Here is a 71,024-nt window from a genome sequence, read left to right as displayed (position 1 = left end):
ACTAAAATTTAGCATGAAGAAATAACATCAGAAGAAATTGTAATGTTTTTTTTTTTTAATGTATATGTAAGACTTTTTGAATTTAGAAATTAATGGTACTTTATTCAGAACTTAATGCAATTATATAACAACTAGATGAAACTTGAACTGAAATGGAATAAGATAGTAGACAAAATATGGTTAAAATAGATTTTTAATAAATTCTACAGATTAAATATAAAAATCCATCCAAATGCCTATTTGGTAAATTCATGCTTTAAAAAAAACATATAAATATAATAATACAAATAACAGAATATCATACAATAATAACTAATTAAATAACAATAACTAATAGCATAATCAATTAACCTTAATCTGCTGTGTTAGAATTCGAAAGTATGCTTCTGCTTCTAGCAATTTTTCATTTAACTCTTCCTCTGTAGCTGCATCTTTAGCACTCCCAAGATGATGAGAATTTACATGCTTTTTAATAGTTTCCTCCAAATTTTGCACCCATTTCACTCTTTCTTCTTTATCACGTGCTATAAAAAGCAAATACTAATAAATACACAAATATGAATAAAAACTATTGATTCTGATATTGTTTTCATTCTATCACAGAAAGATGAAAATAGCAATCTTTATTTTTATTTAATACCTTTAGGATTTTTTTCTTTGACAAAAGATTTTATTTTAACTTTTTTTCCAAAGTGTTTAAAAAAAAGATAAAAAAATTAAAATTCTTCAAGAAGGCCTCTGTTGCATTCTCTTATAAATATTACATACTTTACTGCATTTTCTGCAACATAATTTCCTTTTAGGATAGTTTAAGATCACTTTTAAGAGATTCTGTATAAGCTCAAGAACAACTGTAAGGTTGCCAGAATCTTTTTTTAATTGCTAAGCTTTAGGCTCAAAAAACATACAATTATGATACTCAAATAATGTAAAAAAATTTCCAGACATTGAGTTAAATACCCAATTATAGTTATTCAACTAAATAGAAATAAAACATAAACAAACTAAAAATATAATTTATTTCCTTAATAGAATCAAATGCCTAATTCAAAAATTCTTTAAACCATAGAATATTTTTGTTAGCTCATCTAAATTTGTCTAATATTTTATCAATTGCAGCTGGTGTTAGAAGTAAATACCTTGAAAGTGAAATGTTCGATGATCACAAGTTATAGTGAATGTACTATCATCTTCATCACTTATCCCAGTTTGAGCACCTTTAAGTCGAAGACATCCTCTTCGAGCTCCTCTTACCATCTTGTCTTTTGACTAAATTTAAAAAAAAAAATTAAACAGTCATAGCTAAAATACCTATAACAATTAAAAATTGCAAGTTGTGTAACATATTTAAAAAGAATTATAAAACTTCAAACAGTAAATTCTTAGATTTCTTTTGAGTGAACTCAATATTCTTACCGTGTAATATGACAAAAGTCCAGTGTGATCATCTAGAACAAACCAGCGGTATTGCCATCCTTGTACTACATTAGTCCATTTTGTTAATGGACCTTCTAATTTAACTGCCATCTTTGATATCACACCATCCGCAAAAAATTTCAATAAAAATCTATTTTGTTATTTAAAGGTATGACTTTAAACGATTCAGAGATTTGAAATAAATTAAATGGGTAAACAGATAATTTGTTAGTTGATTATTTTGTTAAATTATAAATAATACGAAGTTGAACTCTCTAAGAAAATATGACTCCTATCTGTATTGCTTTTTTTTTTTTTTTTTTTACAAGAACATCATTAAATAACTTTAAATTCAATTTGTTTAGTATTTTTGTAGTTAACAACTGAAATTTTTCCCGCCATGACTTGAAACCGCATGGTTACGTTATATCGACTAAGAGTCTCGAGGCACCCACACTAAAAATTCACTTAAGTTCCACATTTTGCTAACCTGATATGAAGATCGAAGAAGTTCAAAGTACGACTAAAACTCAGCGAATTGCTGCTCATAGTCATGTTAAAGGGCTTGGGCTTAACGAGGATGGTGCAGCCATCAGCATAGCATCAGGTTTGGTTGGACAAGAAAATGCTAGGGAGGTACGGTGTGTAATGTTGTCCATTAGCCTCAATCTAAAATTTTTATTTACTTAATACTCTTCATCGAACTATTATTGTTGCAAAAAAAAAAAATTATTCATGCTTTACATTTACAAAGTGACATATTTATGATTGCACAGAACCTGGGTATTCTCTTGCAAAAACTATAATTATCTAAGATAGTTGGTAAGTGTAAAAATATTGTTCCAAATTTTTTTGTAAAATTATTAGGTATGTTTGCTTTGTTTATATTTTTTAGGAGTGTTTGTGTTTTTGTAGGCATGTGGTATTGTTGTTGAATTGATTAAGTGTAAAAAGATGGCTGGTCGAGCTATTCTTCTTGCTGGCCCTCCTGGTACAGGAAAAACAGCTCTTGCATTAGCAATTGCACAAGAACTTGGTTCTAAAGTTCCTTTTTGTCCAATGGTTGGAAGTGAAGTCTACTCAACTGAAGTAAAAAAGACAGAGGTCTTAATGGAAAATTTTCGTAGAGCTATAGGTTTACGCATAAAAGAGACTAAAGAAGTATATGAGGGAGAAGTAACAGAGCTAACCCCATTTGAAACAGAAAATCCATTAGGAGGATATGGAAAAACTATAAGTCATATTATTATTGGATTAAAGACAGCCAAAGGAACAAAACAGTTGAAGCTTGATCCATCTATCTATGAGAGCCTTCAAAAGGAAAAAGTTGAGACAGGTGATGTAATTTATATTGAAGCTAACAGTGGTTCAGTGAAAAGGTTAGGTCGATCAGATGCTTTTGCAACAGAGTTTGATTTGGAAGCAGAGGAATATGTGCCATTGCCAAAAGGTTTGCAACTTATGTATGTATGTATGTATGCATGTATGTATGTATGTATGTATGTATGTATGTATGTATGTATGTATGTATGTATATTCAGTTTATTAGGAAGGTAGTATTTAATATCATTTATGCACACAGATTCTCTAAAATAAAAAATCAAATGCAAAACTAATTTTAATTACATGAATTAGTTGCAAAGGTAAATTGTACTAAAATCTGCTGCTGCCTGCTTAATTCTACAAAAAAGTATTCTCGCTTATTTGATTTGTTCTCCGTTAGTTCCACCTAAAATTTATACTTTTTTTTAAACTTGTTTTCATTTGTTTTAATATTTTTATAGAAAAAATTAGTTTTGAATATTTTCATAGATAAAAATTATAAAAAGAAGTAGCTTGTGAATTTTATAAATTGAAGAATCATTTAAAAAGATTTATCTTTAAATGTTAGGGATTTTTATCAAACATGATAAAATATTACTTAAGAGGTAAAGTGAACATATAGCAAAGGTGACGAATAAAGAAGACATTTTTCAGTCTTTCTCAAAAGTTTTATTTTTCAATCATTAACACTGGCCAACAACAACCAAAAATAGTCTTGCCTAATACAAAATTAACTTTATTATATGATTTCTAAGATACTGAATTCTAAATTGACATCCATTTTTGTCTATCACATCAAGATATTTCTATAGACAATTTAGAAGACAATTTCAAAAAAATCTAACATGATTTCTGTGGTAAAACTGATGGGTGTCATCAATACCTCTTTTCAAGCACTAACAAAAAATCAGTCATTATATTTTTTATCCAAGCATCCTTGGTAATGTTCCCCCATTGATTTGATGTCCTTATAAAATCTTTCTAATTGTTTATCTCTTACATCACCAAAGTTTTCAAAAAAATGTCTCCAAATGGCTAAACAATTAAACTTTGAACTGTATAAATGCAACTTGGGAATAGCTATTAAGTTCATCAGGAAGTTTTTATTATTTGCTAGTTCAATTTTAAAAAATTTACTTTTAAGTGTAAATTACAGAGCCATTGAGATCTTTATATTATTACAATCCTATCTTTGATAAATATTTTTAGACATACCATAAAGTTTTTTACTCTAATTACATGGTTTATCAGTAAATGGGTGTTCTTACATGAGCATTTTTTCTATGTGAGCATTTAAGTTTCTTGCATATTGGCATTCTTGATAAAATTTATTATCATCTTTATATATATATATATACATATATTATAATTATTAAAACATCATACGGTATCATACTATTATTTCTTTTTCTTTTTTTATGTAATATTTCAACTCATATGGTGAGAGCCATTATCAAACTAATAAAACCGTTTTTATTGTGTTCTTTATTAAAACGAATTTTGCTTTAATTGGTTTGAAGCTTGTTTTTTATGAAATGAAAATTTTCAGGTTTGGCTTAGTAGAAAAAATAGTATTTGACAAATGATTTACGCTTTTTTAATTCATGAAGACTTTTGAATAGCCCAATTTAAAAATGACACGTAATTGTATTTGTATTTTTAATATATGACTTTAACTGCTAAAATCATTAAAACGGTTTTATTAGTTTGATAATGGCTCTCACCATATGAGCCGAAATATTACATAAAAAAAAGAAAAAGAAATAATAGTATGATACCGTATATGATGTTTTAATAATTATAATACTTTTACACATACTATTAAAGATGTCACTTAAATCATATATGTATATATATATATATATATATATATATATATATATATATATATATATATATATATATATATATATATATATATATATATATATATATCTTACAAAATCACAAGGCATTCTGCTGTGACTTGGTAAAAGGTATAGGGTCACTTATTCTAATAACTTGAAACAAGAAATTGTAAAAGTAGTAAATATTTTTTAGTTTGTAGCATAGTGTTAGAAGCAGGCTAATAATAGTTTAAATTCAATTTTTGTTGAAGAATTTTAAATTTTATGTAAGCTGTTATGCAGCTCTAAAAACTCATTCATGATTTTTATTAGCTTTTTGAGTTTGTTTATTGTTTTACTTTTTATTAAACCATTAAGTTTATCTTTCTTTCATACATCAGGTGATGTCCATAAAAAGAAAGAAATTGTTCAGGATGTTACTTTACATGACCTTGACATAGCTAATGCTCGCCCCCAAGGTGGTCAAGATATTTTATCGATGATGGGTCAACTCATGAAGCCTAAAAAGACTGAAATCACAGATAAACTTCGTAAGGAAATTAATAAAGTTGTCAATAAATATATTGATCAAGGAGTTGCTGAATTGGTGCCAGGAGTGTTATTTATTGATGAAGTTCATATGCTGGACATAGAATGCTTCACATATCTCCATAAAGCTCTTGAGTCTTCCCTTTCTCCAATTGTAATTTTTGCTACAAACCGTGGTACTTGTACAATACGGGGAACTGATGTATGCGCACCACATGGAATGCCATTAGATTTACTTGACCGTGTAATGATCATTCGCACTATGCCATACTCACAAGATGAAATGAAGCAAATTTTAAAAATACGTACCCAAATAGAGGGAATAACTGTTGACGAAGAGTCGGTTGTGGAACTAGCTTCTATCGGAAGTAAGTCGACTTTAAGGTATGCTGTGCAGTGTTTGACTCCAGCTTCAGTGTTGGCTTCAATTAATGGACAAGAGTCTGTAACCATAACAGAAGTCAATGAAATTAATGAACTTTTCTACGATGCAAAATCTTCAGCAAAGCTGTTGCAAGAGCAAGAAGACAAATACATGAAGTAAGAAACTGTTGCACAACATGTTGCACAACATGTTTTTTTGTATATAACATATTTAGGTGAATCGAAACTTTGTAAAGTTTGTAACTCAAGATATTGTTTGAAAGGTTCTTTGCTTTTATGTTTGGTAAATTCAAAAAATCCATGAAAGTAGTTGTTTTGGCCTATTAACATCCGTATTAGTATGTCAGCTAACGCAGGCCTCTGAGAGAGATCTGCATTAGCTGCTAACACGCCCGTGGAAATTTCTAAAACGATCAAAAGATCGTGCACTTTTTAAATAGTTTGAGTCCAAAAGAAGAGTCTTGAAATTTGTAAATGTTTTTATATTAGTTTATTAATCTAATTAGTAATATTACTCTAATTGCTCTAATTAATAATATAATTTAATAATACTTCAAATCGTTTGTTAATGATTAACGTCGTTTTTCAACGATTATAAGATTAGTTCATAAGATTAGGATTATAAGATTAGTTCATAAGATTAGGATTATAAGATTAGTTCATAAGATTAGTTATAAATAAGTCATAAGAATTAGTTCATTTGAAGTTGTAAGATTAGTTCGAAATTTGCAATGATTCAAGACTATCATAATTTTCTACACTTTATAGACATTAGCTTATAAGATGATAGTTAATATTAGAGAAAATAAACCTATCTTTTATATTCTTGGTTCCTCAATGTGAATTTATTTGGTAATTAAAGTGATAAACGACTTAAAAGCTTGTGTAAACGTTAAATCTGTTTTTTGCGGTAAAAAAAAAACTGTTTTCTACGGCATTTTAACGGCAAAGTTTAAATTTTGCAAAAAAGTTGTTTGAAGTCCTTTTTTTATTAGTTAAAGTAATTTAAGTGATTTATGCTGTAATTATAAAGAATCGTGACAGTTTTGAAGTAGAAAAAGTAACAACTGCCGCTTTATCTCAAAAATATAAGAAGTTCTTTCTTTTAAGGTTCTTTCTCTTTTTGTCTTACAAAGAGTTTTCAAAGGATCCTATCAACATGGCCGCCGAGAGGGGAGGGCGGACGGGGAAGATTCATGGGGCCCGAAATTTCTCTCGGTGGCTATGCCTATCAGTATGCTGCCTCCAAAAAGTATGTCCTACCAAAGCAAACCATTAGGTGGCATTTAAAGAAGCAATAAAATGGAGGCCTGAAGAAAACTGTCCGGAAAATGTGTTAACTGAATTTGAAGAAGAACAATTGGTTGAATGGCTTGGTGTGTCGTCTGATTTTTAGGGCGATTCTGAAATGAAGAATGATCTAATTAAGGCTGCTTCAGACGTACAAAAACTTCGTAAATCTTCTGATACTCCACTGTTTTTAAATGATTTCCAACTAAATATTGTTTAAAATCATTCCTAGAAAGATGTCATGGGATAATTCTTTGTATCCCTGAATCTATTAGTAGAGCATCAGCAATGGTTCCAGCCAGCAGATTCAAGAAATGTTTGAGAACTTTCGCAATTTTTTAGAAAAGAATAGTTTGCTTCATATCCATGATCTTCCAGATGCTTTCAACCTTTTGTTGATGCTTTCAAATTTTTGACGAGAGTTTTTCAAATAAAGGAGCGACAACAGTTTACAAAGTTAATTCATCAAGACCTAAAGAAAACACCATTGTCTGCTATTGCTTTGGAGCAAATGGTTCTATGTTAAAAACCCAGAACATTTTTAAAGAAAAGTTTACTCTGATTGGAGATCTGGTTAATGCTTCTGAAACTGTGAATGGTGAATTTCTATTCACTCAAACTGAATCTTTCAAAGACTGACGTTCTTTCAAAGATTATAATCAGAGAATTGATGAGGAAATGAAATACGTTACGCATCCTGTTTTCATATTCTTAGATAAATAATTAAGTTAAATTAATATTCATTTCATTAAACTAATAAAAATGGAAAAAGCAAAATCAAAGTCATCTTAACCTGTTGCTAAAAAGAAGCGTGCAAGACCAATTAATATTCAGTAATGTGTATTTTATTTTTTTAGTGAAATTTTGAATATTTCTAGAAAATAAATTTGAATTTCATTCTTGTTATGTAAAATAAAAGCAATTTAACCTTAATGTTTTTTAAACTTCTCACATTTTTTTCTTGTAAGAATTTTGCAATGGTCATTTTTTTAAAATACCGCAAAAAAAATCTTTCACCCTACTCTAAATTCATATCTGAAATTGGATTTTTAAAGCAAGCAACAGATTTTTTGCAATGTAATATTTTTTTAGTTTTTTGCTAAATTTTGATTGTTTGTAAATATTTACCAAGGTTTTGTTTTTTTTTTAAAAAAAAGAAAAATTTGAAAAATTCAAATGGAATCGGTAAAGTATGTCTTAAAAGGTTTAAATTTCTACAAAATGAAAAAAGAAACTGGTAACAAATCGAATATCTGCTTTAAATGAAAATTTTATGGCTTAAATATCATCTTGTCAAAGTCTGAAGATTTTTATAGATTTATAAAAAAGTTATGTTAAACTGTTGTAACTTAAAAAAGGACCGAAGAGAAAAAAAGGAAACGAGTATCATTTCCTTAATATTGTGGGTTGCACAAGTATGTGGTGCCCACTTTTTGTTTTTGTACAATCATTAAATTAAATATTTAATGATTTTTTTTTGTTAATCTGAGTTATCATCGTAGATTGTGTTTTTTTTTTGTTAATCTGAGTTATCATCGTAAGATTGTGTTTTAATATTGATTTCTCAGTTATTCATTAACTGTAAATTCGATTTTTACTGGAACTCAACTCTAACTCCCCTATATGCAAAACAAATCAAACCGCTAAACATAAAATTGTTCAAGAAAGCACTTTAAGGTTAAACTTTTAAATTCAATATTCGACGTCATAAGTTTTACCGGCTCTAATACGATAAATTGTCTTGTATATCTATATACTATATGTATAAAGATATCGTTTTCTTTTAAATATATCTATATAAATATATAATCGTCTTATAAATATTTTAGGTTTGTTCTGTTAACTGAAATTTTAAAATTTTGGTGCACTTAAGCCATTTCGATAAAAAAGTTTTTTAGGAGGGCGAATAGAACAGGGAATCTAATAATAGAACTTGCTTATAAGACTTTTCTGTCACTTAAGTTTAGGGGCGTTTGCATTTTTAACATTGTGTCATGAGTTAGAAAGAAACCGAGTTTCCTCTTCGCTAAATCTATAGCAATTTTTATTTATTTACTGACGTTGGCGTACCAAAAGTTGATAGCTGAATAGAGTTTGAAGGTGGTGAGTTTATTTTGTCTTTGGTGAAAAAAAAATTAACGCGAGAAATTAAATAACTTTTGAGCAGTTATGAGGTTTACCGCGAACAATCTCTGAGTGACTGTCGTTGCAATTTTGAATGGAAACTGCAAAATCTTTCTGCGTTAATGAATTAATTCTTGGTCTACCAATTGGATTTTTAATTTCTGTGCACTGTCGATGATGATAAAATTTTGCCTACCAGCCTTAAGAATGGATACAAGAATAAAAGTGAATTTTGTCTTGTTAGAAGAGGAAGATTTTTAAAATTCGCTGATTTAAAAAATCAGCTAAATAACAAGGCTAAATAATAAGGCTAAATAGCCAGGCTAAAGAGCAAAGCTAAATAACAAGGCTAAAGAGTAAGGCTAAATAATTGGTAATATCAGGCATATCACAACGCGCCGTTTCGATTAGAATTCTAGAAACTGATCAGCAAGCAAATTTTTGCAAGTTTCCAAAGAAAACTCTTGTTTCTTTTTCACTGCGCATTGAATTTATTTCTTGAGAGGTTTTCTTAAAATAACATAGGCGAGTCAAATAATCTCTAACATTACAACGTTGCAAAGTAGTAAATCTTTTCAATTATAATTTCTACATATCTATTATCAATTTTTTGTTCTTCAATTCATATATAAACGTTTTTATAGCGTTTGGATTTTAAAGTAGTGTAAAAGCGAGATTTTTGTGCGCGGTTGTTCGGGAAGCAATAGTATGAGAATGATGGCGTCAATAATGCAAGAGTGGTGTTTTTGTATTGTGCAGTATAGAGAGGGGCCAAAATGTGTGAGGGTGAAGATACTTTTCAATAAAACAGTTAAGGCATATAATAACGATGAGAATAACGCCTAAATCGAAATATATACAAAGTAATATATACAAAATATGAAAAATATATACAAAAGTAATATTACTTTTAGTTTTTCTCTTCTTACTTACATTACTCTATAAATATTCTCGACTATTTATCTCATGAATATAAATTCTTTCAATATTTAAAAAAAAAAATTAAAACATCATTATACCGATAATAATATACAAAGCCACATATCATTTCATGTGGATGAGCTGGTTGATTTGACCTATTTAGACATGTCTCTTTCCCCTTTCCTCTTCTGAAATTCAAAAACAAAATAAAAATTTATTTAGCAATAACTTTATGCATAAGTATTTTTAATTGCAAGACCCATCATATGTCAGTAGTTGGCTTTGTTGCAACTTTAACACTTCTAATTCAGCAAATTTGTATGGAACTTTTTATTTTAAGTTTATGAAAAAAAAAAATTATTTTTCTGGTCAAGACTTTGAATTATATATTCGAAAAGTCTGTTAACGGAGCAAGAAGACAAGATGTGAACTTCTAATTTCTATACAATTTTTAGTGTCACAGATATATTTAAAAAATTGCTTGAATAAATTGTTAGCAAGTAACAACAATTCCTTTAAAATTTTTATTGTTTTATAAATTCTAATTTTTAGCATTTAAAATATAATTATTTACAAAAGGCATTCAAACTGTCGCTTTGCATATAGCTGGTTTAATTACGATACGCTGATATGATATATGATGATACGCTGAATTCAAATCTGGTATCAGATTTGTATAGCAAGCTACAGATTTTTTTCAAAAAAAATTTTTTCATTTTGCCAAACATTAGAAATAATTCTGAAAAACAGATTTGAAACTCATTTGGAAAAACAAAAAAAAAACTAAAAAAGACAAAAAGTATAAAAAATAATTTGGAGATTATTTTTTGTTTTAATATCGTAACTTCCATATTTAAACCATTTATGTATTATACTCAACTTTTACCCCAAACAAAAAAAGCTCTTGGGAATAAAAATGTAAAAATAGTATAAAAAAAAAAATTATTATTATTATTACAGAAACTATTCAAAGAGTACACGAAAAAGAAAAAAGTGATTAATAAAAATCTGTTTGGTGTAAGCCAGAAAGCAAAAGTCGCCAAGAAGACAAATAGTTTTATGCTCCAAAGTCCTTAATCCTTAAATGAGAAATCTAATCCTCAAGTGAGTACAAAAACTAAGTACTTGTAAAGTACTTGGTTTTTGAGACCAAATGCAGCTTCTAACTATGTTGTGTCTTATTCCTTACTTTCTGACACTGGAAAAGTAATGCTTTTACATCTGTGCCTAAGTTTGCTAATACAGTAGGGTATATATATATATATATATATATATATATATATATATATATATATATATATATATATATATATATATATATATACACCCTAGTGTATATATAAATATATATATATATATGCCCTATATATATATATATACCCTTCACAAACTTTCTCAAATCAGTTGAAATTCTTACCAAATGTTCTTTATATTAATTCAATTCATAGCACAAACCACCAAAACTATAAGTTAATTTTTTTCATAAAAATAGTTGATTGAAATTTAATTTTTATTTCAAAAGGCTTCCGTTCAAAACAACAAAATTTTGATAAAAATTTATTTAAAAAATCATTAACTTGTCATTTTTTAAGTAAAACAATTTCAACAAGACAGTTAGGATTTGGTGACATACCCATTTGCCTTCAAAAAAGCATAACAGCAACAAGGCATCGAATCAACTAAATTAATGAGAACATCCTGAGGAATGTTATACCAACATTCTTTAATTAAAGCAAATATATGGTCTTTGTTGGTTGGTTTTATGCCAACTAATTGGCGGTTGATGTGCTCCCATAGGTATTCTAGAGGACTGAGATCAGGGCTCTGTGAGAGACATTCAAGAACTTTGATTTTTTGTGATTTTAGAAAATCCTTAACAGATCCGGAACAAGCTTTGGGTCATTATCCTGCTGTAAGATCCACTTGGGAGTTTTATCTTTGTATGTGGCAGCATAACATTCTTCATGATGTATAAATAAACTCTCTGGTCCATAATTGCAGGGTATGCTACTATTTCTAAACTTTTGCACGGAAACCATTTCAAAAAAATGTTAAACTTTAATTAACCGTTATAATTAATAATTTTTGCGGTTTATATTATGAATTGAATTAATGTAAAAAACAATTGGTAAAAATTTCAGCTGATTTGAGAAAGTTTGTGAAAACATGCTTTAAAAATTGAAAAAAATGTGATGTTTCTAAACTTTTGCACGCTACTGTGCTTATATAAATATAAACGCACATCTATTGCTGGTTATTATTGTTAATATCATTAAATTACTGATCTCTTTAATGAGCGAAAGAGATTCGTGGCTTAGGGCTTGACTTGAGCTTCGTGTCTGAAATTTACGATAAACAGGGCCTGTTCATACAAAAGTTCAAGACAGGAATTAACTTTTATCCCAACACGCTGAAAAAAAAAAAAAAAAAAAAAGGTTACAAAAAGAAAATCGCAAAATTGGTCAGATTTTATCTGAAGCAAATGCGGGCAAATACAATAATGAAATCCGTAAAAACAGGTGAAAAACAAGAATATAATGGTTTTTATTTAGAAGTATGGACTCATCTCTTTTTCGTTAAGATGCATAACCAGCAGGTTTAGTAAATCATTTTTCTAAATTGGTTGATTTTTGGAGTATAATCAATCGGCTGTTAAGCAGATACTCGTACATAAATCTTAAGGTATCTGTGTTGCGAAAGCTGAGTCTTATAAGGCTTTTAAAATCACGATGTATTTTAAATCTATTTATTAATAATAACGCAAATAGAAACATTTTTAACAACAAATATAAACTTTTTTACATCTTTCTATTCTATATTCACAACAAAATATATACAAATAAATAACTTTTTTTAAAAAATATTGCAAAATCATGAGAGGCATTCGCCTAACAAAAAACTTCATGCAAATCATCAAAACAAAAGGAAGCTCATAGGGAATTTAATTATCAAATTCTGACAAAAATTGCCTCGCCATCCAGTCTAAACCTTCATGTAACCCAGTTCCCGTGTGGGCACTACAACCAATTAAAGTCCAGGTACGTCCGGAACATAGTCGATGTATTCCAATTCTTTCACGCAGATCGTCAAGACGAAGAGCGCAAGGTAAATCCTGTAAACAACGTATAAAAAAAAAGAGGAAAAGAATCAGTCGTCATTTTTGAATTCTACAGAGTTGAGTTGAGTTGCAGTAAATTGAGATTACCTGTTTGTTAGCATATATCAATATCAGGGCATCCTGCAGCCTTTTCTCTGCAAGAAGCTTAGCCAACTCTTCTTGTGCTTCATTTAAGCGTTCTGTGTTTGTGCTATCGATCACGAATATTACGGCTAACGAAGATAAAAATAAAAATTCATGTATTAGAGAAAATTTGCATAAAGTATCGATTACTTCAAATGAATACATTTAAAATATTTGCTGTTGTTAATCAATAGATTAATAAAACCCAGAACAAAATTTAAAAACTTAAACTATTACAAGTCAGTTTAAATCAAGTCTGATAATGTAGTAAACATAAAATATACCCAGCATGAAATTTAAAAACGAAAATGCGATCAGTTTGGTTCAGTGTAGACCAGAATAGTTTTATGAATAAGATTATCCACCCAAAGAATGAGAATCAGTGTGGCCTTTAAATCTTATTTAAGAAAAATTTCATGCTAAAAAAAGTACTAAGGTAAATCTAGCTTAAAGAATTTTTGAACTCAAGTTAAAATTTGTTTATAGGTAATAGATATCTATAATTCATTCATTTATTCATTCTTGAATATATTAACTATGTCATCGTTAACCACCATTGTTTGTGATCTCATGACAAAATGCTACCTTGGGTGTTTAAGTAGTAATGACGCCAAAGTGGTCGTAGTTTTTGAACACCTCCAACATCCCATATTGTAAATTTAACGCTTTTATGCTCCACTGTCTCAACATTGAAACCTGAAAAACAGATAAAAATCCAATAATTGTTCAACAATTAAAGCATTTGGAAAACTGGTAACTTTAAACCCCATGTGAATTCTCAACAAGTTTTAAAATTAATACCTATTGTTGTTATGGCCGAAACAAACTCATTCTGTTTTAGCTTGAATAAAATTGATGTCTTTCCGCCATTATCTAACCCTAAAGCAAGTACACGCATCTCCATTTTTGGTCCAATATGCACACGATTATCTTTAGTAAATGCAAAAGGAATTTCAGGATCTTCTTTGCAAAGTTCTGAAAGTTCTGTGAAATATTGCTGCTGTTGTTGCACAGCATCAAGGAGATTTACAATATTTGCCCTTGCTTGAATTACCTTTTGTATGACATTAAACAGAGTGAGAATTAAAAAAACTATTTACTTTTTAAATACTAAAAATAACATAAGCTATTTTTTAAAACTTAATCTAAAACTTTTATTGATTAATATCTGTTTTAAAATATTTACTTCAGCATCACTTCGCATTAGGGCTTGCTCACATTGAATGCAAACATGAGAAATTTGTGAAAATAAAACTGCCATGTCTTCTTGTTGCTGACGTATTGAACATAAATTTTCTCGCACATAACAGTTAACTACAGACAGAGCCTCATTCTCTTGCTGTCTAATAGTATCCCTCAATTCATTGAAATACTCCCTGATACGTATTCTTGCAACCTCAGCGTTTCCAAGTACTGGTGTAGGTACCACCCCTCCACTACTTGTACTAGACAAACTAACACCTAAATAATGTTAAGATACAACTTAAAAAAAGAAAGTAATAAATAGTTTGCTAAAATAACATGCACATAATTGGATTTTACATAAGATGATGAAAAAAATACTAATAACATTATGAAGTATAAGAATATCAAACATAATTAAAATTAAAATAGAAAGCTGTGCCTTCAATTTTTTCTGATATCTCAGCAAGCTTTCTTGCAAAGATTGTAACTTCGCCAGAAAATGTTTTAACATGCTGCAATGCATTTTGAATAGATTTCCTAATATTCTCAGCTTCAGCTTCAATCAATACATGTTTGTGTCCTTTATGTATTCCATAATCTTTACAGATATAGCACATCAAGGGGTTTTCACGGCAAGAATCTTCTAAGCATGCAAACTCTAATATATGGGCATGATGCAATGAGCAAGGAGGATTTATTCGAGGTTTTTCAGATATAGGAATTTTCTTGTGAAGAAGTAATGTTTTTGATTTATGTGTTTCTTTTGCACAGTAATTGCAAAGATTTGTTAAACATACAGTGCAAAAAACATCGGCCTGGTGAAGATCATCTTCATCACACTTTAAAAAAGTATCATCTATAAACTCTGCAATTGTTTTTGATTCTTTAAATTGCTCTAATCTTTCTAGCAACTCTAACAAAGCAAAATTTTTCTTCAAACCCCAAATTCCTGAAAAATTAAAAAAAAAAAAAAAGTTAATTACATTTTTAAATAAATAAAAATTTTTTAACTTTTAACAAAATTTTAAAAAATTCATCAAAAAATTCTTTAAAAATGTATATCATTACATTTTTATAACGATTTTTATTTATTTCATAAAAATTAAAATCATAATTTATATAATATGCTAACTAATTAACATAAAGGTTTTATCCTTATTTTTTCAGCACTATAGAGGTCAATATGTATCTTTACAAGAGAACAATGTAGTTTATTACACTTAACTTAGATTAATTCATTAAGCATACCATGTCCTTTTACAAAATCACTTTGTGGTGACTAAAATCCTTATGGTGATATTTATCTTTACAAGACCAATAATGTGCACAAGCACTATAAAATATTGGCTGAGCGTTGTAAGAGAGCATTGTCAGAGGTTCCTCTTAGGATTGTTATTTTTTTTAGAGGTCAATATGTATCTTTACAAGAGAACAAGCAAACAATAATTTAAATAAATTAAATTAATTGATATTATATTGAAATTTTAATTAACATGTAGTTATTGATGCTATGTTGATTAAATGCTTATAATAATTGATTAAATTCCTCATAAATCTTGCAAAATTGGAAAACTTGTTAACCAAATCTTGCAAAATTAAACTCATGGATTGAGCAAAAATAAACCAACTGGAATTAGAACAATAAAAAAATTTTAATGTTATTTTCAGAAATACAATTTACATTTAGTATTAAAGAAACTTTGAAAAAACTTTTTTTTAAAAAAAAACAAAACAATATTATATTATAATAGACAAAATTAAAGTCAGATGAATTGGAAAAAAAAAAAATCCCTCATAAAATATCTAAATAAAATAAGTTTTTTACAGAAAAAAAAAGTACCAAAGTAAATATACAAGCAAACCTGCATCTCCTAAGCTTGTAGATGTTCTATCAAACGGGCATTGAACAACTGTTTCATTCTGTAATTTACTTAAACACTCATGACAAACTGAATGACCACATGATAAAACTCTTGGAACTTTGTCCCCATGTTGTGCAAAGAGATCATCACATATGCGACACTCAAGAGTCTTTAAAAGAAATTTAGATATTCATGAACATATTCATATCTAGTGAATTTATATATTTAGCAACAAATTTATGCCGTAGTTCTTTAAAAAGATTACTCATGCAAATTATAATCATGATAACAATCTTTTCCTAAGATTTATAACTTCATAATTGCGACAATATGTAAATACATATTTTATTTATATAAGTATATTTAGTCAAAAAACTTTCTAAAGTGATATAAAATTATTAGTAGCAAAGAAATCAGTTGTTTTTTTTTTAATCAAACTTAGCAATGATTTTGTTAATTCAAAAACATAGACTGATTTTGTCTATGTTTTTGAATTAACAAAAAGAAATTTTGTTAATTCAAAAACATAGAAAAACCTCATAAAAGCTTCTACTAGATGACATTTTATATGAAACTATCCTTTTATTTACCTGACAAAAACATAATAAAAGTACAACAAATTGTTTAGAAAAAATGAGATTAACAACGAACATAAACAAGCTTTGAGATTAATAACAACAGAACCTAACTTAAAAACTGTCTCAAAATTTTTATGATGCAAAGAAAGAAGTTATGGTTCAAGTGGATGCATAAAAAACAAGATTGGGAGCAGAGTTGATGCAAGATGTACAACTAGCAGCATATTCATCAAGAGCAATAACATCAACACAGTTTAAGTATGTATTTAACTGTCCAATTTGGTTGTAATAGACTTCATCAATAAAGAATACAGTAACCACAAACTACAAGTTTTTTCATGAAAACTCAAGTGAACACACCACAAAAATTAAAAGATTACTGCGGAACTTCAAAAGAACAATTTAAAACTGGCTTTCAAACCTGGCAAAAGCATGCTTCTAGAATATTTACAATAACATTTTTCATGTTAATAAGAAATACCAATAATAAACTATGCCCTTTAAAAAAGCCACGAATGAAATTTTCAACATGAAAAAAACTGCATTTGGCACAAAGTTTAGAGAAAACAAAACTCAGAGCAAATAAATTATCTTAAGGCCAAATATAAAAAACCAATTGTTCTTAGTGAAATAGAGGTACATCCCTTTCTGTTTTATTTGAGTGCCCAAGATCTTATCATCATAGTTGACTACTACAACAAATGAGGGACAAATAAACTTTAACTTGAAAGCATAAACTTATATCAAAGAAATGTTTTTTGCAAAGATTGGGTGAGTCAGAAACAATAAAAGACATAATGCTTCACAGTTTACATCAAGAGCTCAATAAATTTACTTAAATATTGGAATTTCAACCTCCTATAACAACTGGTCCACATAACCTGAAGTTAAATGGAATAGTGGAAAGGCACATGAACTATGAAAAACTTGTTGACAGCTAAACAAAGATTCGTACCTAACAATGCTTGAAGCACAAAACACCCTGTTGGCTACAAATCACCTGCACAACTCAATTGGTAGAAATTTCAGATCAATCATACCAACCAGTTTATAAGTACTGAAAGTAAATCCTATAAATACAAAAGAATTTCCAGATCAATGAAAATAAGTTCAACAAATTAAAAGAGTTTCAATTGCAAACTTTTGTTGAAGAAAAAACAAATGTAAGAAGAAAATCAAAATAACTAAAAGTAACAGAAGTATTTAAAGAGCCAAGAATCAATGATCGTAGAAGAAGAAATAGATATCTCATAAAAAGAGAACAATCATCCTCTGAAAGAAGAGATTATAAAGAGGGTTGTGAAAAAAAAGAAAAAAAAAAAAAAAAAAGAGAAAAAGAAGTATTTTGCACTCTTTTATTTGTTTTGTTTTTTGTTATCTTTATTACTTAAATGCTTTTTTTTAAAGAAATTAGGCTATTATTTTATTATCAATTAATATTAATCTGATTTTGAAAAAAAAAAGATAAATTATATAAAACAAAAAAACATTGTAAATACCAAATACATTGTATTTGGTATTTATGTTTCAAAAAAAAAAAAAAAAAAAAAAATCCTATTAACATCATATAGAAACATATTTGCTAAAAACTGCATGTAAATTAAAAAAACTATACAGCAAAATTTTGTAAAGTAAAGCATTATAAAAGCATTTCAGTAAATATAAAAATAAAATATGCAAAGATTGAAGAAAGTGACTAAATTACATATTTGGCTAACCAATTTCAGATTCAGTATTAAAATTGTCACTGGGCATATCAGCTACAATTGCAACCCATCAGAAAAGTCCCAAATTGCATCCTGTGACAGTGATGTTATTGAAGCAGGGACATTTCTCCTAGATGTGGGTGGCATACATTCTTTTTCAAAAGTTGTGCCATGATTTGTTGGCAAGTTTACAGTATTTTCAAGAGCAAAATTATGCACAAAAAATAGTAGTTTTGCTGATCTGTTGTCATTTTGTTTACAGTCAGCTGAATGTATGTGAGAATCACAACTAAAATTTATCTCAACATAGGCACTTGTTGGTGGTAAGCTAAAAAATCCAGTAGTAAATATTTACCATTCTGTGGTATTACACATGCCCTTCCACTAAGCTATTGAACTTGTGCATACCACATTTTTTCAAATAAATGCCTTACTAAATAACTGCTCTGTATTTAAGTATTTCACTCAGCACCTTTATCACTTTGATGTTAGGTATTTGTAAACAGATATTACAAGTTACTTAACTCATCAAGCTGAAAGAATATATGTATACATATATCAGTATACACTAATAGAATTGTATGTTTTAGAAGATATTGTTAATCTGAAAACCATTAATTTTTCCTTCGCAACATATTAAATACCTGTAATTGTAACTTAATTCAATTAAGATTTCTTCATCACTGGTTTGACAGTCGAGTGAATTGGCTGTAAAATAAACATTTTGATTTATAAGTCTTTTAGATTTGCTAATAGTGCCTATAGGGATAGTTCTTCAGTTTTCAGGATTGGTGAGTGTGACAAATGCTCTTCGAATGATTTTTGTAAGTCATAAAATAATTTCATAACAATAGACAGATTTACTCTTTTTTTGGTTCCAGAGCTGCTCTTTCCCTCTGTCAAATATTTATAATTGATGCTGTTCTCACATTGTGTACAATTTGTAATGTAAGCCTTCATTGTAGCATCCATAAAACAAAATTTGCATTTCATGCGCATTTGCTACTATTTAATTTATTAAAAAAGTTTTGTTACAGAACTTCTTGCACATGATATCTCTGAAATTCCTTATTTAGAATTAATTCAATACACTACCCCTGCTTGTTAATAAATAAAATTAATATGAGAAAATCACAAATGTTTAGTTATAGTATAGTCTATAAAACCATCTATGCAGTAAATAAAACATTACAGAAACATAACTAAAAATAGAGAGTGTATATGCATATATATATATATATATATATATATATATATATATATATATATATATATATATATATATATATATATATATATATATATATATATATACAGTTTGTATACTAAAAATAATTAATAGAACATAAAAATGATGTATGGAAATTCACATTAACGATAAATAAAAAAATAAAAAATTTTAAAATGGATTACTGCAGAATAGGTGAAGGAATAATTATAAACAATGAATGTCACGGAAAGGTTCAAGGAGAAGTCTAGCATTTTGTTTATACTTACACTGTATTTCTTTTTACTTTTAGTAGAAGTAGGACTTAAAGGTGATCTCATCGTGAAACCTTCAAAAGAGAATTTCATCCCACAACTATTACTATTCATAGCTGCAAAATTCTTGTCTGTTGATCCAGTTTTCGAGTCTCGTGAATATTTTTATATTTTGTTTAATCACGCTAATTTGGAAATCATCTTAGTATTTTAAAGTAAAATATACACTCTTAGAAGGTGTTAAATTACACCGTTTTGGTATGCAGCATGAAAAACATCGAAACGGTCTTAATTTACACCGTTTTGGTGTAATTTTTGCATGAAATACAATTTAATTAAGAATTTAATCATTTACATGTGTTTTTTTATCGTTGGTATCTACTGTTTTAGTCATCGTTTTTGCAGAAAAAAAAAAAGCAAAGAGTGAAGAAGAAAAGGTTTATTATTGTTAAGTATTTTACCTTTTGTTAAATTTCTTACCGGCTTAAAAAACTAAAATTCCATGAACTATAAATAGTAATAATAATAGTTTAATGCAATGTAGAAAGGGTATTGTTTGTTACGCGATAGCAGCTGCAATAAGTTGTTAATAACCGTGAAGACGTGTGAAAGCAAACAGTTCAGTTGTTCAGTTGAATTTAGGTTTGACGCTCCGACCTCATCTTTTTAGTACCATAGGTGCACAATCACCAAACTTGACTGACTGAAATAACTAAAGCTAAAAAGCCTATAGATAATCATGGACTGAGCTTATCCTTTGAGAGAGTTTTTCATTAATTAAAGATCAGTATCGTCAGCAAAATGATACGTATTTCAATATTTGATAGAAAGATAAAGATCATTGATATAGATAATGAAGAGAAGAGGACCTAATATGAATCCCTAAGGAATGCCAATGCAAACGCAAATGTCTGAGAAGGTGCTTTTTAAAGTGTAACTTTAAATGTTGTTGATTGGAAACTAAAACTAAACTTTTGACAATTAGAAAGGTATAATTTAGATTATTGCAAGGGTCAATACCTATATGGTATGCGTAGAGTCATTAGCTTGTTTAATGACTGTAGATAGTATGCTTTTTGCTAATTTGGCAAAAGTACTAAATTTCGCTGGAAAGATTACGAACTTTTTAATCAAATTTACAAACTAAGGATTCCTTAATTTGCTAGTCCAATTTTGTAAAGCTCTATTTGGAAAAAAATCTTTGGAGATTTGATTTAATCGTTTAAATTTTTTGATTCACCTTTTTGATCCTGAGCCTAAGAAATTTGAAAAGATGTCAGGGGAAAAGTAGCTATATTGCTTCCGTTAGCGACATAAAGACATTATTTACTCAACTCTAAGCATCGGGCACTTATTAAGTATTTGATGTTATTATTATTTAAATGATAAAAAAAATTACAACTTTTTTCATGTTATTGCCGTATTTGCATTTAGAAAGAATGTCTTAACCAACAACTTTCTTTTGTTGCGTTTAATGGTCTCTTTTTGCGGCAAAAGACTTTAAATCTTAATTCCCAGTTTACTCTGTTAAAGTTAAGTTTTTACATTTTCCTTTAATTTTATTTATGAGTACGAAATGGGTTTTTGAAAAATTTTATTACTCTTTTTAACCTAAAAATCTACTTTATTAATTTGGTTTTAAATTTCGCGAGGTTAAAATTATTTTGTTCTATCTCCAATTTTAAACGTTGAGAGAAAGTTTTTAATTTTATTTTTAAAAGTAAAAATTACTTAAAATTTTAGCTTTAATTTTCAAAGAAATAATAAATTATGCTTTACATAATCTATGCTTAAACAAATTATTTAAAAGAAAATTTAAAAAGTAAAGCGTATTTTAAAAGTAATCTTTACTCACTAAAATTAATAACTCATTTTCTCCCAACTTCTAAAATGCAAAATAGAACAAAATAATTCTAACCTCGCGATTTATAAGTTTGGTAACTACAACTTGAGTTTTATCACCAGCTGACAGAAGTACTCAAAACATAAGCATTTTTTGTTAAGTAGCCTCGTTGGTTAAACCATTATTGCAAAATGTTTATTTCAGAATCACGTAAAACAACACAATAAAAATTGAGCAAACTAAAAAGGAGCGATTTTGAAAGAAATAAAACTAGAAGGTACAAAACAGATGAGCAAGAAGTCTGTAAAATGGATTTTTTAAAAAATTTTTAAGGAGCATAGAGCAAAGTAGACGTTGCTTTAAAAAAGATGAATGACAGTGATTTCGGACAATAGAGGAAGTAAAAGTGGAGGAAAGATTTGCTAAAGAAAGTTCAGGAAGTTATTGACCACACGAACTCAATTCCAATATATGTATCACATTACTGTGGAAATCAAACTAATTCCAAATTACTTAGTCCAGAACAAAATCTCATTGAATTTTAAGACTAATATAAAGATTATTAAAAAAAAAAAAAAATACAGTTCACTTATCTAGATACAAGACTGCCTTTTGTAAAAACTTTAGCCTCTGATTAAACCCTTCGAAAAAGGACACTGGTATAGCGTGCAATGTTTTTAAAAAAAATCACGATTTTTAAGTTTAATTTATAATAAATCACTTTATTACTGGTTTTCAGAAATTAAAAAATTTTTTTTTTAGGAACTACCTGAAAGTTGGTCATCTTTGGATGCTGCATTATGGTTAGAAAAATGTGGATTAGAAACATGTGTCAGCAAATTCAAAGGTGGTTTTTAAAGTTTCAGTACCTAATGGCAAAACGCAAATGGCAACTTTTTTTTTATTGTTCAATGTGTTCGACAACTGTATTGAATATTTTAAGGCTCTACAGGAATTACATTAATTACCACCAACTTGATTTTAATCTAAAGATTAACTGCTGTTATTCACCATGCTATGAAAGTTTCAAAAAGCTTCACAGTTATCAACAGCATGTAAGGAGAGCACATCAAACTGATAATGAACCAAAAATGACAGTTAACACATCATTAGTAACGGAAGATTTAGAATCATTGTCAGAAAATTCAATTCAAGACACAGATTTTCCATGTCTCTTTCAACAGGTAATATTTGATTTGAAAAATTCTATAGGCCTGATGTTTCTAAAATTAAGAGAAAAACATGTAGTTGCAAACCAAGTACATGTTGATTTAGGAATAACATAAGAGAAGTCTTCACTGTATTCTTTTCATCATACAATAGTTTAATAAAGCATTTTATTCAACAAAATGATACCACCAGTTTAGTCCATGTGTTAGATAATGACTATCTTTATGATGTACTCTCTTCTTTTATTCATGAGTATCAATTGATTAATTATTGTAAGCCTAATTTAAAAATGGTGAAGCTACAAGAAAAAAAACTGTAACAGGTTTAGACGCAGTTACGTATAAATACCATAATGTTAGTATTAAACATAATCTGGAAAGAGCTTTGGGTATAGAAGATATATTTATTGGATTTCGTCACATGGATCAGACTGAAAGTCTTTCTGATATTATGTTGTGATGGGGAAATTTTAAAATGGCATTCTTGTTTACAAAACACCCTACTGCTATTCGAACCCATTTGTTCATTGATGAATTTGAAATTGTTAACCCTTTGAGCTCTAAAAAAGCGAAACAAAAACTATGTGGTGTATATTACACGATTGGAAATTTACATCCTCGTTATCGCTCAATAACATCTCAAGTACACCTTGCAATATTATGCAAATCTAAAATGCTAAAGTTTTCTTCTTATCATTATGTATTAAAGCCACTGGTTGATGAGCTAACATCCCAAATGAGTTCTTATGTTACTGTTCTTCAGAGAGAAACTGAACACAATCTTCATGTTTGTATTGCTACAGTGTCTGCTGATAACATAGGAACACACTCTCTTGCGAGTTTTTGTTGCTGTTTTAGTTCAGGTAGAATTTGTCGATTTTGCTTAGTTGATTATAAAACAATATTTTTGAGATACACAGAAGATTCCTGTTCATTAAGAACTGTGGCCAATTACAACACTCATTTACAAGCTGTTAAAAGTTATTCTGTAAGTAAAGCAATATTTGTCATAAAGCATATCAAAAAGCAGATATTGGTTTGTTGAAATTCCGATTAAACAAAACAAATATTGATTTTTCAAAAAACCGATTTTAGTTTTTTAAAGAACGAAATATTTCGGGTTTTTGAAAAACCCACTTATTATGGTTTCTCAAAAAATCGAAATAGATTTCAATCTGGCTTCAGTCTGAAAAACCGATTTTGGTTTTTTGACGCACCTTTTTATTTTACAGTGTACCTTCTGGTAAAGTACTATAAGCGATAACATAATTTTTACAACCTTAGTATTTATGTTGACAGTTCTAATCAAGAAGTTTGTAATAAATGGACCAAAAATGTGGCAAGCAGGCGCAACAGGAAGATCGATATTGCTTAAAAAAGTATATTGGTCTGATTTCGTAGCATAGGCGCCGAGTCCACGGGGGCAACAGGAGCAGTGGCTCCCCCCGGAAATTTATACTAACAATATATTATCACGGATTATCATGAGGGCGAGAGTATCTATTCGCCCCCGTAATAATCCGTGGTAATATATTATTAGTATAAATTTCCGGGGGGGCCACTGCCCCTGTTGCCCCCGTGGACTCGGCGCCTATGTTTTGTAGTATTTAACTTGTTTTTCTTCTTCTGCATATCCTCTTAAAGCACTTCTTCCCAAGAAGTTATAACTCTTCGGTTATTGTTGTTAGAAAGCAGTTCTCTTTCTAAAAACTACGAATTCGGAGTCGTAGAATCAGCATTAAAAGTAACAAAAACCATTTATAATGACGGGAACATTATTCGTTTAATGGAGAAATGTAGAATAAAACACAAATTTACTGTTTGACGAGATATCAAGATGGAAGATTTCTTTTTGTAAAATACTTGGCCTGATCGATTAAAAAAAAAAGGAGAACGTATCAAGTAAATAATCAAGAATGAAGTACAATAAGTCAACATTGAAAAACTTTGTAAAAGACGAAAACCAACACTTCGTGAAGTCAAAGTCCCATTCCTATCGTCAAATTCAAAAGTGTTTTCTAACGAAAAAGTAAAAGAACATAAAGACATTATGAAGCTGGTCCCAAAAGGTCCAAAAGACTTTTACAAGTTTTTATCATCGTTAAGTAATTTAGATTATGAAGATGATATCAATCAGTTTGGTTTAAATATTGATCTTGAACTTCAACAAAATGAAAACATATAATAGGCATCTCTGATCCTTTCCCTCTTTATCTTTTGGATGCTGGAATAGAGTATCAATTTTTTTTATACAAATCAAATAAATTTTATTTTCCATTATACTCGTTCTTTCATAAGACTTTTTTTTTTACAATAATTTCAGCTAGTAAAAATAATACTTATGAGGAATAATTTGATGCCACAAAACATTCATCCAATATTAAAACACAAAAAATGAGTCAAGGGGCAAATTTATTTATTCAACATATCAAAAAATTAGTTCTTTGGGGTCTGATCCTGTAAAATATCTTTTATTAGGTCAATGTTCTATGGTGAATACTTTAATATACCAATAAGTGCAATTCTTTATTTTTTATAAAGCGCTAAAGTTCAACGCAAATTATCTCAAAACAATGTTGATGTGGATTACCCACATTATACGGTGCATCGCTTTATGCTAGCAAGGTGGACAAAAATCAGTTCAAAGAATCAACTAATTGATGATATTTTCACAATAACAATAACTCATTGGAAACAACTTGAGGTATTAATTATGACTAACAATCCAGAGCGATGAGTCATAAGCAGTTAAAGTGATGTTAAAATGTAATTTTATTTATGAAAAAGTTTTACAATTTTACAGTGCTTTCAATACCATTTAACAAGATTTTAAGAAAAGAATCATCTTGTTGCTGTGATGGATTTTAAGAAAAGAATCATTTTGTTGTTGTGAGGGACGTTACTTAAGAGTACTTTTTATTTTCATTATTTTATTCAAAAGGAAAAAAAAAGTATGTTAAAATATGTTTTAAAAAAACTGCGTTAAAACTTTAATATCTTTTTTTGTTTTTAATTCTTCAACATATATTTCTTTTTGTATCCCCGCGCATTCAAGCAAAATTTTAATATTGTTAGCAAAAGTCCTGAGCTGTAAAATGGTAAATAATCTATAACTGCATTAATCCATATGTTTTTGCTGTTTAAATTTTTTTCAAAAAAAGAGATATTTTAAAGATTGGAGGACAACATAAACAAGAAGAAGGAGATTCTCGCTCATTGAATTTTATCTTTGCAAAAAAATTTTATTTTATTAATGTAAATGGAAAAGTTTTTAAAATGAAAATAAAAGTTGGTTAGGGGGGGTGCAGCCCTTTCTTTTCTTGCCCTCTGGATGAAGTTTCTAAAAAAAAAACTTTGAACGACTCATCATTTAAAACCAAAAAAGCGTACAGTCGAAGATTTATTGTGACGTCACAGTGCCACTGAGTTGACCATTAACTGCTGTAGTAGAAAATTGGTTGTTGGGTAACAAACACCTAGTTACTTTAATTAAAAAAAGTTTTGAGTTATCAGAAAAAAAAAAATAAAGTGACGTTATTTTTGATGGAAGGCAGTTGAGTCGTGACGAAGTTGTTGAACCGTTGACAAGGCTGTTGAATCGTGACTAAGTATTAGCTTACTACGTCGACACTAAATGTACTAGCCATTCTTACAAACAGACACGAAGGTGGTCATTGAAAGCTAGGCATCAAGTGTTTCCACCTTATCATTGTCTATGCAAGTCAAAAGGTTATGTTAGTTACCCTTCAGATGAAGATATTTCTATTACAGAAACACATGCAGACATTAACCTTCAATGTATACTAATAAAAACTTTTAATCTACATTTACATCCTTGGTACTATATGCCTGTTACTGAGCACAAAATATTTGTATACAGTTCAGAAGTTACTAAATTATCCATTCTTCCCATCGGGTAACTTTAGGAAGAGTCTTAAGAGACCCCAAAAAGATTCTTATTAACTTAAATTTGATAAAAATTTTCCATAAATATAGATTTTCTTAACATGTTTTTGGTAACAACCGATCCTGTCAGCAACATAAACGAGGTGCCAAATAAGAGGTCCAAGAAATTATCGATTGAAGTTTTAATTGTTCCCCCTTAAATGCCACCACATCAGGTTGGAAGTAAAATTCTTTGTGAAGATGAAGATTACTTAGGATCTGATTCGTCGGATTGTGAATAAGACAATGGTTCATCCTGTTTTAATTGTCAAACATATGATTGTTGCTAATTTTGCATTATTACCCAAGCTATAATTTGGATAAACGTAATTTATGTATTAAATAGAGTTTTTTTTTTAATTCCGTATTTAAGTTTTTTAATGTAACATATCCCAAAAGCATAATAAATAAATAAAAAGCATTACTAACCATTAAAACACCAAGATATTATTGATCACATCCGTAATCAAACCGTAGAACAAAATGTTTTTGTCCATCAAGCTTAATGTCGGCAATCCTTATAAGTGGAAACACAACCAATATTTGCCTAAGTTTGCGCGGATAATAAAATTTACTCGGAATTTGTTTGACAACTATCGTTTGTAACCAAACTTTAGTTTCTTATTTCGTAGATATTCAAGAAGAACAAATCAGTGCGTTTTGAAATTCTTAAAATCTGAGGTCTATCCACATTGACTATACAAATCCGCAGTAGATTTTAATAGCCTTAAACTTTATAATTCATTTGCTTTTATGTCGTACCTATTAACTTTTGATATCATTCATACATTTCAAAACACATTAGCTCAACAGAACATTTTAGAATGGTGCAGGAAATAAACAATGCACACAGATTTTTCTTGCAAGTCTTTATATCCCGCCGACTTCTTTCAGAAGCAGAAGTATTAGACATTTACTATAAAGCTTCCGAAAAGTATGCAGGTAATACCTCCCTGACTGCACTCATAAAACAATCACTTGTTAAAACTGTTGAAGTCCACTGGAGGCCTTAATAAAATGTTATTTAATGTTTAACTACACACTGTATTAACACACTTAAGATCATATGTGATATGGTCTCAAGTGTGCCCTTACAGTGTGTGGTTATAATTTAGCTCAAGAGATAATTTAGTTTCAACTTTTTACCATTTTCTTAAAAACTTTAACAATAGCTAAAAAAATTTCTTAACTTTAACAAACAAGTTTTGAAATAGCTGATATATTAGGGTCAAAAAAACTGTAATGCCATGTTGCTCTCTATATTGATTCAATAGGATTTAATTTCCTGTTCTGTAAGTTGCAGATTTGTTGACTGTTTAAATATCCAAACATTTTTGGCCTCTAAAAAAACTAAATTCTTTAGACTTAATTTTGTAATTCTTCCAAAAAAAAATATGCTTTAGATGAAATCTGTTTTTCACCTTAAGTTTTATCAAGTTTAGAGAATTGCTTTTATTATATGCTATATATAGTATTTACACTATAAGTATTTTTTAGCTTTAAAAAGGTAAAATATTTACAATAAAGTTATTAGAGGCTAAATTAAATTAATTTATATCTAAATTTAATGAGTTATATAAATTTAGTTATATAAATTTAATGAGTTATATTGTAAATTTAACACAAAAAAGAAACAATACTGGCTGATACATATGTGTGTACACAGTTTTTACATTGGTGTAAAAGTTTGATTATTTATTTTTTAAGCTGATGCATCTGCTGATCAGTTTTCAAGTTTTTTATATGCTATTAACAAGCAAATTGAACCGCTATATCTGGAAATCAAGCGTGGAAGAGCTGAGAACAATGGAAAAGTGTTCTATGCTTTGGTAATTACCTATTTAAATTTTAATTATTTTTACAGCTATTTTTGCATTGGAATAAATAAATTTCTTGATTCGCACCCAGAACAGATGATACAGGAAAAATTTGAAAAATTTTGCGAACAGAAATTCCCAAGTAAACAAAAATTTCTTCTCAAATTTATATTTCTTTTTGTATTTAACATCTTTGAAAGCATATTTGCATTTTTTTGTGAAAATCAACATCTGTCTTTTATTGGAAAGTTTGAATGATTTGCAAGTTATAATCTCCAATTGAACTTCAATCTACATTTTCAGATGTTCTATGTTTTTTCTTCATAACTTCGGTTTTGAGTATGTTGATACATTGTGGCTTTTGGATTATTCTCATCAATATAATGACCTTGATCCAAATGATACTAGAAAAAATAAAAGTCTTAATTAAAACAAAGCATGTGGTCCTGATAAAATGCATTCACTTCTGCTAAAAAACTGTGCTGAAATTTTTGTTATTCTTCTAAGACTAACTATTAGGTCATCTTTGGTTAACAGTCAGCTTCCAGTTCAACTCTAATCAGCTTTCCTAGAAAACAAAGAAAAAGAGCTGTTGAAGGCAACTTCATCTCTGACTGGGTTGAGATTTTCAGCAGTGTACTGCAATATTCCGTAATTGCATCAACTTTAGTTGTTTTATGCATCAATAACCTTCCTAGGGAACTGCAAAATGTTACTGATGATACAAAAATGTTTTTTCGACTATCCTCAAAATAGAATATTCAAATTTGAATGCTTGATTATTTGAATAATAACTAGTTTTTAGGTATTTGATAATCAAATAATTTTTTTTGAATATCAAATAATACTTCAATGGGGTATTTTTGAATAATTTGGTGGTTAGCCATCAGTTAAATTTTTTAGTAAAATGTAGTTTGTTTTTAAGTAAAAAATGTAAAAATTAAATAAAAAAGAGGAGAATAACACAGATGCAGTTTGCCAAAATGTGGAAAAATAATAGAGTGTAAGGGACATACAATAGCAGTGCTGATTAATCATTTAAAAATCCACAACATCACCATTTTTCATGAAGAAGAAAATAGTCCGAACAATAAGATAAAAACTAGAAATATTCTGAATTTTTAAAAAGAAAATCTTATTCAAATGTTTAAAGTTATAATGGTATTGACAAACTAGGCAAAGGTAATTTTTTTCCAATCATTAAGAATCAAATGAAAAGTAACTCTTTTAAACACTGCAAGGAACTAATAAGATAAAAGCATAGAGAAAACGTCTTCAATAAAACAATGAAACTATGGAACACTCTGCCAAATGAAGTCAATCACTTTCTGTCAACAGTTTTAAAGTAGCAATCAATTGCTGGATGAGCAGCAATCAATCACTTTATCTACCACAATGTGCCTGTTAACACATTCACTGGTTCTGCCATTTTCAACAATTATTACTACTAATACTTCTATAATGATCTGCAATTAGTTTTTCTAAGAAACTTGGATGTGACACAGGATTTGTACACATGGTCAATCAAACTCAGTTTTTCTACTTTTAATATCTGAAATAAAATAAGAAATGATGAGAATATGAGAGTTGGTATCCAAAGTGAGATCAAACCACATGAAGTGTATTTAAAAAGAGGCACCTATTCAAAGGTTATGAGCTGTTAAACTTAGTCTCAAAGATTAGTGATCACACATTAGTTATTTTTAAGCTCCAACTTTTGATTTTTACTTCCAAAAAGTGTTGCTCCTTCTTACTGCTAAAAACAAGAGCAAAGTTTCATTAAAAAATAGTTTACTATAAAAATAAGATTTAAAGTCAATAAAAATACAAAAAGAATTTTAGCTTATGCAGCAAATTCCACATTTCAGTCATTTTATTATTTTAATCTAAGATGTTTCACTGGCATTTTACAAAAAAAACAGTAATATAAATATTTTTTTCAAAAACAGGTTAATACTCTTGAAGATAATGCTTCAAAAATGGCAACTGATCTCTCACCTCAAGAAATGGAATTTGTTAAAAAAATTGTAAGTTTGATATTTCTATTTAAGTTATGAATAATAAGTTCTATTATTCCATTTTTTGTAATTGTTATTATTTATTTTTGTTAATAGTGTGTAACTTTCTTGCAATAACCACAAAGATAAGTTAAGATGTCTTCTCTTCAATGAAATAATTCTGCCTTTTAAAAATTGTCATGTTTATTTTTATCAGATAAAATTCTTCAAATAGCCCTCATAAATCGTCATGAAAAACACTTTTACAAGTTTTGTTAGTTAAGAACTGTTAAAACTATCAACTGCATAACATCATCAAATGTTCCAGTGCTTTCAGTTTTAGACTTATAGTGGTTTATAATAAACATAAGGTTGTTGTGTTTTTTAAACATAAATGCAAATTGTGTAAATGTTAAATTAGTAGTATCCAGCATATATTTTGATAAAAGAGCACCAGTTTTAAATTTTTAGATTGAAGTCTTGGTCACTTCTGAAGAAAGAAGTGTATCTTCAATTGATCTGCTACACCTTGGTGCAGAACTAGAAAATAAATTACCAACTGCAATAGCAGAGGTTGGTATGTTGTGTTTTTAAAAATAATTTTTTAAAAGACTTTTTTAATTAGTTTTTTAATGACTTGATTATTCTAATCAGTGTTTCTTTAGATAAGTGTAAAAACTTTTTTTTAACTTGATTGTGGCACAAATATTCATTAATTTAAATTCAATTTAATGAAAAATGTGTTTGAGTTAATGCTCCTTTAATACTCCTATGAAATTCTTATAACATTCCTATGGTATTGCTTGAAATAGATTTGAAAAGTTAATATTTAAGAAAGGAAAAAAAATCTGATTCTTAAGCAAACTTTTGTTAAGAGACAATAGAACACCCAAATTATTTATGTTTTATTTTAGAGGTTTTCTAACTTCTGCTTTTTCTGGGAAGACTTTGGATTTAACTCTTTTCCAGTTGCAATCTACTTATCATTTCAACCAGCTTTTGCTTTAAATTGAGTCCTCAGTTTTAATTTTGTAAGGAGAGCTCATCATGTTCTTAAATTCTTCTCTTCTTTTTTGTTGGCTTAAACTTAGGTACAAGTGCTTAATGGTGCATTATGAGATGCAGTTTTACTAGTTGTAAATCAACTATTATTAAATGCTGTTTTATTGATCTTGACCATCATTATCAAAAAAAGTAAATTCTTTAATTCTGGATCCAATAAGTTTATTCTCAAGAATGATATTTCCATTTAAAGATCTTGTTCTAAAATTCTTAAAAGCAGATTTGCAGATGCCATATATCTTTTTTTTTTTTACATCAAAATAATAAACTTTGGAATCTGTTGTGAGCCAGTCTTCTAAAATTTTTAAATTGACAATTAAAAAAGTCTATTAAATTTTTAATTAATTTGACAGAGATTAGGGGTTGTTACCTCGTTTGAAATTAACAAGTTTTTGTGGATTTTACCATAAGTCTTTTAATTGCACTTGCAGTACAGTTGTAATTAAAATGCATAGTAAGGAACAATTAAATTATTTTTGTTTGCTAACAGAAATAGTGGAAATAATAGTTATTTGTTAACATTTCTATTATGTGGAGACATTTTAACTTTTTGCAGTAAACAAATGAAATTTTTGATGTTTTAGTTCCAATTTTTGTGGTAATAAAGAATCATTTGTATAAATAAATTATTTATGTAAATATATCATTTGTATAAATATATCATTTGTGTAAATATGTCATTTGTGTAAATATATCATTTGCATAAATAAGTATTGGGTGTCAGCATGGTTACTGCCAATAGTAGCACAACTTTCGGATCATCTACACAGTGGACCCAGGAAGTAAAGTTTTGGAAATAGAATCATAATATATGATTGAGAAATCTTAGAAAAGTCAATGATGGTCAATTGGAAAGACATTTAGTGATGAAACAAAAATTTTAAATATTTTTTAGCTTTGTGGAGTAGAGTCAAATGACCGTATTAACAGATTTACCAATCAAATAACAAGTTATCATCTACAAATCAAGATTATTATCCATAGATTATTATTCATATTTTCAAGGAAATTTTGTATGCATGGATGTTAATGTAACCATAACAAATAGTTATGTTGTCTGTAATTTTGTTAATTTGACAGTAATAATTTGTCAGTAATAATTGTTGATTTTGTTGGTAATATGTTTAGATAAAGAGAATCTAAAACCATAAAAAATTTCATCTGTTAAAGCAACACACAATAAGCAAAACAATTAGGTACAGCAGTTGTATAAAATTTGACAATCAACACAACTATGTAGCATGTTTTATATATGATATTTAAATTTAACATATAGTATAATAAATATGCAAAATACAGTCATAAAACAATCACTTGTTAATTATTTGATAAAATTGATGTAATAGGATTATGCTGTACGTGTACATTTTATGTATCATGAAGACAAGATTTTGAAATTTGCAATTAAAATGTTTCAGGTTTAGATTTGGCATCTATCTTAGAAACTTTTAGCCTTATTTGACACCCTTTCACTGAATATGACAAGGAAATTTGTAAATCTCGAGGATTGTTAAGGCCTCTGACATGTACTGGTGTTAAGGATCAACTAAAGATAGCAATTGTTAATGAAGCACAGGCAAAGTAAAGAGAAGTTAAAGACTTCTGATCCAACAAGCTCAGAAGAAAATGGAATCTATGAAATCAATTTTTTCTTCTCTAAGGGTAGTTAATAATGAAGCATTATGTTGGAGAGCTTCTATGAAAGAATGTAATAAATACCTTAACGGCACATGATGATGAACAGAATTTGATGCTGGCTGTTAAGGAGTATAGACTATCCAGATAGAAGCAAGTTGATGTAATGTAAAAAGCAACAAGTGTTGCAATATTGCAGTAAAGGTTAATGATATGTTGAGACTCTTTTATTCAACATTAGTCATTTAGTTTTAGTGCATATTAACAATAAACATCAGTATTTCATTAAATCTAAAATGTTGGTAGTGACCTTCCAACATTTTATAAAAAACTTGAAACTTGAAATTTTTCTTCTATTAGGTAAAACATTGTAGAGACTTCCCCTCAAGATAATTAAAATTTTTAGTCTCCATCTTCCTACCCAGGAACTTCTCAGATACTCAGTTCACTATTTAAGAATGCCAAAAGATCTAGGTTGATGTAAAACATCTTTACGCACAAATGTCCCACTTGTGCCCAATTGTCCCATTTTGCTTCCATCTTATCTTTAGCGAACTAAAAATATTTAAGAGTTGCTTTCATTAATTTAAGTTTTTGATTTAATCTTATTTAAAGTTTAAATTATTAAAGATTTAAAGATTTTTATTAAATTATTAAAGATTTAAAGTTTAATTTATTTTTGCATCATTAACTTATTGAAGTTTAATGGTTTGTTTTTACTTCTGTATATTTCTTTTGCTATATATTATTTTAATAAAAACTTTGTTATCTTAATCATCTTATTATATATATATATACTTAGTTATTTTGCTTTATCACTTCTAATAGCTTTTTGAGTTAGTTGCATTTAACACCAAATAATTAACTCTAAAAATAAATTTTTGTGTGATATTTTTAGGAGATAATTTTGAAACTAACTTCACGGGGCTGGTTCACTGAGGTAAGATGATATTTATTATTGTTTTTGAAAAGCTTTTAGGAAAAAGAGGATGTATGTCAGTATTAAAATTTTTAAAAAAATAGGCAATATGTATATATACTGCCAGTCAGTTTTTAATAATTCACAGTTTTAAGTAATTGTTACTTAATGTATTAAACCATAAAAACGGAAAAAAAGTTGATGGAAGATGGTGAGAGAAAATGTAAAAATGTAAAAGAATAAATAATATTTGTTTTGCTCCTAAGTTAAATAAAAAACAAAGAGAAAAGTTATTTCAATTTGTTGTCCTTGTGCAAATAAATTCTCTATCATTAGTTATTTTAATAGAATTATTTCTATAATAAAGTCTTAACGTTGTACTTTTTTTGGCAGAATTAAAGGGAGTTAAAGCAGGTATGAAAATAATAAAAAACTTTAAATTGAAAAATGGTGTTACACATAAACCAGGTATGAAAATCAGAAATGAACAATTTCACCATAAAAAGAATCTCATGTTTCCTAATCTAATCCCAGTTAATTAAAAATTAGTTGTCTTCTAGCCAATTACTTAAAGTATAAAGTACAAATCAAGAGCTACTAAACAATTAGTCAAACAAGAAGAGATGTTAGTCAACAGATCTCAATCCTACTGATAATTTTTGGAGTAAAAAGGATTTTGTCAATTCCTTTGAATTCCGTTGTGAGTTTAAGTTCATATTTGGAAAGCAACCTTTTTTTTTTTTTTTTTTTTTACAAGAAAATCACTGGGAAGCTGTGATATTTTGTTGTAAAAAAAAAAAATAATTCAAAATAATTGAAACATTAGAATTTTTCTTGCTGCAAAAAAAGTGTTTTCATAGAAAAAATTGTTTAAAGATATGAATTGGACTAAGTTAACTAAATGATTTAATCTAAAATTAAAGTTTTTTTTTTTTTCGTTTTAAAAACTTAAAATTTTTTTGCAATTATTACTAAAACATTATTTTAAGCTATTTCTAGATGAAACGGTTCTTTTCTTTCTACATGGTAATGCAATCGAATGTGTGCTCATAGTTTGTTTTGAATTGTTTTTGATCTTAGCTTTCTGGTCATATCTCATTTGGTCCACGTGCTGTAATTGAGCTTAGCCACTACATAAAGAATAAATTCCAAAATCAAATCAGTGATTGTCCTCTTTGTAAAGATTGTGTCATAATGGTATGCTCTGAGCATAGTTTATGTTTTAAAGAAATGTTTATAAATAGTGTTAATAGTTTATATAAATAGTGTATATAAATAGTAACAGTTAAGAAACAGTGTTAAAAATATTAATAATAAGTTGAAAATATAATTAATAAGTTATGTTATAAATTATTATTAACAGTTATTGTTTATAAATACTTAGGGAGACATATGTACAAGTTGCGGGGAAAGATATCACAAGTATTGTATTGCAACAGCCTTTCAAAACCTGTAAGGATGTTTTATTGAAGCCTAAATTTAGTTAAAAACAATGCACCAAAATATGCATTGATTATACAGCAAAATGTTTATCACTCGGATAAATTTATAAGTGTCAGTACTTTATTCTCGGTAGTTTGTAAATGTGTAATTTTTTCTTAAATATTTTTTTTTTTCTTTTGGATATATTAGTATGTTTATTGATGCATACATATATATATAATATGCATTTATCAATAGTAACATTATATTAAGAAGAGAAAATTATCTTTTTGATGAAAAAAAAACAAACTGTTCATTGATGAGTTAGTTAAAAGCTTAAATTAAGATAAATAAAGAATTAAGGAAGGTTCCTAGGGAATAACCAGAGATTATATTATATTTATAATATTAATTTATAATTATATAATTATAAATTAATATTATAAATATTTATAATATTAATTTATAAACCAGAGAGTTCACTTTCACTGTTCTTGGAAAAAAGCAAGATGGTTGTATATTTGTTTTTTTTTTAGTTGCCCAACCTTGTAAGTTAATTTAATATATTTATTTTAAGTGGTGCATCAAGTCGATACTGCCCAGGATGCAGAGCAGCTTGGACTCATGATATTATTCAACTTCCAAGAACTGCATGTTTAGAAGGTGAAGAGGGTTAGTTTATGTACAACTTTTTATTTTGAAAAATGTTCAACGGTGTTCTTTACTATGAGCTAATGTTTTAAGAAAAAAAATTGTACACCTAAAAAAAACCTACAGTTTTAAAAGTTGCATAAGAGTATGGTTTTAAGAATCTATTTGTGAACTTTTTGTTGAACCTATTGAATTTTAGACAAATCAGATCAAATGAGGCATAAAAGTGACTGCAAAATAAGTAATCACACACTAACAAAATAGGTCATTATTTTTGAGTCAATTGAGTGAATTAAACAATCAAGTTGGTAAGTAAAATTGAAAATCTAGTTTTTCAGCAAAATGGCATCAAGAAAACAATAATTGTCTTTAAATCAACAATTGATTGCAAAAACATTATTAATGTGAAGAAAAATATATTCCTTTTTGGCAGCCAAACTAGATTTGTAAAGTTCAAGAAGGCTACAGCATCACAGTGACACTTCAAACAAATGGAAAAAATGTGCATCATAGAAAAGAGTAACAGAGGTAGAGTAGTTCAAAAAAGAACCAAAAAAGTTCAAAAAAAAACAAAAAAAAAAGAAGCTTTCTTAACTGCCAAACAAACAAAAGGTCAATTGGAATTTGCAAAGAAGCACAAAAAATGTTGATATCATATTGGAAAAAAGTTTTGTGGTGAGGCGAGTCAAAATGCAACCTCTGAATGGGGTTCAGAAAGTGTGCCAACAAGAAGGAAAAGTTTAAGAATTGAACTGTTTGTAAGATGTACTGTAAAACATGTAGGAGGAAGTGTGATGATCTGGGGAATTAAAAAAAGGATAATGGAGATAATATGACTTGGAAAAGAAAGTGGAAAAATAGATATTTATTGATGATAAAATGAATGCTTGAATGTTTTATGAAATTCTCAAAGTTCATTTATGACTATCTACTAAAAAGTTGAGAATAGGAAATGATTTCAATCCAGCAGAATAATGACCCAAACATACTGCTAAGAAAATGAAACTATACTCTGATACAAATAACCTCAATGCTTTGGAGTAGCCATCTCAAAGTCCAGACTTGAATCCAATCAAAAATTTGTGGTATATTTTGGACAGAAAAATTGGTGACTGAGCATTTAGACACAAAGATGACTTAAAAGAAGCTAAAATGAGCGCATGGGATAATATAACAACAGAAGAATCACAAAACTTAATCAACTAATAGCCAAATTGTCTTGCTGAGAACATCAAGGCCAAATGAGAGCCCACTTGATGTTAAACTTCATGATTTTTGGTTAATTTGAGATAATTTTTGAGATTTTTTTTTTGTGGTAACTTTGTTAAGTTTCTAAGTTTCCAAATTCTGTTTTTTTTCTGTTTTTTTTCCAAATTCTTTTTGATATTTTGATATTGATTTACCTGATGCAAAAATGAAATGTGCACAAAAATTAAAGTTTCCAATTTTTGTATATTTAGAGGATACAATGAGGAGTTCAGTTTCAGAAAAGAAAAAGCGCAAGAGATGATCTCTCTTATGATCATATCTTCCATATTATCTAGATCAGAAGATCTTGTAATTTGAACTCTTTTGAATAAATTCACCAACAATCAAACGAGTTACAGAAAAACAAGTATTACCATTGTCATTTTGAGCATTGAAAAGATTTTTATAATCATTAGTGAGTTTGTGTTGATGCAATTATGAAGAAGTTTTTTATTGGTGAAAACAAATGGTTTATAGTTCATTATATGGTTTTGTGTTTTATTTTATTTTATTTTTCTTTTGATTTTTTTTCTATTTACTTCTTTGTGATGTTTTTGAAAATTTTGTTGTAATTTTTATTTTCAGTTTTTTTAACTCTATCATTTTTAAAACCAATCAGAATTCTTTTAAGTAAATGTAACATGATTCCCAACCTTTTTTTGAATTATAATTTGAGTTTCATTTATTCATATGGTCATTTAAACGCTTTATCTGTTTCCAAATTGTTTTGCAAGCTAAGTTTCACGATGAAGAGGTCATCTGGTTCAACTGGTTCAACTGAGAGCAAAAAAAAACAACAAAAACTATTGCCATCTAAATTTGATTTAAAATGGAAAAATCATGGTGATCCAGTTAAAGATTTGTATCCTTTGATGTATTTAGATGGTCCTAGTGTAAGTTCTTCAACAAAGATAGCTTCATTTGATCTTGACGATACATTAATTACTACGAAAAGCGGAAAAGGTTTTCCAACTTCAGCTCAGGATTGGAAGTTCCTTAGTTCAAATATTGTTCCTAAGCTAAAATCCCTTCACAATGAAGGTTATAAATTAGTGATTTTTACAAATCAAGCTGGTATTGAAAAAAAAAAATCAAAGCCACAAGATCTTCAGACAAAGATTATGGAGATAATCGATAAGGTAGATGTGCCAATGCAAGTATTCATTTCAACTGGTGAGAACATTTATCGTAAGCCTTATGTGAATGCTTGGAATTTTTGTGTGAACTCATGTAATGACAATGTTGTTGTTGATCGTAATGAAAGTTTCTATGTGGGCGATGCTGCTGGAAGACCAAAAGGTTGGGCTGTGGGTAAGGTGTTTTTTTTTTGTTTGTTTTATTGTTTAGATTAATTGTTTTATTACAGTGAACTGCATGTGAAATTTAGCTTAAAAAATAAAAAATAAATAAATACTAAATATTGAAATAAGTTGTTTACATAAATGTTAATATGATTGTGCCCAAAAAGAGGAATCTTATGCTAAAAAGTAGGTTATTGGTTATCACTGCTAAGAAATTTGACTGCCAGGTTGAACTTCATGTCAATTAAAAAAACTCTGCTTAACATAGTCTCTACCAACATACAGTAATGGGAAATAATTAAGTTTGAAATCAAAATTGTGTTAAAAAAAGTATTAAAAAAAATCCATTTTCATCATTTTTTCAATTGATATATTTTGCAATAAAGATGTCCTTTTGTAGGGATTTAAAATGTCATCAAAATTATTTATTAGTTGCATCAAGTTTTGGTTTCAAATCTTTTCCAAAAATTTTTTCTTTTACTGATTTAAAAGCTTGCAAATAGTTAATTGCAGTTAATATCAGATGCTTGTATAGTGGGATTTCCTTTATCACAGCTTGTTCATAAAAATCAAATTTTTCAAGTATTTTTTTGGAGTTATTTCCATCCCATCTGATTCCATGGTAGCCTTGAAAAATAGTATGATGATAGGACAACTAAGTTTTAAAACCTGGTTCACAGAGGAACAATAATACTTTGCCTAAAACCCCAACCACCCCATCATCAAGTGCAGTTTTGTTGAAGCTATCTTATGAATGATCAATTTTTCAGGATTATTATTCAAATAAATCTATCTTTTACTAATTACATTGTAATAATTTGACACTTTTGTCGGTGGGCATCCATTATCTTTATATTTCTGACCCTAGTAATCAAGACTTTCAAATGTCCTAAGATCTCCAGATGTTAAAGAACATAATCTTGTACAGTATAAACAGACATTTTCCAGAGTTTGTAAACAAACCCAGTACAGCATTTGCACGTTGCAAGCCAATGGACATATAATAGTTTACTTCCTCCAACATAAGTTTTGACCCTATAATAAATAAAGTAAATCTTAATTCCAGATTCATTGATTCTACAGAATAATTTGAAAAGTTCCAAAAAATAGTCTGTGGAATCAGCAGCATCTGAAAAGGGATCATATTTGCAGATTTGGCTCTTTCTGATTTTAAATCTGAATCTCCTACGGTAATCTGAACTAGGTTACCACCAGTTGATAGATCGAATATTGCCCTTAGTATTAATTTTTTTTTTTTTTTTTTTTTTTTTTTTTAGTCTTGATAATATTTGAAACCACATGTTCGGCCTGTAAAGCACCTATACCAAAGGCTAAATTAGTAAAGTTAACAACTGCCTGACATTTACAGAAATTATGAGGTCTTCCAGTACCTAGAAAAAATAATTTGACAAAAATTCATAAAAAATAGAATTCACATACAAAATAAGAATAGGTGAAATACAAAATCTTTTTTTTAAAAATACATTAACATAGCTCGTAATTTTGATTTCAAACATAATTTTCTCTCATTACTATATTATAGTAAAGACTATATAAAACCGAATTTTTTAATTGACACAAAGTTAAACATGCCGGTCAATTTCTTAGCAAGTGGTATTCAAAGTTTCTAAACCTATAGAATTTCATCTTTCCATAATTTAATGAGAGTTTTTTTTTCTAAAATAAACGAGAATAAAAACCGAAGACTGTTCGTAGGTAAAATGCGTATCTTGATTGATTTTACAAGTTTGAACATCTTTTCTTTATCTCCTTCGACTGTTTAGTGATTGTATCGCAAAATTTATACAGGGTGACCGGAAAGTTCTGTCAGTACTTCACAATCAATTTATTTTTAATGTAATATACATAAACTACTGAAATAACAGTAACAGATCAAGTAACATATGTAGTGTAAGTATATCAAGAATTATTCAATTCTGTTTCCTTTTCGGTCCACTGTCAATGATAATCGATGACGCCATGATTGTATGGCGGCACGAATTGTTTCCATAGGCAATTTTTCCCATTCGCGGATCATCATTCGTTTCATGGAGGCCAAGTTGTGATGTTGTTTAGCATTGACCTTGGACTCCAAAATACCCCACACGCAAAAATCAAGTGGATTCAGGTCGGGAGAGGACGGAGGCCACTCATCCATCATAGGAAAAATTTCCTATGGAAACAATTCGTGCCGCCATACAATCATGGCGTCATCGATTATCATTGACAGTGGACCGAAAAGGAAACAGAATTGAATAATTCTTGATATACTTACACTACATGTCACTTGATCTGTTACTGTTATTTCAGTAGTTTATGTATATTACATTAAAAATAAATTGATTGTGAAGTACTGACAGAACTTTCCGGTCACCCTGTAGTTCATATTTTTCATAGGAGGTATAATTTTTGAGTACCCTTGGTTGTTATACGAATGGTCGCCCATTTTTAGTTGCTGACTCCTTAGGAACTGTATATCTTTGCATATTTATACGTGTTGTCTAGACTTGGAGCATTATAGCCTGATCTTACAGTATAAATGCGGTTTGTGCATGATGGGTAGGGAGTATTCTCAGTGTTATTGATTTAAATAAAACCTTTATCAGATTTCTCTTTTACAGCACCGTTATAATGCTGAACTAATGAAAACGCAATATCTTTGTCGAGTTTTCAAAACTATTCGGTTTATCGTATTTTTTTCGTTTCACATAGGTTTGCAGTGTTTTGCATTCACTGAATAACCTGCCATGGGGTGGGTGAAGAGTTAAGGGGGGGGGGGGGGGCTCGGAGCTTTATGACTTATTAGTCCTTAAAATTAAGTAGCCTACCCGTATGGAGCACTGCATATTTGTCTGTAAATAAATTAACGACATCTGAACACTTGGATTCGGTGTACAGTCTGACACGTTGTTTTGGCGGTTTCCCAGTTAGTTTATGGACTAAAGCTTAAACACCGTGGTCACTTCAGTGCTGTCAAATGGTTTTCTCTTCAAATTTTAATTTTAAAGAAATAAGTAGACTTAAGCAAATAAGTGCGGGAATCGTCTGCCGTACTTAAAACTCTCTACATTTGACTGATTGTTGCTTTTACTGCAGTACATTTTTAAAAAGCGGATAAATTGCTGAGAAAAAACGAGATGACCCTTAGTAATTACTTTTTGCTCTCAATTTTACTTAACACTAGGCCAGGTGAATAAAAAGCAAAGTTGTTGAAGTTTTTATTCACGTAAAGCTGACCAATTACTGAGTAAAAGCAATTGCTCAATTTTATTCACCCGGTCTACTGTCTCGTGTCAACAGCAGCAATACGTGTAATTCTTTAGGTATATTTCATAGAATAACAAGAAGTTAATTTCAAATTCTTCATTTTCCTTCTTGAAAATCATAAATTGATCAATCCTTTGATCAGTTCTTTTTAAACTCGAATAAGTCAGACTCGGTCTCGGTCTCGGGTTGTTGCAATTGGATTAAATGAAATTGACTTTTTAACAAAGGGGGATTTTGAGTTTTCAGTCTCTGTTAGTTTACCGTACAAGGTTTTGACGACTTCACGTAACTTTATCCATTCTGTATTAAAATGAGATACGTGGATAATAAATGGAATAAAATAAAGTTTATTTCTTTCGAACGCGTATTGAAGTAGCAAAGAAACTTAGGTTTTTGTTAATTTCTGACGTAGGTATTTGTTAGACAGGATCGCTCGATGGAAACTGATTTCCATGTCTGCAATCTCTGTGGCGTCACTTTACTTGGTAATTTGTTTGTTTGAGGAGCTGAAATAAAATAAGTTAGTAAATAAATAACTTCATGTTTATGTTCGATAATATTGGAACCGACAATCTTTAAACGAAAAACCTGCTATTCAATCTTACCAAAAGTTTTAACGGTTTTTCTCAAAACATCATCTCGGCCATAATACCTTCCTTTGGGCACGTTCGTAATTGTGACATTTTTTTAAAGTTGAAGCATATACTTTATAAGTTAAAAATTCTTAAAACTTCTCTTAAAAAGGGCGGAAAAAGGACTTCTCGTGTAGCGATCGAAAGTTTGCTAAAAATGTTGGCATAGCATTTTATACTCCAGAAGAATTCTTCGATGGAGCCAAACCCTACCTAAATTTTGAATGGGGATCAATTGATCCGATAAAAGCTCTCACTGATCATCCTGAGAATCGATACGAAAATATTTGTTCTAATGTAAGAATTTTGTAGATTTTAAATATGAAACAAATAACCTTTCTTGAAATTGCTGAACTATATTTTTTTAAAATATTTTCATGGAGTAAATTTATTTTAAAATATTTTCTTATTTGTTGAGTTGCATGCTTTTGATCTTTTTGTTATCGCCTGTTGTTATCCTTAGGAGGTTGAGATGGTGATATTTGTTGGAACTCCGGCTGCAGGGAAATCATTTTTTGCGAAGCATTATTTAGAACCGAAATCCTACACAATTGTAAATAGAGACACTTTAAAAACTATTGAAAAATGCGTCTCAGTCGCCGAAGAAAGTTTAAAGAAGAAAAAAAGTGTTGTCATCGACAACACAAATCCATCAAAAGAAGCCCGGAAGGTGTTTGTTGATTTGGCAAAAAAACACAATATCCCAGTAAGATGCTTTCATTTTCAAACGTCTTTGGAACTAGCTCATCATTTGAACATGTATAGACAAATTCATTCGGGCGGAGAAGTCAGACGAGTTCCAGATGTTGGCTTTAATACGTTTAAGAGTAAGTATCAATTGCCCACTGCAGATGAAGGCTTTCAAGTGGTGACAATAAATTTTTCCCCGAAGTTTGTTACTGATGAAGATAAAGAGCTTTTTCTCCAGTGGACTTAATGGATGAGGGTTGTTATGATCCACGTTGCTTTCATATAAAAAAAACATTTTGTATTTTGAATATTTTATAATATTCGCGATTTTTAAAATATGATCAAATTTGTAATTAAAATGATTGCTTCAGAGAATTATTGATTTTTTCGCAAAATGTAAGAGTATATTTTGAACCAACTCTATTTCGTGAATTATCAAACTTGATTTTAGAAAGCTCGCCAAAGATAATATTGTTAAATTACTAGAAAATTTTATCAAAAATGACATTTATTAAAATTCTATTTGATTAAAAGAGTTTCTATTAATAAATTAATTTTTGCGAAAAAAAGTTCAGAATCTTCGGGCGACTTAGTTTCATCAAAGTCCATAGGTTGCACAACTGAAAATAAAAAAACCATTTCATTTCACACAAAAATGATCGACAGTTAAATCCTCCTTCTACAGGGTTATTTTCATGAAATGCAAAAATGCACAAACAAAACAAAATAAAAAAAAAAGAACACGAATAAATGCCTATTTGATAATATGAATAACACAAATGGATCGTGGACCTAAACTTTAGCTCGATCTCTTATTCAAACTCGGACTTGCGGAATGGTCAAAACCAACCTCACGCACGTTGGTCTACTATAAACAATACGGTGTACGTAACTTCTCTTCACATGTCTGAAACAGTAACTTAGCACTCCATTTGCTGCAGTTTTTGAAAATGTTTTGTGGACCGAGAAATAAATCAATGTTTTTATGCATTTAATTAACAAAGTCCTTGTAAAGCTTCTTTCTGCCAAATTTTAACCAGGCTATAAAATAAAAGATGTGTCCGTCACGTCCATAGAGTTTGAAGGGGAAGACTGTTATTCCCCCTCCTTATCACTAAATAAACGTTTTTTGAAACGATTTTTCAATCGAGGTGTCTGTTATTGGATTTTATGAAGGCTGAAACTATTTTGATATTGATGAAATCTTGACTGAACTCATACCATAATTATAGACTATTTAAAACATTGGTTCAAAGCTGCTTTTCATTTGCTGGAATCGACTTTTTGCTGTAAGTAAAAAAAATATTTTAGCTGTAACAATTTCTTAATAATATTTTTTTCTTTCATTATTTTTTAGGTACGTCGAGAATTGGATCAAATGGATTGTAAATTTTTCACAGAATGTGTCTAATTTCTCACAGAATGTGTCAAAACGCCTATTAGCAATTATCTGATAAGTCCTACCATCTTTTATCACAGCTTTCATCAAAAAACAGTTCATCACCATCTACATCACCATTCCGAGGAAACGTAAAAGGTCACGGTCGTATTAAATTTTTCAATAGTTTTTAAAAATTAGTACGGGTATTATGAAACAACATCTTCATCAAATTTATATGCTGCTACTCTTGTGTATAGTAATGATAATTAACACTCACACACGATAATCATTAATCACACGCTAACTAATTTTTTAACGAATCATCAATCACACTCAAGACTAATTTTGCAATTAATATAATAACCTTTAAGTTTAAATGTTTGTTGGGGTGACTGGGATCCGGTATTTATATCAGCTTAGAAAGAAGGACAAAACCCTGATAAAACAACTTTATTGAAAACAATAAATTTTAAATTTTAACCAAACAAAAGAACAACAAACGAATAAATGTAAAAGATTCGTTTTCATGCCGCTGACTAAAATGGTGTTAGTTATCTAAAGATCAGGTTCAAGGATACGTCCCATGCACACAAAAATTTGTCTGGAAAAGCAAAGATTTTAAGTTGCTTTGTTTAATTGAAAAGCATGAGTCACAATCTCTTTGCTTAGTAGATCTAAAAATGATAAGGAGGTTGGGAAGAGAAAGTAATTCTTAAAACTTAAATTGAAAACTTTAAAGTGAGATCTTTGTTTTCAGAAAAGTTCTAATCCAATCATTACATAGAAAATCATTGAGCTGTGGTTTTTTGAATCCTTTTTGTCAAAATACCTGTTCAAAATGCACCACAAGTCAAAAGCATCCACAAGAAAACAAAATTCAAAAGACTTCACAGAATGCAATACAAATATATCTATTTCTGTGGCTGTAAATATCTATAAATATCAGCTGACCACTAAATTTACGAGAATTTTCGTTTTTTAATGTTGATTTGGGAAGATTTTATGAAGCAACAGCTTGTCTCTAGGCTAATAATCTACATTTTAGGTATTCTATTGGCTCTTGTAATTTTTATGATAAATATTTAGCTTACTTTATTTTCCGTGTGTTGGTTTGTAAATTCTAGGCAAGTTGAATTCGAGACCTTAAAAAGACAAAAAACCCATAACATTAATTAGTAAAACAAGTATTTATACTGATTTTTATTGTTTTAACAATATACAATATTTTATCCTTCATTATCTAGCATATAAATACTCAGTAATTGGAAATTAACAGCCTTTAGCTATTTCCCTTAAACAACCCTTACAAACAATAAAAAGTTCCCGTACCTTTTGGGGATCACTTCGGGTAATTTTAGTCTGCGACAATAGCATCCTAAAGTTTTTGAGACCCACTAACAAAAATTCTTTCTTTATTTATAATTTTTACCAATGAGAGTAAAATTGTAAATTAAAGTTATTCAGTTTATAAAGCTTGGTAAAACGTCCTCTGTTTCGCTTGGATTTTTCGTTAGTATTTATTTGAACAAGAGCAATCTTCGATTCATTGAGGTTTTTCAGGATCAAAATCAACGAGTTTTTGCATTTTATATAACACAGTGCGACGTGTTTTACCTGTTACATTTGATGCAAGCAAGAACTTGAAGACTGAAAATAAACAAAATCAGTTTATAACCACCATCTATTCAAACATTATAATAATGTAAGATACTTCACCCTTGCTTTAAAGATACCAAAAGAGAAGTGTTTGACTAATAAGACCAAATTTTTAAATTTGAGGACTAAACACCACTGCACTCTTGGCCCCTCATGAGGGTTTTTAAATAGGGGAAATGTGCCTATAATGGCATACTTAATTTTAACGTTTCACTGTTTACCTGAAAATTTAAAAAATAATTTTTGATATAAATGTATTGTAAGCATCTGCATATCGAAACTTTTTTGTTACGATAGGATATTGGGTTGCCCGTATCGTTTGTGTCGATATATAACGATAATATCGTTTCTAAAAAAATATTTACGATAAGTTTTCGATATGTATCCAAAAGTTACAATTTTATCGTCGACTTACAATAAAATTTGTAATTCATATTGTAAATATCGCAAGTCCTATGATGGAATTAAGACTACAACACCACATGCCAAAATTTATGTTTGTGAATTACAAAAACGTATTTAAGTCTCATCATTAATGCACCAAAACCAATATTGATGAAGTATGACCAGTACACCATCATCATCGCCAGCCATCATAGGCACCTTTCCCCTAATTACTAAACTTCATTGGTTAAAAAAGTATAAAACAAGTTTTGTTTCCACAGTTCATTTTAGCAATTTGTTGTTGTTTCAGTTTGCGAAACTTTGATTAAATTTTTTTCAGTTTATGGCAGCATTTATTAGTTTAGGAAGTGTTTGGATTTCTTTACATTAACTGTTTTTTAAAAATCATGTGTGGAAAATGGGTTGTTGCTTTAGTAAAACGAAACTTGATCTAATGAAACATGAAATCATTTTTCTGCGCACGAACAGACAAAGATAGACTTGAGATTCTAACAACGTATATGATAAAAAGTTTATCTTTGAAATGAAGGGTCGAAGTATTTTATTCTTGGTTTTTTTTGTGATCATTCCTGATCAATCAAGTTTGTATTTATTAATTATTTATAATATTAGATTGGAGTTCTTTGATTCTGAATAACCAACAATAATTCTTTACTTCAACGGCGTAAAGTTATCATACTATTTTTCTTTGCAAATTTTTACGGAGGTGCAACTTACATAGAACAAAGAAAATTTTCAGCAGTTGCACATTAGTTTACACTTTATTGCTATTGTTTTAATATAATTATTGATGATTTACACTTATGTAACATGTATTTTAGATGCATGTTATATGTGTTATGTATGTATTTATTTATGTATTAACATTATATAACATCTATATGCTATATAATACAACACCTCCAGGGTGACCGGAAAGTTCTGTCAGTACTTCACAATCAATTTATTTTTAATGTAATATACATAAACTACTGAAATTACAGTAACAGATCAAGTGACATGTAGTGTAAGTATATCAAGAATTATTCAATTCGGTTTCCTTTTCGGTCCACTGTCAATGATAATCGATGACGCCATGATTGTATGGCGGCACGAATTGTTTCCATAGGAAATTTTTCCTATGATGGATGAGTGGCCTCCGTCCTCTCCCGACCTGAATCCACTTGATTTTTGCGTGTGGGGTATTTTGGAGTCCAAGGTCAATGCTAAACAACATCACAACTTGGCCTCCATGAAACGAATGATGATCCGCGAATGGGAAAAATTGCCTATGGAAACAATTCGTGCCGCCATACAATCATGGCGTCATCGATTATCATGTTAAAATATCAAACAAAATCAATTTAGAATGTCTGTAAATTCTGATTGGAAAAATTTTTCTTTATTGTTATAATTGTTTTAGAAAGTTTGAAATATTTTGTTCTATATATATGAAAAAATTGAATTTTTCTTTTGATTAAAATTTTCTGGTTTTGTCATGGAGTGTCACATTTTATTTGCACAACGACTGTGAAATGTTTGACACTTTGCCAATACAGCGATTTTTACGTTAAGGAGCGCAATAAAAATTATAATTTAAATTAAGAATCGTTAAAAGTTGATGACACCGCATTTCAAGTTTTGTGTTTTGGAATTAAGAGCGTACATGGTTCTCCTTTTTAAAAAGTCTTCGTCGAGTTTTTACTCCGATGTGTTCTTTGTCATTGAAATTAAAATCGTTGTTTCTAAATTATTGGAACCATTCTCTTCGACTTCTTTCAAATGGCCCATTGATACCATTAACATCCACGTGGATGACGAAAGGTGTCAGCAGCACTTTTATGCAACAAAAAGTAATGGAATAAAATTTCCCGCGAACGTTAAATTGTTGGCACAAAAACTGAATTATTTAACATAAATAAAAAACAAACGCGCTTGTTGATAAATTATGTGATAAAATGCTAATTGCGATTATCCGAAAGTTATCTACTAAATTATATATGATAATATGCTAATTGCGATTATCCGAAAGTTATCTGCTAACTATCAAAGTTTGTTTATAGTTCAATCAACTAAAATGGCACCAATTTAATTAAAAATCGGCTATTATTAACTACGCCATTGATTAGAAAAGGACGAAGAGTTTTTCAAAAACCTTATCGTTTCTAATTACCTAATACGTTGTGTGTAATAAAAAAACAAACAACAACTTAGATTTCATGATTAAAACAAACAAACAAAAATAGCATGATACTTTATTTGTGAATAATCAGTGTTCAACTAGGGAGTTTAGGCAATTTTTATAGCCAATGAAAATCTTTTTTATTTCAAATGCATTGGATTCCTTAATATATTTTATTTTCAAAATGGTTTTAACCACTTCTGTAGCTTTTTGGTCCCAAAGGTATTCGTGTTTTAATATTTTCAATTCATATACATTTTATGAAATATTTCCTTAAAGTATCTCGTTAAACTTTTGGCACCGAAAAAAAACTTTTTTGTCTTTTTTTTTTTTTTTGCGTAAAAAGTTGCGTTAACAATAAAATATCAAAAGACGGGGGAAATTTATAAAATCTCCACTTAGAAAACAAAAAACCCACCCTATTAGACTACCAAAAAAAAACAAAAAAAAAACTGATTGACATAATAAATAAATAGTTGCAGAATCTATTTTTATGTGGGGACGAAAGAATTAGCTTAATTTACTTGTGTATAAACAAAACTGAAACATTTACAATTAAATAACTTTATCAATTCTAAAGCAAAACGACGTCCCCAAAAAAATTATTGTAGTGCAACCTTTTCTAAAAAAAATAACATCTATATATACGTATATACTATTTATTTTCATGGGTGGGTTTTTATTCTTCGACACCTACATAAAATCATTTGTTGCGTTTTTTGGACGAAGTTTTTCAAAAACGTATGATAAATTTTTTCCGCGATAAAATGTCACGTGACAAAACTCCCTAGTTCAACACACTTATTAACTTTGTTTTCTTTATCTTTTTATGAAAAAGTTATTTATCATTCAGTCTAGTTTTTTCGTTTTTAGACTGTCAATCTCAATATTCCTGCCTTTCAGGACAAAATTCCTGTCCTGCAGGAAGAACTGGCTATGGAGGTGAAAAATTACTTTATTTTCTTTTTCACCCCAACTTCTTCATCAATATTTTTTTTCTTTTCTAGGAATGGTAGGGTTTAATTTAAAAACTATGTAAGCAATTTTATTACAGTATTAGACTTTACATTTTTGAAGTTTAAAACAATAATAAAGAAAGTAACAATTAAATCTAATTTTTAATATAAATGCTTCATTTTAGTATTCTATTTTTAATCATTTCTATTAACAATAACTATGATTATTTTTAAAAAAAAATCAAATAATTACCTGATCTTACATTAAATTTTTGTTTTTTAGGTTGTTATAATATCGGATACTCCTGCCAAGATGGTCTTATATGTCAGGCGTCACAACGAGCCTGTTTAAGGGGAAATTTTGGTTTAGGAGGTTTCTACAATTACTTTTTTGTAAAAAATTTAAAACAGTAATAAATAAACAAAGTGTGTTTCTTAAATATTGGAAAAGTTAAACTAAAATTGATGTTGTAAGAAATAAAAAATCTTTTTGCATCAAAAATCAGATGGCGCAATGAACGAAAATAAAATGATAGCTACCAATTTTAATGTCGTTGGATTTTTTTAAAAATTTTTCTTTATTAGGTTGTTACAATATCGGATACTTCTGCCAAGATGGTCTTATATGTCAGGCGTCACAACGAGCCTGTTTAAAGGGAAATTCTGGTTTAGGAGGTTTCTACGATTACTTTTTTGTAAAAAATTTAAAACAGTAATAAATAAACAAAGTGTGTTTCTTAAATATTGGAAAAGTTAAATTAAAATTGAAGCTGTTAGAAACAAAAAATTTTTTTCATCAAAAATCAGATGGCGCAATTAAGAAAATAAAATAATGATTACAAGTTTAATGTCGTTAGATTTTCTTAAAAATTTTTCTTTGTTAGGTTGTTATAATATCGGATACTTCTGCCAAGATGGTCTTATATGTCAGGCGTCACAACGAGCCTGTTTAAAGGGAAATTCTGGTTTAGGAGGTTTCTACGATTACTTTTTTGTAAAAAATTTAAAACAGTAATAAATAAACAAAGTGTGTTTCTTAAATATTGGAAAAGTTAAATTAAAATTGAAACTGTAAGAAACAACAAATTTTTTTTCATCAAAAATCAGATGGCGCAATTAAGAAAATAAAATAATGATTACAAGTTTAATGTCGTTAGATTTTCTTAAAAATTTTTCTTTGTTAGGTTGTTATAATATCGGATACTTCTGCCAAGATGGTCTTATATGTCAGGCGTCACAACGAGCCTGTCCAAAGGGAACTAAAGGACAAGGAGGATGCTATGGTCTTGGGTATTGGTGTGATAATGGTAAAATCATCCCTTACTAATGCTACTGACTATAGGGGTAAGATCAAGTTCAATTTAAATTTGAAACATGTTTCAAAATTCTTAAGTTTGGATATTTAAAGATTTAACTCTAACAAGCCTAAGTTATCTCTCTTATATAATTAAATATCTCTCTTATATAGTAAAATATAGTATATATGTAGTAAAACTTAATTGCAAACTTCTCTTCAGGTTGTTTGGATCCGCTTTCAAGAATTGAAGTTGTGTTTTAAGTTGGGATTTCTTATTTCGAACACAACTTTCAAAAATATTATGAAGGCTGATAATTTTTATGCTTTGTAAAATGGTTGAGATAACATTAAAAACTAAAAAAATGGTTATGTTGTTAATGTAAAACAAATTCTACCAAGGAGATAATGCTAAGGAGATGGTAATAAGGAGAATGATAATCTTTTTCAAATTAATTGACTCCATCGAGCGAAAATCTGTTGTACTCACGTGAGAATGCAGATGTTGAACTTGAAATTTCAAGTTTTTCAAATATGAAAACATTGAAACCGAACTTCAAATTTGAATTTTTCAACTTTCAAGTTCGATTCTTGCATTCGATTCTTGCATTCGATTCTTGCATTCGATTCTTGCATTCAGATCTTTTTATTTTAAAATTAAATTAACAATTCTTCGTAAGAAAGCCGAAGTTTTAGAAAAAAAACTTATTTTCTGCATTGAAACATTACCTTTTTGAAAATTAAAAAAAAACTGCCAAAATCAAAACAACTTTAAAATTGCTCCAGTTGGCATTCAGAGACTTACTTTTCTATTCTATCGGTTATCGTATTCTATTCTATCGGTTATCGTATTCTATTCTAGAATAGAATACGATAACCGATAGAAAGAATACGATAACCGATAGATATCGATAGATATCGGTTATCTATCTATCGATTATCTATAACTGATAGATATCGGTTATCTATCTATATTATCGGTACCGGTTAAGGATCATTTGGTCTTAGTTTTACTCCTCATTAATTTGAGAAGCAAAAGTCTGAAGTGAGACCATGTCAAAAAATTTGTTACGATCTCAAAAAATTTGTTACCATGTCAAAGAATTTGTTTCAAAACTGACTTTAATTTGGTTATTTAAGTTTCTCAGCAAAAATTTCATTGCAAAAGATTTTAGCTGGTTAAGCTTTTTCTAGTTAATTATTTAGGAATTACGATGGTATTATTAGGGGATGCAGTACAATATAAAATTCCATTACTTCATAAATAAACAAAGTGTTTTTCTTAAATATTGGATAAATTAAATTAAAATTGATATTGTAAGAAATAAAAAATCTTTTTGCAACAAAAACAAATAGCGCATTGAACGAAAATAAAATAATAACTGCCAAGTTTAATGTCGTTACATTAAGTAATAACCTACAGTGATGACACAGATGAATGGTATTTGTTGTTCATCAAATGTCCAGGGAACATACATACATACATACATACATACATACATACATACATACATACATACATACATACATACATACATACATACATACATACATACATACATACATACATACATACATACATACATACATACATACATACATACATACATACATACATACATACATACATACATACATACATACATACATACATACATACATACATACATACATACATACATACATACATACAAGTTGTAGCTATTGACGTTTTGAGAGAACAACATAAGCCACTAAGAGGCTAAACACCATACACTCAACACTCAACACCATAGCATCCTCCAGGTTCATGAGTTTCTTTGAGACAACTGAACTGATTTATTTTACTAATCAAACCATCTCGGTAAATAAATTCATAGAACAATTTTATAAACTTTTACAAGAGAAAACTTTAGATAACAAATTTCCAGCTGAACTACTAATAATGCCCCTTCAGTATTTGACTAAAGTAAGTACACTTAGACGTAACGTAACGCTGTAGAACACTGCTGTAGAAACCTAAAACGAAGCAGTTGCAACGGAGCTTAATAAAAGATTTGGGGCCTGTACTAAAAACTAAAAAGCTCTGTACTAATCTTATTTGAGTTGTTATGGCTCTTAAGAAGCAAAGGTGGAGAAACATGAGTGTTGAAAAATCATTATGATAGCACGTGGAGCTTTACGGATCTGTTTTTAGGCTAGACCTATTTTTCAGAAACAACGAATGCAATTTTTTTCAAAGTTTTTTTTTTCTTACAACCAATTGTTAATTTAATTTTAGCGCTAAAAGAGTCCTTTAGATATTTGCTCGTTTGAGTACATTAATTTATTTTAAAAAGATAATCTTTTGCCTTTTCAGTTTTTATATTATTATAAAGAAAATATTTTTTATTTCTAAAAATTATTATGCCATAACCATTTTAAAATACATAAAAATGTTTGGCCTTCGTAAGATTTTTGAAAGTTGTGCGTGATATCACTTCCGTTGGTCTTAAAAGCAGATCTAAAATATGACGAGAAGTTGACAAATAAGTTTCAATATGACATATATATATTATCTAAATTATTTTCAAAAAAAGAAAACTTTGTAGAATTTTTTAGAAATTTTAGTAGAGTACTTTATTTCCAAACCAAAATTAAGGAGCTTGAAACTTGTTAAACATTAAATTTAAAATTGTTCTTACCCTAAATAAATTTTACCATTGTTACATCGGTACGGATCACTGAAGCATCCTCCTGGTCCGTTACTTCCTTTGACACAAATGTACTGGCTTAATGGGTAAATCAAACCATCTGTACAATGTTCTCCAGAAAGAATGCAACCTAAAACGAAGCAATTATTTACAAAAACGTTTTTAGAAAAAGAAACTAAAACTTTTATTAAAGAATGGTAAACCAAGGTAAAATATATAATTTGTGATTACATCTGAATTTTTTGAAGCAAACTGAGACCAGTTAATCTGACTTGCTAATTGAACTTTTTCTGCTTAAAAAAAGATTATAGCAATCTCCAGCCTAAATGCATTTAAATTTTGATGTATGATAATAAGCTGTTTAAATGGATTGATAGTGAACTTTATGAAGAAGATTTTAAAAATGACATTCTTGCATTTAACATAATTAGAGTTGCGCATTTATCGAGAAAAGTACATTCTCGAGAATCAAGAATTCCTAAAAAGAATTCTTGAGAATTCCCAAGATATCGAGAAAGTTATAAAATTTTTAAAAGATCCTAAAGTAAGTTTAGAAACATAGTAATATTATTTTTTTTAGTTCAGGTAAAAAGAAGCACCAAAAGTGTTAAGTATTTTAAGAACATTACTTGTTGAAATAAATTTTCTTTGACAGACTATCAATGGCCTCGTCTGACAATCAAGTGCGCTTTTGAAATACAAAGTTCCCTAATGTTGGAAAATTGTGTTCGTTTTGAGTCGACGTAGGCTAAATTATGTTAAATGCCCGGATCAGACTTTGAATATTTTGTGTTTTCTGTCCACCTTTTTCACGCAAATTTAGTTTGTTTGTTATCGATAAAAACTGTTTGTTTGGCGAATGTTATGCAATGTTTAAACTTGGTTTTGAGAATTGCTGGAGATTTTCAAGTTGTTTCTTCGTATCTTCTTTTTTGTCGATGTTGTTCAAAGTAACGCCATCATCCTTAACTTTGTAAACTGCTTTAACTTCTTGAGTGTAGAAAACAGTCCAGGTACAATTTAGCTGCTCTAATAAACACTAATTTGGGTCACATCACTGTCACTATAGCTGTTTTCCGGATTGTACAAATATTTAAAGGCAGATAGCAAAAATATAAATCTGTTAGTATTTCTTTTAGGCTTACACATTTTACAGAAACTTCTGCAAAGTTTTATACTTTTTCATCATTTTATTCCTGTAATTTTTAAAAAAAAATATCTTGCTCAGAAGTGAGGAATATTGTTCTTTTGGTTTTATCATCATCATCATCATCATCATCATCATCATCCTCATCCTCATCATCATCATCATCATCATCATCATCATCATCATCATCATCATCATCATCATCATCATCATCATCATCATCATCATCATCATCATCATCATCATCATCATCATCATCATCATCATCAATCATCATTTGATTTGCTACTTATTTTTTCGGTCAACAACTTTTAGAAAAAATTTTTTAAAATTATTTTATTTAAGCTTTTTTTGAAAATTATGTAACAGGCAGTAAAGTTAGCCTGATTTCCAAAAGATAGACTCCTCCAAGAGCAAGATGATTAACCTTGATTCCTATTTTTTCAAGCTTGACAACTGTGGCGTTTACATCAATAGCATCTCGTTCTAGTCTATCGAGCTTGGTAAAGACTAAGATGTCCTTATTTTCAATTTTCTCTTACAGACGTGTAAAACCATTGTGCCGAGCGGTGGGCATTGAGCCTAATACGATATCGGTATTATTCGATACGGTTCCCTTTTTAAAACTTGCGGCTTCTATTTCTTTTATTTGCTGTTCTTAATTTTATTCTGCTGTTGAGACTCTAACGTAGGCAAAAGTACGTGGCAAAGTTAAGAAAACTGTATTTAAATGGCTATACTAAATAACTACTCATGCCAATATAATTTATGAACATACCAATGAACCTTTTTCAAAAGCGTTCTTTTTCGAACAGTTATTATTGGAGTAATAGGTACTTTAGAAAATTTCATTTTAGTTAAAAACAACAAAAAGTGGAGGCTGGTCGTTCAATTCTGTGACACTGAGCCAATTAACATCTCTTTTGTTTGCTGTTTCACAGGAAAATTTTTTCTTTGGTAAAATAACTTAATTTAATTCTAAAATCAGTTTTATAAATTTGATTTAATGAACAAGATAAAAAATCATCAAGATTTATTTAAATTAAAAAAAAACAAGAATACATTCTTTAAAAAACACAAAAAAGCTCGATCTTCCTTATTTTTCATAACGTAGTTTTTCCAGAATGGCAAACTAACTCAACTCAGTACTTTGCAATATTTTTCTGATGTAAGACATGTACCAGAAAAAATCTGCGCGGACATTATAAAGGATATTTATCTAACTGTTGTATTTCGATATTGAATGTTATGTATATTTTGAAAGTACATATATTAATATTATCAAATTTCACTTAAGAAAGTTTGCGAAGTTTTGTACGTGAGAACGCACGCACTTTGCGTTTTACACTCGACATCAGCTTTTGCACAGTCTTCGGCTGGACTTTCTTGGTAGCTCTCATCCATTTATTTTTGAAGTCTTTGATGTTTTTGGCTTCTTTTACATTGAACCTTAGTTTTCTTTTGACAAGAGCCCAATATCTTTTGATAAGACGTAGTTCGGGAAAATTTGGTGGATTGCAGTGTTTTTCAACGAAATCTACTTTATGTTCTCTAAGCCAGTTTAAAGGTGTCCCAGAGTAGTGACATGATGCTAAATCGGGCCAAAATAACGGGTTACCCGTGTGTGTTCTTAAAAACGGCAAAAGACGTTTCTTGAGACATTCTTTTATGTATATTTTGGTGTTAATTTTTCCCTTAGTCACAAAGCAAGAGCTTCTTTCACCACATTTACAAATTGCTTGCCAAACTAAGAATTTTTTAGCGAATTTTTGCATTCCAATGCATTTATATTTGGAATTCAGTTTCTTGCAATTAATTGCTGAATAATATTGGTGTCCTGGAAGAGATCGGAAATATGCAGCACAATAAGTTTCATCGTCAATAATCAAACAAGATTTTTTAGCACATAATTTTTTATAGAGCAGCTTTGAACATCGAATTGCGACATTTTCTTGCTTTTCTTCACGACGAGGAACTTTTTTCTTTTTATAAGATTTATAACCACAATTTCTCTTTATTCTTTGTATAGTGGAAGCACTTGTCTTAAATTTATTCGCTAATGTTCGAACAGAACTCTCTGGTTTTTTGTCTAAGGCATCTTTTACCTTTTTACCAAGATCTTCTCGAACAAAACATTTATTTCTTCCACTTGCTGATTTTCTTATGATTGTACCAGTGTCCTTAAATCGTTTGACAACGCTCTGCACTGTTCTCAAAGCAATCTGCAGCTCTTTAGAAATTGTTTTGTTTGATACACCAGGATTTTCAACGAGAAAATGCAAAATTTTTTCTCGCTTCTTATCTTGATTTGATGACATTTCAATTAAAGCTAATTGCTTTAATAACAGAGTTGTTTAAATTTTGAACAACATTAATACAATCACATTTTAAAACAATTCGCTATTTTAAATGATGTACGGTTTCCGTAAACACCACATCAGAACACGCGCAGATTTTTTCTGGTACAAGTCTTAGGAGTTAGTGTGAACTGGGATTAATACATAATTTTTCGTTTAAGTCATATAAAATTTAAAACTTACTAATTTCCAGGGCGTAACATACAGAAAAATAGTTAAAAATCGATAAAATTTAATCATTAAGGTTATGGCTCAAACTTAACATATTGAACAAGTATTGAATAAATGGGAAAGTTTGGAGGTCTAAGCATTTTTTAATTAATAATGAAAAAACAAATAAGTACAACAAAAACTGGAAACTTTCTTTAACATAACTTTTGTGTTTGATAATTGTTTTTGCTCTTTATCAATCCAACCTTTCCTAATTCCTCTCCACACTTTTCTTCTTGTTTTTTCTTGTTGTAGTCCTTTTTTCATCGTGTTGTGGAACCGCTTTTTGTCTATTTTTACTGAACCGGATATCATGTTTATTCCAAAGTCTTGATTTAGTTGTTTAAATACACGATAAACACCGTATAAAACCAAAAAAAAAAAAAAAAAAAACTGCAAAACTCCGATTTCAAGAGCATCCGTTTTTTCATAAACATTTTTTGGACATAGGAACCAGATATTATTTAGTCCCTCGCTACAATTTTAAGTTTGCACATGAGGACATTTTTTAAAAAGATCGTCCATACTCCAATCATTAAAGTTAATAGAGAAAATTAAAGAAAACTAACATGAAAAAAAAAAATCTCTAGTGTTGCAATTGTTTACATCTTCGATACCAAGCTCTATCTTTTTAGTACTAATGGATGAAAAACTGAAATAATTCAAAAATAATTATACCCCCATTTTCAGCAGTTGCCAAAAATGGCCGTATAACTAATTTTCAACATTAATGTTCAAGTTCTCAAAAATGATTATTTTTTTTTGCTTTCATACCTTTTATTTCTTGTAAAACCTTTTAGTGGTGTCTTGTATAATAATGTTATCAATTTAGAATAAAAAGTTAATTTTAAGGAAATCTCTTGAGACATATTTAATTGGTAATCACGAGTTAAAAAATCAAAATTCAATTCCGTTTAATAGCTAAATAAGAATTAAAAGGCAAATTTCAATTCTGTTAAACCAAGGTTATTAAGTGAAGAAAGAAAGTAAAAAAAAAAAAAAAAAAATGCAACAAATTAAAAACCGATGTTCAAGACGAAGAAGATGTGTTCGCCGACCCAACTTACGATTTCACATTTAAATTACTGTTCGGTAACGATCAAAACAAAGATGTGTTGATCAGTTTTGTAAAAAGTATTCTCAGTTTCGAAGGTAATCAAGAAGCAACAGATGTCGAAAAAAAACTCTAATGAACTTTTAGGAGATGGCAAGTATAGTGTAAGCATCTGCGTCTCGTTATTTTTTTTATTCGAGACGAGACGAGACGATGATAACCGGGACACAATTTTTAAAATCCGAAAGAAAATTTATTGTCCCGGTTTATAACTTTAATCCGGGACAGTTTATTCGTCAATTTTTTCCGGGACATTTCTCGTCTCGTTATGCTTGTTCCGGTTCATTTCAGAGAAAACGATTCCGAGACGCAGACCCTTAGTATAGTGTTCACAAAGTAAAAGTTGACATTTTATGCACTGTTAAAAACAAGCGAAAAATCGCAATCAAAATGCAGCGAAATTATGAAGATTATTTTTTGGCACGTGAGCAAGAATACATGTCAAAAATGATAAACCAACAAGTCAGTAGCGGGAAATCTAATAAGAATCACGAAGTATTGCTTGATACGTTATGATTATTATATTATTACTTGATACATTATTATTGTAACAAAAAACAATATGCTTCCCGATAGAGCATTAAAAGATCCAAAAAAAAACGGAAAAATTTCAGATTTATGATTTAGACAAACGAAATAAAAAAGGTGAAATTTATTAATTAAAAGAAGTGGTTCCAATGATTAAGAAAAATAACATAGAAATACCGGATAACAAAATGTACTGGGTGTTTTGTGAAATATCGGAATTCAGAAAACAACACGAAAACCTAGTTATAACAGGAGAGAACTCTTTAAAAGAACAATGGTTAAATTTTTTAATTAATGGTAGTAAAAAGCGAGATATACCGAGGAACTTAAATGAAACAATAAAATAAGCTTATTAGATTATGAAATCAGTCCTAAATAACGAAGATACAAAAATACTTTGTCAGAAAGGAAAAAGAGACAGAGAATTAGTCGCAAAGGCTCGTGAAGAAGAAAAATCCTTAGCTTTTAAGAAAGGCAAATTAGAAGGAGAAATCATTGGAGAATTAAAATAATATAAATTTGAGTCAGATTTTAAAAAACCTTATTTTTTTTAAACATGCAAAGACGAGGGCTAAAACATAAAAACGGGGGCTTTTTTATAGTATTAGGGTGAGACTTTTGGTTTTAAATTTTTATCTTAGTTTTCAAAACTTTGGGATATTTGCAAAGATGAAACACGATGAATTATGATTAGTTTTAAAGCTTATAAGGGCCTCAAATTAAGTTTATAACAAGGACTACCATTCACTCGGTTTTTAATACCTTTCATCATAAAGATAGAAATGCTACTCAAAGATGGGGTCATAGAGGTATGTGACTGTTGAAAACACAAATCTTTACTACCTGTTACATAATTTTCAAAAAAAGCTTAAATAAAACATGGTTTATAATAAAATGGTATGGTATATAATAAAAAATAAGTAACAAATCTACTCTGAGATCAGTCTAATGATGATGATGATGATGATGATGATGATGATCATCATCATCATCATGATTATAATCATCATGATTATAATCATCATGATGATAATCATCATGATGATAATCATCATGATGATAATCATCATGATGATAATCATCATGATGATAATCATCATGATGATAATCATCATGATGATAATCATCATGATGATAATCATCATGATGATAACCATCATAATCATCATGATGATGATCATGATCATCATGATGGTGATAATAAATTTAAATATACCAAATAAACTTAATATCAGTATTTTTTATCATGGTTGTTTCAGTCTTTTCTTTAATTTTAAAAATAACACAAATTTGTAAAGTTGATAAATGCTTTTAATGGTTTGATAAATGCTTTTAATGGTTTAAATAGTTTGATAAGTGCTTTTAATGAATTAAACTTTAATATAGTCATTAATATTCAATATTGTTTCTGTAGTGATTTTTATTACGCATTCATAATGGCATTAAAACTGACAAAGAGTTGCGGAATTATTATTTAATGATTTTGTTCACAGTAATATCCCTCCTACCGTTGTTGAAATTCAATTTGACATTTTAAATTCACAACTAATAAAATATTTATTGTACATGTGTTTGTTAATAAAATGAATATGCGATTAATATGACCCATTCTTTTATTAAGGAGATGTGCTGATGGTATCTACGGTAGCAACCATAACTCCACTAAATTTCATTATGTATTTTCGTCACTCATAAATATGTCAGCAAAAGTGAAAAAGAAAAAACATGCGGTTTTTTACTTTTAATAATTAAGGGGATTGTTTTTTACAAATGTTGACTTTACTTAAAAACATTTTCGTCATATATTTATTGGAACATCGAATAAAAGATTATTTCTGAAGTCCCGTATGGATGAACTTGTAATTTTCAAAAGTTCCTGTAAATAAAATACAGATCGAGCGTGAGAATTTAGAAAAGCCATTAAATATTGTAGTTAGTCATATTTCAACGACGTATTTTAAATTTGCGTGCATACTTTTTTGTTTTGGTGTTTCTAATCATAATGATTTCGGTAATTGTAATTTTACAGAACTTAATTCTTAATTTTGGTCATCTCTTACGGTCATTCCTTACGGTTGACTTTTAAAAAAACCTTTAGTCACTCCGAAGACTTGAAAAGCAGGAAGAAAAAAGAGTAGCCTTATCTTAAAAAAGGGCCACATTTCAACTAAAAAGATTTTCATAGCTTAATAAAGTTTTATCAACTAAAACAAATGGGCCACTGTTGAGATCAAGTATAACATTCATTCACGTTGCTCCGAGTTTATTCGACGAAATTTTCCCCCTGGTTACAAACTATTTTTGGTAGAGAAAAAATGGTTTGCTCATTGTACAATTAGAACAATTTGAACAGCCAAACATTTTGCAATATATTTTTTAATCTCAATTTTCGCAATATATTTTTTATAATCGCAAATAATCGCGATATATTTTTTAATAAAATTTTCAGTCGAACTTTCATTTCAAGTAAGATGCCAATTCATTTATTTAAATTCATACTATTGACCATTATCTTAACGCTAGAGGATACTTAAATGTATTACACAGTGCCGTCCTATCAACCTAGGGTTCCTCTTCTCCTCACATATTTTACTTAGGAACCCACACTACAAAACACGAGACTTGTAAAATAATTAGCATGTAATTGAAAAATTAATAAAGACCCTCTTTTATATGGGGAGCTCTTGGCTTGGCGATTTCCTATTTAATTTATTCAGTTCAAGAAGAAGGATGCTAATGGTTTGCTATAAAAAGCGCCTAAGTCTAGCTAATGGTGCTATTGTTTCTTTGAACTTATTAACTTGAACTAAAATTCATTTATTTTAATAAAAAAATTTGTTTTAAACGCCATTCATAAGTACTTATCAATATAGAGAGACCCGATTGAAAGAGAATCATCAATATTATCTTATTTATATATTATATTATATATTATTTATGACTTACTTATTTGTAGTATCTTTAACTAATTTTAATTAATTCCTCTAAACTATAATAAACTTTTAAGTTAAAGCATTTTTACTTCGGAGTTTTTTAACTCCGTGCAGAAACACTAAATTTGTAGAAACTCTCAAGTGTATTTTGCAGAAAAGCGTTTAACTACAACTCATCCAGAATGAGTTGAAGTAAAATGCTTTTTTGCAAATTATCGCATTTTCCATAATAGAACGCAGCAAATCTTGTAATAGTTTTGCAATTTCAGGCTCTGATGCTTCGCTTTAACTAATTTAAATTGAAATTTAAATTGAAAAAATTTAAATTTAACTGATTTGAACTTAAATTGCAAACGTATTACAGGATTCGCTGCGCTCCGTTATGGGGAATGTAATAGTTTGTAGAAATGCATTTTACTTCAACTTTAGAACTTAGATAAACCCACGGAAAAAAGTCTGAAAAGGCTGACCAATGAAAATCATTGTATTCGGAGATGATGCGATGAGGAAAAATCTGTCGCAATCTATTCGTTGTTTCTCGAGCAGTGTGGTCGTAGCACCGTTCTATTGAAGCCATGTATTGAAACCACCGTTCTATTGAAATTATATGTAACCATATATTCTGCAGTCCAAATCAATTCATTTCGAATACCAAAATTGTTCAACCATTTCTCTGTAGCTTTGCATCTTTGATTGTAACTTCGTCACCTTTGTCTTCTTCAAAAAAAAATACGATCCAGCGATGAATTGGAACGTTACTCCGTATCATACAGTGATTTTACGCGAATGTAAAAGCCTTCATTGGGTTCGATTTGGATTTTCAATTCTCCAAACCTACAGTTTTTATATTTAACGTTCCATTCAGCTGAAAATGACATTTGTCATAATACATAATTAATGTCATTTTGAAGCAAATTCTGTAATGTTGTACTCGTTTCATATTCTTGAGTTAACTGTATCTTTTACAAAAAAAAGTGTAGAGTTGACGGAAAGATTAAATGCAGTAATTATCGTAATTGCCCTAACTGTTGCACCCTTCTTCTTATTGCTGTTTCTGGATCTTCTGGCACAATTTCGCATCACGTTCTATATTTTATATAAACACTTTCTATGTTTTGTAAGAACTCAGAACCTACGGTCTTCCAGTTCGTAAGTTATCGGACGTTGTTCTTTGCTTCTTTGAATCGAGCAACCAATTGTCACGGTCAAACACTGCTATAAGAAAAGCCTCAAGGAAATCAAAAGTGGATTTTAATGAATAATGAAATCTACTGTAAACTTGACTGCTCAACGTTCCTAAGCCAGAAATTTTATACAACCCCAAAAAAAGATGCAAAAGCCTGACGTTTTGCTAAAAGCAATTAAAACTGAAAAATTTGACGAGAAAGTTATGGTTTGAAAAATCATTAATTCGTGTGGTTTCAAAACTCAACCATTTTTAACGAAAAGAAACATGAACTCCAAAGTTTACATGAAAGAACATTCAAAAAAGCGGCATGACTGTGAACTAAAAACATAATGAAAAGCCCCTCTTTTAATAAATCTTACTAAAGTCAAAAGTGCAATCGAATGGTATCAACAAAATGGTATCAATTTTGTCACAAAAAGACGAATCCAGCGTTTTTTTCTTTTTATAGATCATCATGCATTGTTTGCTTCAAAAGCAAATTGGAGGCATTGCACTATGATTTAATCTGCCTAACGTTCGAAGCTACTTCAGGTCTGTCAAGATTTACTCATATCTATCTTAATATCTCAGTAACTCGTATTTATATGAAAAAGAATTTTGTCAAACTCATCTTTTTTACCTTTTATATTCATATCTTTTTACTATAATATAAAACTGTACACATATAAATAAACTCCACATTACTAAAATCTGTGGCTACTTTGCAGGCTTCACTCTCTAAGTAAGAGATTTGCATTTTAAATTCCGGAAAAAAAACACAAAACAAAAAAACAAAATAAAAAGGGGGGAGGGAGGGGAGAGGAAAGAGGAGAGATGAGAGAAACAATTGTGAAAAAGAAGTGTAGAAAAGAAAATTTAATAAACTAAAAAACATGAAAAAATCCTTTCACATCAAAAAAATAAAAAAGGGAGAGGGGAGGGTAAATCCCTCAGTTACCATATATTTTGTTTTGTTTACAAGAAATATATACTTTAAAAACTACAGCTTAAATCACAACAGAAAACAATCACACTTATACCCATGTTTTTTTTAAAACCTTACGCACATGTAGAACTCAAACCCTGAGACAAACATAAATCTTCAAAGCAATAATTGTTAAATCCAGTTGTTAAGAGTCATCAGGTCGCGAATTACCAGGTTCTTTTGGAGCAAATGGAGCTAAGAAGCCTGGACGACCAGAGAGATTTAATGGAAATTCCTTAAATGCAATCATACAATACACATTAAACAAAAATATAAGAGGAACAACAATCAATCCTTTATCCCATATTTCTATTATTAAACAAATACAACCTGATAATAAAGTCTGAGAGAAAAGATTTTATGACAATATACATTTTCTTGTCAATAGGAATAAATCTGGTTAAATATAATTAAAAAACAAAACAAAACCTTTTAGCGCTTAGCAAGCAACGTAGAGCCAAAGTATTCAAAATACAGATATAAATGCATGCATTAAAGCTTATGCTTTAGGTTTTAATTGTGTATGGCATTACAATATTTAAAATGTAATTGAAACAAAATAATCATAGATTGTATCACCCAAAAAGCATATTGAGACCAAAACATGAATCACTTGAGCAGCAAATTGAAAATAAGAAAAGTAAAATTTTTTAAAAATAATTTTAAAAATACCTTAGAGATATCTGAATTGTTAGAAAATGTATTAAGCTTGTCATCAGTTGCATTCATAGCCAATGATTCATTCAACAGAGTCTCTTTAGAAGTAGTGCTCACCAAATTTGTCATACTAGGCATCTCTGTTGTCTGTTCAGGATTTGTAACTAAAGAAGTCAAAGTTTAAAGTCATAATTAAAAATGGTCAAAAATTATTTAAAAATATAAAATAAAAAGAAAAAAAAAAACTTTTTTTAAAAGAGTTAAATTAGAAAAAAGGAGAACGTTGCAGTCCCACCTAATGTACTTTCATCTGATTTTGGTGTTGATAAGATTGTTGGTTCTTGTAAGTATTTTGATGAATCCTTCCTTCTAGATTCAGCTTTCAAGTCTGTAACTTCAAGGCTCTAAAAATTTATCATACACACTCATCCATTACAAAAAATGCATAACAAAATTATAACACTCATTGATAGATTAAGTCATTCATAAAAATAATATTCATACCAGATTTTTCAAAATAATCATATTTTGAGCTAAATCAACTTGCAATGATTTTACACTGGATATATCTTCAAGCAAAGTTCTATAAAACTCCTCATTGAAGTTTTCCTATTAAAAACATACTTTAAATGAACAGCATTTATTCAATAACAAATGCTTAACAGTAGAATTAGTCTTTCAGAAAAGTATTACCCAAGTTAAGTGCCAAGTAAAAATTTTCTGAGGTTCCCGCTATATTCTCTTAAATCATGACAGCTTATTACCTAATTTGATCATATAATTTACTTACCAAATGACTATATGTTTTGTTTGAGAGTTGGTATAAGATAGTGTTCATCTCTGCAAGCTTCTTGTTCATAGAAATGTTTAATGAATCTGTCAAACTCTTCACAACATTTAACTCCTATTAGATGAAAAAGTAAAACAATTAAAGCCATAGAAACTTGGAAGCTGAAGGTGATCTTAATGAAGCAAAATGCTTCTTTATATCTAAAATTATACTGAAAATATTTGTACAGTTCTAAATAAACATACAGAAAAATGTTTCACAAGATCTAAAATATAATATATATATATATATATATATATATATATATATATATATATATATATATATATATATATATATATATATATATAATATATATATATAATATATATATAATATATAATATATAATATATAATATATAATATATATATATATAATATATATATATATATATATATATATATATATATATATATATATATATATATATATATATATATATATATATTTTAAATATGCTTTTATAATAAACGTTTTTGGCAAGCCTACTTGATTCAGCTGTAAAAATATATGGATTGAAAATACTTGAGCATGCTAATACTAACCATCTGATTGGCTGATTTTATTTTTACTATATTCAAAATCCAATCAGAGATGAGCATGCAAAACAAAGCCTTGCTATATGCCTTCTTATGTAGAAGAACTTATTATTTCACTTTTTTTTGACTTGTAATAAACAATTAAACTTAAAGTTTTTTTATAGAGTGATTTTTTTGTTAATCTTTTTCAAATGTGTTTCTCTCATACATACATTAAGTTTTTATGTTTTTACTTTCAGGTAAAAAATGTTTTAGAATTAGATAAACTAAAGATACTACTAATATTATGTATGTATACACAAAACACAAAGTTATTTATTTCATTAAGTAATAGAGCCCTAAAATAACAGTAAGACAGCATTATACACCAAACACAGTTGAAACCAGGGCAATCGAAATTTAAATTCAGACTTCCTGATAGTTCTGAAACATGACTTACAAAAAAACAACTTAGAAGCTAGGCTTTTACCTGGGTTTCAAGTTGAAAATTAATGAAACTTGGTGATTTTTTTAAAACATTTTTTCTTTAGATTGAGTTGTAAAACAATAAGTAACAACATGATCACTGGTATTTACATTTGCTCTATTTTGAATTTAATTTGAATTTTTAAAAAGATTTTTGTGATTAAGCTATATTTAGAGATAACTTAATCACAAAAATCTTTTGATCAAAAGATTAGTTTGTTAAAAAGCAATTCATCAAATTAATGGTTTAGGACAGAAAGAGGAGTCAAGAAAAAATACTCCAAGTAATGTAATACTCCTAGTAATGACACAAAAATAAAGCCACACCAATTCTAACTTTACAAAGGTTAAATAATTTATTATCTTTAATAGAAGATTTTTTAACATCAATTTCTTCAATTAAACATCGTAATTAATCAAACTTCAGTATCAATAGCAACTACATATATAATTACTTTTATAATATTTAATAAAACGGTGAAACAGGCAGAATTGTAGGTATTTGTACATAGAATGTCACCTATTACTTACCAAATCTGCATATACTGACATGCGAACTGTTTTTATACATATTTTAATATTTAAAAAAATGTTGTTATAAATTGCATCAGAGTATTTTTTCAAATATCTTATGAACTCTATTGAAACTTGTTTGTTTAAATATTGAGTTCTATAGAAACTTACATATATAAACTTACATATATAAACTTACATATATAAACTTACATATATAAACTTCATGCTAAAAACATCTTTTTCTTGATCTTTATTCTCATTTTGATCTGTTGAAGAACTTGAAGAACTCGTCTGCTAAACAAAAAAAAAAAATAAATAAATAAAAGCGATTGATAACACTTCTATAAACAGTTATTATACAATTTGTTAAGGTAAAGTTATGAGATTAAAAAAAAAACAAAAAAAAAACTATGACATTTTAAATGAAGTAGATATAAATCATTAAACCCACGTGTTGTTCAACTTCAACCGTTAAATTAACAAGCTTTGAGTCAAGCATTTTGTGCTCAGCTATTAGATCATTTAATTCTTTTCTTGTAACAAAATCTTTTTGGGATTCTTCTAATACAGCAGGTGGCTGCAGTGCGTCACCCTAATGGTTCCCCAAATTAAAAAATAAAATATTAAGCTTATGAAAAGTGAAAAAATGAATAAAACATTTTGCACAGAAAAATGTATTCAACTTAATAAGATATTTACTAAGTCTTAAAGTATTTACCTGCTTCTCTCTCATTTCGTCCACTTTTGTTGTAAGCTGAGTAATCAAAAGTGTATTCTCTGAAACCTTATCGTGGAGCTTGCTACTATCACTACCTGCAAGTGCCATACCATCTTTCAGTGAAGAGATATCTTTTGACAAAAATTCAATTTGATGATTAACAGCAGCATTGTCCTTTGAAGAATTTTGGTAGAGTTCTAAGGCCTTTATCTAAAAGCACAGAACTCTTTCAGTTGACTTTAATTTTTGTATTGATTGATTGGTTAATGCAACAATGCCAAGAAAATAAATAAAAAACACAAAAAAGCAATAATATGTAAGAAATCTTAACCTTTCCTAGTGCAATGACATCAACTTGCTGCATTTCACTAACAGATTTTTTAACTTGCTGCAACTCAATCATCAACATTTCATAGTTTTTTGATTGCTCAATTGAATGTGAAATTATTTTATCATTTGCTGAAAAAAAAAAAATTAAACAAAACATAAAAAAAAAGTAAAAGGTTACTTAACAAACTTTCATGAATTTTTACTGAATTACAAACATAAAATGAATTTAACTAAGTCAATGAATCTGAGATTGCTGTTAACCAAGGACATGCAAAATATATATAGTTGATATGATTTTAAAAATCTGCCAATACAAAGTATTTTGATAAAAAAAAAAAAAAAAGCTGTTTTACTTATTTTACCAATTTCTATTTTACTTGTTCAATAAACCTTTTTCTAAACACATATTGAATGATAAACACAATCAACTATTTAATCAAATATAATTTAAAGGTATTAGAAGCCCAGATTCATAACTAATAACATAAAATGTACTTTAAAAGCAATAAACTTAAAACTCACCTTTAGCCAGGCTCACTTTAAGCTCATTGATTTGTGTTTGTGTGTTGAGTATAAAAAATGCAAGTAAAAGGCAACCAGATACCACCAAAGAAATTAAGAAGAACATAGCAATACACTTAAGTGTAAAAAGTGGTGATTTTCCATCAGCAACTCTTGTATCAAGTTGCTTTCTTCAAAAGAAAATATAAATATAATCAATAACTTAGAAAATGTATTTAACCTACGTGTATATAATATATTTAACAACTCTACATTTAACAACTATATATTATATTTTTAATATATATATATATATATATATATATATATATATATATATATATATATATATATATATATATATATATATATATATATATATATATTTAATCAAAATTTTATTATACTTTGGATAATTTTAAAGCTTTATTCAAATGAAAAACAGGTTCAAATCTAGCAAAAAAACTTTCATTCTCACTTTGCTAAATTTGGTTGAATTCACAGCTTCAACTTATAAATGGAGTGTGAAACATGGATACAAAAATAAAGAATTAAAGTTTATAATAGAAATGCTATTAACTTCTCTTCATTCTCACTTAATTAGCATAAAATAAACTCAGAATTTACAAAAAAATTTAAATGCAAACTAATTTCAGGAGAATCTTAACAATTTAAGATCTTTAAAATATCTCTAAGAAAGGTTTGAAACTATTTGAGATAAATACTGGAGTTTACAGCAAAATTTCATTTTTTTAAAGGCAGTTCTACAAAAAAAAAAAAACCAAGTAATTATATAACATGCATACTACATAACTTGATAATACTTTTTAAAATGCCTGAAATAAGTCATTGGCTTTTAATCATAAAACAAACCTATTTTTTTGAACTTTACGGCGATTTTTTCTTGGAGGAGGCAGCTTAAACTCTTCAATTTCTTCCTCAGAATCAGAACCTTGATCCATATTTAAAAGCATTTCTTTGTCCTTACTCATTTTAAATTACTTTTTATTACTGAAAACTATATTTTAAAATGTATTTAAAGATAAAATTCAAAATTCATAGACTAGGACTTGATAGTAGTACCTAGGAGAGAAAAATTGATTGTGTATAATCTATGAAAGAGAATGTACTAACTACTGATAATAAAACCATAGCACTGGTTCAATAACATAGTTACATATGACATCCCCAATGTATAAAACGCGTCCTATAACACGTTAAAAACTTTTAAAAAGTTGACATATTCTTGTAAGTCATTGCATTTTGTAGAACAACATTTCTTTAAACAAGCGGTATAGGTAGATGTAATTTAAATGAAGACAAGTACACAAAAAAGTACTCTGGACGGCCGTTTGAAACTTTATTTAAGGACTTCTCTTCAAATAAAGATATTTATGACAAAAGAAATTGATGTATGGCTCTTTAAAGCGAAGTTTTTTATGATATTCCAAACGGTCCGAATTCGTCAGCTAATTAAAATTTGATTGGTTGAGTCATTCTCATGTCAAAAATGTTAAATTAGTTTAGCAATTAATTGGTAAAAATGGAAATCCGCTTTTAAATAAAATGTTTTATCTCTGATATTACAACTACGTAATTGTTAATGGAAAGTTTTTGCATCATATGTAGTCATGGCTAAAGGTTATGGTCAGAGATCACAATGCGCTATGAGCGCAAGTGGCAAAACCATCAAGTTTTAAATATCTGGTATACTAGCCAAATACTTCTTTCTTAGTAGCAGCTTTTAAGCTAAGATGATGTAATCTACATTGATATAATCTTTGTCTAAATAAAGTTGAAGACATCTTTGCTGTCACAATTTCATTCCATCCATTTTCTTCAAATAAATCGTGTTGAAAGAGGAGTATTAATTTTTGTTAAAAATTTTGAAAAATTAATATTTTAAGTATTAATTTGCAAAACATGATTTTGCTCAAAAATATTTGCAATTTCATTAACAAAAAGTCAACTTTCTTAAATCAAAGTTTCTAAGTTATTCCGCAGTTTAGTTAGAG

At 28.8% G+C, this 71,024-nt stretch overlaps 7 protein-coding genes and 1 long non-coding RNA gene across 12 annotated transcripts in view; 4 read left to right on the top strand and 4 right to left on the bottom strand.

Moving 5' to 3' along the window:
- Positions 1–1,585, bottom strand: part of LOC145192419 (oxysterol-binding protein-related protein 9-like) — a 10,967-nt gene extending 9,382 nt beyond the window's left edge. Inside the window, exons 1-3 of the mRNA XM_090073571.1 lie at positions 1,417–1,585; positions 1,140–1,269; positions 352–524 (exon numbers count right to left, since the gene is read on the bottom strand). Coding sequence (XP_089929697.1) covers positions 352–524; positions 1,140–1,269; positions 1,417–1,527 — 414 coding nt within the window. The 5' untranslated portion in view covers positions 1,528–1,585. The remainder of the gene's footprint in view (positions 1–351; positions 525–1,139; positions 1,270–1,416) is intronic.
- LOC149894818 (ruvB-like 1) lies at positions 1,580–5,770 on the top strand. Its single transcript, XM_090073574.1, has 4 exons — positions 1,580–1,628; positions 1,782–2,052; positions 2,332–2,866; positions 4,967–5,770. Exons 2-4 carry the CDS (start codon positions 1,912–1,914, stop codon positions 5,656–5,658), a joined length of 1,368 nt encoding a protein of 455 aa, XP_089929700.1. The 5' UTR covers positions 1,580–1,628; positions 1,782–1,911; the 3' UTR covers positions 5,659–5,770.
- Positions 5,771–12,565: 6,795 nt separating this feature from the next.
- On the bottom strand, positions 12,566–20,215 carry LOC145192408 (E3 ubiquitin-protein ligase TRIM23-like). 2 transcript variants are annotated; one of them, XM_090065579.1, is made up of 9 exons: positions 19,903–20,215; positions 17,655–17,769; positions 16,122–16,290; positions 14,699–15,208; positions 14,261–14,535; positions 13,876–14,128; positions 13,660–13,770; positions 13,039–13,163; positions 12,566–12,945 (listed from the first exon to the last, which is right to left on the bottom strand). In XM_090065579.1, exons 4-9 carry the CDS (start codon positions 14,874–14,876, stop codon positions 12,775–12,777), a joined length of 1,113 nt encoding a protein of 370 aa, XP_089921705.1. In that variant the 5' UTR covers positions 14,877–15,208; positions 16,122–16,290; positions 17,655–17,769; positions 19,903–20,215; the 3' UTR covers positions 12,566–12,774. The 2 variants fall into 2 exon arrangements, with proteins under 2 accessions (XP_089921705.1, XP_089921696.1); XM_090065570.1 differs by lacking the exon at positions 17,655–17,769.
- Positions 20,216–27,393: 7,178 nt separating this feature from the next.
- LOC145192200 (non-structural maintenance of chromosomes element 1 homolog) lies at positions 27,394–38,077 on the top strand. Of its 2 annotated transcripts, none has more exons than XR_016454184.1 (9): positions 27,394–27,786; positions 28,552–28,673; positions 30,611–30,688; positions 31,130–31,235; positions 34,254–34,295; positions 35,355–35,471; positions 35,659–35,726; positions 36,274–36,368; positions 37,808–38,077. XR_016454184.1 is itself a non-coding variant. In XM_090093298.1 (9 exons), exons 1-9 carry the CDS (start codon positions 27,669–27,671, stop codon positions 37,855–37,857), a joined length of 792 nt encoding a protein of 263 aa, XP_089949424.1. In that variant the 5' UTR covers positions 27,394–27,668; the 3' UTR covers positions 37,858–38,077. The 2 variants fall into 2 exon arrangements, 1 of the variants encoding a protein (XP_089949424.1); XM_090093298.1 differs by having other exon boundaries at positions 31,130–31,231.
- A 159-nt stretch (positions 38,078–38,236) lies between these two features.
- LOC145192196 (uncharacterized protein F21D5.5-like) lies at positions 38,237–43,880 on the top strand. Its single transcript, XM_090093289.1, has 3 exons — positions 38,237–38,906; positions 42,908–43,092; positions 43,259–43,880. The coding sequence occupies exons 1-3, from the start codon at positions 38,237–38,239 to the stop codon at positions 43,730–43,732; spliced, it is 1,329 nt and encodes a 442-aa protein (XP_089949415.1). The 3' UTR covers positions 43,733–43,880.
- An 800-nt stretch (positions 43,881–44,680) lies between these two features.
- Positions 44,681–46,300, bottom strand: LOC149894817 (uncharacterized). Its single transcript, XR_016454187.1, has 3 exons — positions 46,196–46,300; positions 45,958–46,008; positions 44,681–44,772 (listed from the first exon to the last, which is right to left on the bottom strand). It is a non-coding gene; the product is annotated as an uncharacterized LOC149894817 (long non-coding RNA).
- A 1,041-nt stretch (positions 46,301–47,341) lies between these two features.
- On the top strand, positions 47,342–51,647 carry LOC149894816 (uncharacterized). Of its 2 annotated transcripts, XM_090093306.1 has the most exons (7): positions 47,342–47,508; positions 49,962–50,030; positions 50,328–50,417; positions 50,630–50,719; positions 50,929–51,018; positions 51,229–51,388; positions 51,562–51,647. In XM_090093306.1, exons 1-6 carry the CDS (start codon positions 47,451–47,453, stop codon positions 51,369–51,371), a joined length of 540 nt encoding a protein of 179 aa, XP_089949432.1. In that variant the 5' UTR covers positions 47,342–47,450; the 3' UTR covers positions 51,372–51,388; positions 51,562–51,647. The 2 variants fall into 2 exon arrangements, with proteins under 2 accessions (XP_089949432.1, XP_089949437.1); XM_090093311.1 differs by lacking the exons at positions 50,328–50,417; positions 50,630–50,719 and having other exon boundaries at positions 47,344–47,508.
- Positions 51,648–64,083: 12,436 nt separating this feature from the next.
- LOC145192643 (uncharacterized) lies at positions 64,084–70,408 on the bottom strand. 2 transcript variants are annotated; one of them, XM_090068281.1, is made up of 11 exons: positions 69,883–70,408; positions 69,031–69,200; positions 68,510–68,637; positions 68,179–68,388; positions 67,912–68,052; positions 67,671–67,754; positions 65,900–66,013; positions 65,614–65,718; positions 65,405–65,513; positions 65,125–65,273; positions 64,084–64,687 (listed from the first exon to the last, which is right to left on the bottom strand). In XM_090068281.1, the coding sequence occupies exons 1-11, from the start codon at positions 69,999–70,001 to the stop codon at positions 64,598–64,600; spliced, it is 1,419 nt and encodes a 472-aa protein (XP_089924407.1). In that variant the 5' UTR covers positions 70,002–70,408; the 3' UTR covers positions 64,084–64,597. The 2 variants fall into 2 exon arrangements, with proteins under 2 accessions (XP_089924407.1, XP_089924414.1); XM_090068288.1 differs by having other exon boundaries at positions 67,671–67,751; positions 69,883–70,055.
- Between the last annotated feature and the right edge of the window lie 616 nt (positions 70,409–71,024).

The sequence above is a fragment of the Hydra viridissima genome, unplaced genomic scaffold (genome assembly GCF_058129835.1).
Source record: "Hydra viridissima isolate aposymbiotic clone 2 unplaced genomic scaffold, HvirCarnegie_v1 scaffold_1, whole genome shotgun sequence".
In the NCBI taxonomy this organism is placed as follows: domain Eukaryota; kingdom Metazoa; phylum Cnidaria; class Hydrozoa; order Anthoathecata; family Hydridae; genus Hydra; species Hydra viridissima.
The sequence above is the reverse complement of the archived record's forward strand: the minus strand, read 5'-3'. Positions and strand labels throughout refer to the sequence as shown.

Excerpts from the sequence above, each read along its gene's own strand:
- LOC145192643 (XM_090068281.1), bottom strand. The coding sequence starts at position 70,001 with ATGAGTAAGGACAAAGAAATGCTTTTAAATATGGATCAAGGTTCTGAT. Across the intron at positions 68,389-68,509 it reads ATGTCATTGCACTAGGAAAG|ATAAAGGCCTTAGAACTCTA; the intron begins GTTAAGATTTCT and ends CTGTGCTTTTAG. Across the intron at positions 67,755-67,911 it reads CGGTTGAAGTTGAACAACAC|CAGACGAGTTCTTCAAGTTC; the intron begins GTGGGTTTAATG and ends TTTTTTGTTTAG.
- LOC145192200 (XM_090093298.1), top strand. The coding sequence starts at position 27,669 with ATGGTGCAGGAAATAAACAATGCACACAGATTTTTCTTGCAAGTCTTT. Across the intron at positions 30,689-31,129 it reads TGGAATTTGTTAAAAAAATT|ATTGAAGTCTTGGTCACTTC; the intron begins GTAAGTTTGATA and ends TTAAATTTTTAG. Across the intron at positions 36,369-37,807 it reads ATGTTTAGAAGGTGAAGAGG|AGGATACAATGAGGAGTTCA; the intron begins GTTAGTTTATGT and ends TTGTATATTTAG.
- LOC145192408 (XM_090065570.1), bottom strand. The coding sequence starts at position 20,001 with ATGAATAGTAATAGTTGTGGGATGAAATTCTCTTTTGAAGGTTTCACG. Across the intron at positions 14,129-14,260 it reads TAATGCGAAGTGATGCTGAA|GTAATTCAAGCAAGGGCAAA; the intron begins GTAAATATTTTA and ends GTCATACAAAAG. Across the intron at positions 12,946-13,038 it reads TGATATATGCTAACAAACAG|GATTTACCTTGCGCTCTTCG; the intron begins GTAATCTCAATT and ends CGTTGTTTACAG.
- LOC149894816 (XM_090093306.1), top strand. The coding sequence starts at position 47,451 with ATGAAGGGTCGAAGTATTTTATTCTTGGTTTTTTTTGTGATCATTCCT. Across the intron at positions 50,418-50,629 it reads GGGAAATTTTGGTTTAGGAG|GTTGTTACAATATCGGATAC; the intron begins GTTTCTACAATT and ends TTTCTTTATTAG. Across the intron at positions 50,720-50,928 it reads GGGAAATTCTGGTTTAGGAG|GTTGTTATAATATCGGATAC; the intron begins GTTTCTACGATT and ends TTTCTTTGTTAG.
- LOC145192196 (XM_090093289.1), top strand. The coding sequence starts at position 38,237 with ATGATTCCCAACCTTTTTTTGAATTATAATTTGAGTTTCATTTATTCA. Across the intron at positions 38,907-42,907 it reads ACCAAAAGGTTGGGCTGTGG|GGCGGAAAAAGGACTTCTCG; the intron begins GTAAGGTGTTTT and ends TCTCTTAAAAAG. Across the intron at positions 43,093-43,258 it reads ACGAAAATATTTGTTCTAAT|GAGGTTGAGATGGTGATATT; the intron begins GTAAGAATTTTG and ends TGTTATCCTTAG.
- LOC149894818 (XM_090073574.1), top strand. The coding sequence starts at position 1,912 with ATGAAGATCGAAGAAGTTCAAAGTACGACTAAAACTCAGCGAATTGCT. Across the intron at positions 2,053-2,331 it reads GACAAGAAAATGCTAGGGAG|GCATGTGGTATTGTTGTTGA; the intron begins GTACGGTGTGTA and ends GTGTTTTTGTAG. Across the intron at positions 2,867-4,966 it reads ATATGTGCCATTGCCAAAAG|GTGATGTCCATAAAAAGAAA; the intron begins GTTTGCAACTTA and ends TTCATACATCAG.